This window comes from Pollicipes pollicipes, unplaced genomic scaffold (genome assembly GCF_011947565.3).
Source record: "Pollicipes pollicipes isolate AB1234 unplaced genomic scaffold, Ppol_2.1 Scaffold_4295;HRSCAF=5057_pilon_pilon_pilon, whole genome shotgun sequence".
NCBI classification, from domain to species: Eukaryota; Metazoa; Arthropoda; class Thecostraca; order Pollicipedomorpha; family Pollicipedidae; genus Pollicipes; species Pollicipes pollicipes.
The window spans coordinates 11,855,621-11,927,709 of NW_023596461.1; the positions used below are offsets into that span (position 1 = coordinate 11,855,621).

The 72,089-nt window shown below is 46.8% G+C and overlaps 1 protein-coding gene across 2 annotated transcripts; it reads right to left on the reverse strand.

Moving 5' to 3' along the window:
• Positions 1–16,428: 16,428 nt before the first annotated feature.
• LOC119097635 (F-box only protein 21) lies at positions 16,429–55,296 on the reverse strand. 2 transcript variants are annotated; one of them, XM_037220674.1, is made up of 11 exons: positions 55,045–55,296; positions 52,881–53,150; positions 51,875–52,069; positions 51,137–51,368; positions 50,496–50,644; positions 49,664–49,799; positions 49,159–49,350; positions 48,552–48,689; positions 47,902–48,033; positions 47,176–47,281; positions 16,429–17,275 (listed from the first exon to the last, which is right to left on the reverse strand). In XM_037220674.1, exons 1-11 carry the CDS (start codon positions 55,269–55,271, stop codon positions 16,929–16,931), a joined length of 2,124 nt encoding a protein of 707 aa, XP_037076569.1. In that variant the 5' UTR covers positions 55,272–55,296; the 3' UTR covers positions 16,429–16,928. The 2 variants fall into 2 exon arrangements, with proteins under 2 accessions (XP_037076569.1, XP_037076568.1); XM_037220673.1 differs by lacking the exon at positions 16,429–17,275 and adding an exon at positions 46,352–46,759.
• Positions 55,297–72,089: the final 16,793 nt, after the last annotated feature.

Below are 72,089 nucleotides of genomic sequence, written 5' to 3' on the forward strand. Positions count from 1 at the left end.
AGCCTTGCACGGATAAAACATACACGAGTCGGAGCGCCGGAATAGAAACGGAAGTCAAATGCGGCGGTTAACGGTTCGAGAACTGCGGCACGTCACGGCCGAGGCCGTTTAAACCTTCCAATGAGAAGCGGGCATTTGAAATCAGTGCTGTATGGCCGAACCGGATGCAAATGCTCGTGCGCGCTGTAACATCAGTGAGAGTCGCAATTTATTAAGTTAGGACAAGGAGGGAGAAAAGGGTGCAGCCAGGGGTGTCACTTATTATATACTTTCGGAATGACCGATGCAACTAATGCTGACATGAGCCTCCCCGTTTCACCTCACAATACTCCTTTCATCCTTGGAATGCCAATGAGGAAAGAGGGAATACTTGGCCAAATAACGATACATCAGCTATCTTGTCTAATTGGTACATGTTGCAGTTTCCTAAACGCGTTACTAATGCCATCATGTATATCGTACACCACTCATCGTGGTCTAGGTACCTAATGGGTTGTCACGCTACCCGCTTTACATTTTAAGCCGCCCGGCAAATGTTTGACACGTTTTTGAAATAATACGGTTCGGATTTTGATCAAGAACAGCTAACTTCAAAAGTTGGCAGCTTTGAAAATCGCGAGTGGCCTTACTAGAAGCTAATGCATGTTTCAGTTTTGTGCGGCCGCGCGGGGAGGAGGTGCCCGGCGCGTACTCACGAGAGCCGCACGAGCTGTGCAGCACGAGATGCATTGTTGCCGGCGCTGGTGTCATTCCTTTGGAGGGAGGCAAGTCTGACTCAACTGAATGACAACCGTTCTTTGCTTCATTCTGAGTATACATAAAAATATGTGCTGACGTTACTTGCTGACAAGTGAGGGAGATAGACACCAAAGTGGATTTTTTTGAACATATCTGGTTATCACAAACTTTCAACATGCACATTCCTGACAAACCAAAATCCCAAGTCTTTTGACAAATCAAAATTGGCGGGCTGACGGCGGCGGCGGCGGCCGCTTGGGTGGCGCGGGCGAGCGCGGAGGCTGTTTAGTCCTCTCGATTCTGTAATGTTTGGTTTTACCTTCGTACTGTACCGTAGCAGTTAGTATTCGGTCAGCAACAAGATTAGCACACGCGCTGGTCATTCGTGGTCCATTACCCATTAACTCTTGCTAAGATTCTTTTCTGTGACTTAGTGTCTGTTCTAAGCATCGTGGAAAGCCGGTAGTTCTTATTAACTACAAATGGGATGTCATTGCTTTGGAGGAAGGCAAGTCTGAATCAACTAAATGTCAACAGTTTTTTGCTTTCATTCTCAGTATACATAAAAATATGTGCTGACGTTACTTGCTGACAAGTGAGGGAAATAGACAACAAAATGTTTTTTTAGAACATATCTGGTTGTCACGAACTGTTAACAAGCACATTCCTGACAAACCAAAATCTCGTTGTCAAAGCAGATGCATTTCGGTGCAAGCCTTTGTTGGAGTTTGCAGACATTTTGAACGAATTGGTTTTCCAAATTTTTATAACGCTGAAAAGCACTTTTCAAAGTTTTTTGAAAGGAGTTCTCAAAAGTTTCAAAAAAATCAAAAAGTGTAAAAAATAGGAGTTGCTGATGGCTTCCGAGACAAGATTCGGAAAGCTTACCGCTACACTGCAACGCCAAATTTGCATTGCAGTTGGCAATTAAATAGCGAATCATTTGGTATAAAACTTAGGTTTACGTTGTTTAACACTTCTAAGATTTTATGTAAAGCTTTTCAATCGATGGATTTCTGAAATCAGAACTCACGCTAAGTGGTGTTTGTTGGCTTAGCACTGACCTTCATGCTCCGATCGCGCAAAGTCAGGGCAAAGGCTGAATTTAACGGCGGAAGCTTACCGTACCGCAATACCCTGGGGTCCGGAAAGAGTCATTTTATTTGAAATCAAACTCAGTATTTCCAAGCCACCGTCTCATTCACGACGTGGTAAGAGCGTCATTCAAATTGTATTTGGTCTACTAAGCCATATGGCAATCAAGGCCAAAACAAATATAGTTGTCGAGGCGCTTATATCGGGCGCTTGTGAGCGTGTTTCTAGGCATAATGGCCGTCAATCGGCGCTCAATCAATGTTGTGTAATAAATCGTGACGTAACCAAACGATTGCGCAGTGAAAAGCATATTTACATAAGAAATAATTGTCCCGTCTGGAACAATCTTTATCATACAAAAAGTATGCCAGTGGTTGTAAGTGACGTGATTTCATCATGTGTGATGATTGCTTCAAGTGTGAAGCATCTCTTTAAGGCCGCTTACCTAGATCATGGCCCGTCAAATTTAGCCCGTGACTATCAGCGAACGCAACCTCTGAGGACTCGTTCAATATCATGCCACAACGGCGTGTTTTACGAATTAGTTCCGAATTACTTCATTTCACCTTGGTGAGGTATGAAGGTCAATCGAAGGGGAAAATGAACCTGTCTTTTAAGATAGAGCGTACTTTGTGAGGTAATCTGTGGTGCTCACGTCGAAGGTTTTAATAACAGGGATTGTAAAAGGATCTTCAGTGAAGTTCGTAAAGTTCAGAGAATGTCATTGACCGAAAGTGACAAAATGACAAGGACCAACATTTTTTTCATCAGCATGTTACCTATCGTTCTGTTTGACGTTTCTTAAGATTACAGAAACTAAGCAATGTTGTATTCGGTCACCATGACCATCGAAAGGTTAAACAAGGCCCCAGATCTAAAACGAATGCCAGCTTCGTTTTGCTCAGAGCAGGTATTTATGTTTAAGACGCTTCCATAAGGAGTTGTGTTGTACCTTTAACACCGATCGGGAGATAAGCATTGTTTGATCTTGTTTAACCCGAAGGTATGGACTAGGGGCCTGAAAGTGTGACAAAATTTAGTTTGCATACAGGCAACCGTATCTTGTGAAGTTGGTTCTTGTAGCCTTTGTTCTTTTTTATGTCTCAGGCGGTGAAATTGACCCACTCCGAACATGTGGTATGTGACGGGCTCCCCGGGTGCAGGTTAACATGTGCTTGGGTGTGGGTGTATTTTACCCCCTCCTCGCCCCTCCCCCCCCCCCAATATTTTACGGAATGATTCGTGCACAGCGCGGCGCAGCCGCTCCCAAGTATCCGTTACAGTAGACAAATGTTTAGCGGGTTTTTCAGTGTCAGCGATTTAGCTGTACCATGTAAGGGTGCTGTCCTGCCGCTAATGGAAATCAGGCCATGGGTTCAGTGACGACAGTATTAAAGGAATCGTTCCATCTGATTTAGCAGGAGGGCGATAAACAAAGCCATACATCTCGGAGATGATTTCTTAGGCAACATAAGAACTGATGAATTCCAATAGCTAAAGGTCAAGGGCAAATGTTTGACGAAGTTAAGAAATAATCTGTTTGTTGCCGCAACTTAATGTGTGGCATGGTTTCTTGTGCTGTTTTTAAGTTCTTGAGAGCAGGAACCGCATTATGCACCTTCCATACGGCTTTTAAGTTCATTTAAGTTCGGGAAAGACTGCGTACCTAGAAATCACAGGGGAGCATTTTGTTTTTATGAGCATACCGCCTAGCATAATCCTTAATGCACCTTAAAGTGCAAAAATTAAAAAGTCTTGAAAAGTTTGGTCACAAGTAGCATACAAGGGTCGAAAAATGTCGTTAAATGTAAATGTGCACCAGATAACATTTGCTTAGCACCGGCATCATCTAGATTCAGTGTTTCCATGAGACAGTTTTGTCCCATGGACATAGGTGGGCGTAGGGGAGGGGAGAGCACTTCAGGCATCGATGTGAAACCAGGCATTCTTGTTCCTGTTTGACCAGATCGCCATGATCTAAGAACCTTAAATCTTTACACATATGAGTTCACACAGCTCAAAATACCGTTTGAATTCAGTTCCTTCAGCTTTCTTGCTTTCCGAGATCTCAGGGTGACCAGCCTGACCTGCCCACCCGAGCAAAGGGCATTCGAACGGAATATGTTAACCCGTCATTGGTGGGGTTCAAATAAGTGTTTGGTGGTGGCGGCGAGTGACACTGGGTTAAATCATTCAAAACATGGAATTGAAAACATGGAGATTGCAATCTGTTCAACAAACACTGCACGAAAAGCTGATAACAGGATGTCAGTGTGTCATAGTACATCAGACATAGACATGAAAGTCATAATTAAACATCTGAACATGTCGCGTAACTAATGACCCTGACATAACTGGAAACCAAATAAGCCGACTTTGTTTTCGAAAGCGTTAACAAAAGCTAAACAGAATACCTACATGTCAATTTGGCAACAAAATAGTAGTGAGATATTACGTTAAACTTTCACTTACATCTTCAGTGGAACGCTGCACCACCCACAAAATGTCCTTTACTATACGTACGCGATCTGTCGACAGCCCTTGGTGCACCGGCAGCCCAACGGTGACAGAGAGCGGCAGTTTACGGAGCTGGCCTGCGCGCACAGCGGAACCCATCCGGGCCGATTACAGCCCGAGCGGCCGGTGCGCAGTGTGTGGCTGGCTGTGGGCCGCCGCCAAACGACCTGCCACCGGTAAAGGCGTTGTCAGGAACGCGTGAGGGCTAGAGACGGTGAGGACGGCTGCAGGCTCACGGGTCAGCTGTGCGACGGGTTGGAGACAGCCGACTAGCCACCAGCACGGTCGTTATCCGGCACCTGGTACCGCTGGCAACAACCTCCAGCGCCATCCAACAGGTTGCGCTTACCAGGCATGCCGGGTCAGACTAGTCACGCCGGGGTCGCGCGGGGGCAACGAGCAGTGGCGGCGTCAGGTATACTCGAGCTGTAGGCCACGGAGAGCCGAACTGTCTCCGGCAAGGACGGCGTCTGGTGTTCTCTGACGTTACTATACCCTGGCGCTCGTACTTCGAGTTGTGGGGCTCCATGCGTGCAAACGTTATAGCCATGCAGGACGACTTCTACGTTTTGAAAACCACCGAAGCCCGACGTAATTCTCTCAGAAACTCATGTAAAAAATAGTAGAAAGCAATCCATGCTGAAGCGCCGCATCATGGGTCATGGGCAATGTCCGTGCTCTCTCATTGCCTACAAAAAGTGGGCCTTCAGTGTATTCAAAGTCGCCTTGTATTTATCCAAAGGAAAAAATATCATTCGTTTAGTGGCATATTGTGCATGCATCTACACATTGCTACAAATATTGCACGGTTTCGTTCCATATGACGCACACACAAGCCGACGTCGGTCCTTTGTAAAACTGCGTTACGAACCGCAGGAGGTACCTACGAACGATAAATGTAGACAAACAGGATACAGTTATCGGCGTAACTGAAGGCAAAAACTTGAGAACACTTTGCAGCTATGCAAGCAATAGGATGTGACGACCTAATGCATAACAATCAACACATTTCAATGCCTGAACAAATGACTGAATATCACTGGTGATGTTTTCCACAGCAAAAACTGCATTGCGAGTACGAAACCACTCATCGCATGTCACTGATATGATTCTAACGAATGCACAGGTGGTAAAAGCACATATTTATACAGTTGGCATCAGAAACACAAGCGATGGCACGGAAAATTTTCACAGACAAATGTGCGCACTAGGCAAAAATTATCATCACAGTAAGCCTGCAAGCACTGATTGCCTATGATCGCCTACGTCAGTACAACGTGAGCAATCTAAGAGAAATGCCACTGGTTCGGTGCATACATAACACCTACAAATGAACATACACATATGTACGGCGAAACAGAGTAACTGAGGCAGGTGAGGTACTCAGAACACCCGTGTACTTTTCTTCAGAGCCACAACGTGGCCATCAGTGTTTCACTGGGCCTCCGTCAGCGGTCACGGCATCACCATCAGTGTCCTCCTCATCGTCTTGGTCCTCGGGGAGGATCTTTGGCCAGACGCCGGTTCACACTGAAGGAGGTGCCGGTCTTCATTCCCCCTATTCATCCTTGACGTCGTCCTCCATGTGGCTGTCACTGCCGTCTATCGGCGACTCGACGAAGCTCGTTTTGTTCTCGCGTTCACACCGCGGCGCCGCGAAAAGAATTGCCGGCGGGGTAATGGGCTCGTACCGATCCCCGTCGAACTGGGTGAAGAAGCGTCCCACTTCCTGAAAATTGATAGGCTAGGGATGCGGATCCAGCTGCAGTTCCTTTTCAATGATACATGCACTTCTGTTTGAGGCAGACACAATAGGTGCCCTACACGGCAATAGGTGCAAGATATATCGCAAGTTGCTGTGGTTTGTGGACAGCTTAGAAATATTTTTCACCAGCAGCTAGGGGTGTGAGCTGCACTATGTAGTACAATATCCAGTTTGGTTGTGTGATGTAGAAATATTTGAACTTATGAAATAGTAATGAATACAAACCAGAGAAGATATTCCAAAGTCTACCATAAAGACGTCATCAATAGTCAACTCAACATAGGACATTCGTGGTGTACATAAAGCTGGTCCAATGCAGCCGAACAAAATATGCCAGCACCCTGCTGATAATTGACAAACTGGTGGGATGTCACTGTAATATAGTTCGAATTAGTGCACCACAGTTTGGCATCAGCAATTATGAAGAACCTGTTAAGGTAGCTGATCTACGTTAGATAAACCACCGGCCTCATTTATGGTGCTCATTTCAAGTTTATTGATAACAGGAGCCGACGTACATCTTTCATGGACTTCCTGAAGGTCAGTAAAGGGCATTGACCTAAAATGACCCAGGTCAACACTTTGTTTTCAGGAACATACTGCCTAGCGTAAGCGTTATCGCTAATGCAAATGCAAAGCTCAAGATAATCTTGCATGATTTTGGTCCCCACAAGATTCGAAAGGACAAGCAAGGTCACTGACCTTAAATGAGCATGTGGTCCTTTTCTTAAAACAGGTGTCTAGGTTCTGGGCGCACTTTGGAGACCAATCTGGAGTCTGGCCCTGTTTGACCCTATTTGACCCAGAAATTTTACATTTTGGCGTAGGTGGGTTCATCTACAGGCCAATACACCCTGTCAATTTTGTGTCTGTAGTTTTCCTAGTTCATGAGTCTCAGGTGCGATCTCAGGGGAGGTCAAATTGATACCTCACCCGATCGAAGAGCATCCAACCGGCCGACCGGGAGCATGCTAAGCTTGATCTGGGCTTAATTTGCTATCTACGATGGCGAGAAAATAATAGCGAGCGATCTTGGGTGCCAGGGCAGCTGAGCACATGACAGGATTCTAACCAGCGGCAGGCAATACTGGGGGATGATTTCCAACTTGCGTGCACCCTCGAGGCCGTGTCCCCGTATGGAAACCACGTGTGCGCTTCGAGCCCTTTCCCATCAATTATGTTACTCTTCACCATACTTTGGCATGCTCGAAGCCTGGCGCGACATGTACTGCCTGGTTGGCGCCTTTCGCTGCGCCCCAGCAATGTGTGCACACAGTTTCAAACTGGGGGTCTCAGTTTCCTTGATAGGAAGAAGCAATATATTCGGTTCCGAGGTGGGCTCACATTAAGACTAAAGCCACTGCGCACATGCTGGACAAGAGGTAGCGGGGGCATACCACAAGAAAGATGCATCGGAGTCGCGGAAGGAAGGGATCACAAAACTGTTCGTAGAAACAAGCTCTAGTTGTTTCATATTCCTGTCACACTGAGAAAAACACACAAAAAAAAAACACAAGCGCGTAAGGCTGCAGCTCATTTTAAACAGGCTGTTCCAAGCTTTCAGGACCCGTGGGTACGAGAACTTTCATGCTCACGCCTAATGATTTCTCTCCGTTTAAACAAAGACATAACATGTGTTTCCGCCAGCGTGATACAAACGAATTATTGCCCACCCTGGCCGTCTCTTTTAGTCTGGAACGAGCCAGGGCGGACATCAGGCCGGCGAGCGCAGCCGTGTCCAGGCGGCAGCTGCTGCGGCCCAGCAGGCCAGTGTCTCGACCGAGGCCAAGTCAAAGTCGGTCCCTGGCCGGCAGGGATCCGGCTGGGTGGTGCACTGGATCACGTACCTCAGCAGCTGCCAAAACACAGTATACATGGTAAGATGGGGAGACAGGCACAGTGACATCGAAACACACTGAAGAACGTGCATAGAGCAGGGTTAGACACAGTAGGTCCGGGTCTATCGTGTGCCAGCCTGGGGTAAGGCATGAGCCTAGCAATCACAACCAAATTTGGTAATAACGTCCTATCTAGATCCTCTTAAGTACGGCTACGAGAATGGCGTCAACTGGACAAGTAATCAATTTGACATAGTTTGAGCACAACTCGTACACATTGCTTACGCCCTTGGCTTGATGAACAAAGACTTGAGAGGCGAATGTTCCACCAGGCCTTTTCTTACGCAACTCACCGACTCGCTGAACTGTTGCCAATCAAGCTGAGTAACACTGTATTCAGTCACACCAGACGTGCCAGGAGTGGTATGCAAAGGTGATATGAGAGAACCGTAGAAATGTTTGTGACATATCAGACTTTTTGAGAGTACTTCACAAACATCTCTGGCCTACGGGTCGGCTTAAATATTACCTATCTGAACCAATAACTTCTGTATTTCATTTCATTACGTGGTCATTGGGGCTTTACAAGGCACTCGGCTGGTCATGAAGTGTCGCCATTTACTAATATAAGGGGCATTGTTTTGATGCTGTAATAGTCGCATCAGTCTATATGCCAAGATATACCTGCATGAGGATTTTCCAGTGTGTGCACATTTGTCGATTGTAGGTATCACGTCTAGAACTGCTTTACTACGGAACAACCGCAATGTTTTTGTACCTCAGATGTATCCAGCGTCATCAATGTTTGTGATCAAAATGTATCAACGGATAAAATAAAACAGATAATAATTGCAGTGATCCCATGTCAAGGCGACAGAAGCTGCCAGTGTTAGGAAAGCCCACTATTTTCTGAGGGATGGAATGCTGTGGCGTCCTGATCCACACCGCTGCTGCGGTTTGGAATGCCTGGTAGCTTATTGTTGTGCAGATCTTTGAAAGCCGTTTGTAAGGGCATGGTATGAGCCATTAAATCTATGTCTGCTAGCTTACTGAACTTGGGTGACTCAATGCGTTATTTATCAACTATGTGAAGAACGATTAATACGAGCGGTGCCACAGGCCGCGCGAGTGTCACCGTCCGAAAATTGTAAAGTTTCAGCGGCGTGGCTCGAACCGGCCTGTCGCGCATAGGATGTGCTTGTATTTTTTTTTTTTGGACTGCTTAGCTACAGCTTTGTAGGTTTCAGCGTCACGTTGCACAATACTTTCGGAATTCTTTTGAAGCGTTCCAGAACATTTAAATTTTATAGAGCAGGTCATTTTACCAACTGCCAACAGTGCCCCAACTGCATCTCCCCAAACTTCACTTGGAAAACTTAATACCAAGCTGCGTGAAAACTGAAAAAAATGCGCCAGTGCTGCCATCTCTCAACGAGTTAGAGATACTACGATTGGTAATTTCGCATGGCTCGTTTGACAGCACGTCAACGTCACAAAAACGCCCCGCGATGCAATGAAAAAATGACGTACTGAGAAGCACAGTTACCAAATATAACAGTTCTCTTATTTAGAGTGGTCTTTGCCACTCCTAATCAGCCGCTGCCACTTAAAAGTACACTGATAATTATAAGCATGTTGATTGCATCCTACATGATGGTTGCTTAAATCTCATTAAATCTGGCACCGTTCTTTTAACTAGTGCAGTTAAGATCTTTCGATAACTTGTGACTTTTCGTCTCGGATGAGAGAAATGTGGACCGTCACCAGCAGTGCGGCTGTTGTGTGGCAACACGCAAACCTAAACGCATTTAATCACTTCGTTAATCAACAAAACAACTTTGTGGTCCCGTAGTTAGCAAACAATTTCCTAACCAGTGATTTCCAGTGCGGGAAGCTAAACACATTTTTTGAAATTTTTCTCTTACGTTGTGCATCACGTTTGTTCCTAATTAAAAAGTTAGTATTCCATCAGTCACGATATCTTTAGTTCCACTTGGTAAATCGTGTGTTGCTATTTTGTTTTACACGTATGATTTCACTCTGGATTATCACCTCAGCGCATGATTTATGTGACAGGCAAATTGATGAAATGTTCCCGTTGTGCTAGCGCCCTCAATCCAGCAATGGCTCGTGCGCATGGCCCACTAACGTAACTCCGCACGGATTTCTTCGAGTTGTAGATGACGCCACCTATGATGGTGGTGGCGCTGCCTTCGGTGGTGCTGCCGCCTACAGGTGACGCCGCCTACAGATCGGGTCCGTTGGGGCAATTTTGTCAAAGCGCAAAAAGCGGTTTTTTCTCGTGACGTTGCACTTGGCAACGTGACTAAAGGCAAAGGGGAAACAATGTATTCGCCCCCTCCGCTCCCTATGACACTGTAATCGTCATGACAGTAAGACACGTGGTTACGTATATGGTTGTTATGAGCGTGGAGATGTGGTCGTCCCAAAAAATACCTCCCCAAACTGGCCAAGCCGCTAAAGTCATGCGATTTTTGGCCAGCGATGCTTATCGGGCACGCGGCACCGCTTGCAGTGCGAGTTGCGGGTCCCCACACGCGTTAGAATTTCGTCACGCTAGAGGGCTCCTATTTGTTGAATACTATTTGAAGCACACCGTAACACGTCCAATACTTTTTGCCAAAACAAGATGGACAGCAATCCATGACAGAGCAACGTTGCATAGGTCATGGCAGAGTGTCCGTGTAATCGTATTACTTGGAATACTGCGGTCTTAAGTCTACTGAAAGCCGTCATCCCAGGACGCATTGCAAAAGGACTAGTATATTATGTATGCTCACCGAGCATACATAATGTATGTATGAGCGTGTATAATGTCTGTATTTCATATGTATGAGAATTGCTCATACCCATTGCTACAAGTATTGCAGGGCTTGGTACCATCTGCCGTACACGAATCCCCGAAGTCGTTGCTTTGTGAAACGGCGCTAACAACTATAATACGTATAATAATACCTGGGACATAAAAGGTCATGCATCGTGCCTACCACCGATCAGTGTACATACACAGGACATAATCATCGCAGTGTAGGCATGGACACGGCTTGACAATATATCACAGCTATGTAAGCATAGCCCGAGATAAACTAAGGCATAGCAATGAACACACATCTTAATGTCTAAGCAAGTTAAGACATTCAAACCACTAATCACTATAGACACACACACGTATATATATATATATATATATATATATATATATATATATATACCTAATATTATGATAGTATATGATAGTACATTATATATCTAATATATGTAAAATATCACCGATCAGCCTTCCCACAGACATCACGTGCCAAGTACGAAATCAGTCATGATCTAGCATACATACGACAAACAAGAATGTCCACCAAGCTCATGCGCACACTTCTAAAGCTGACATCGCATACATAACCGATAACAAATGCAGCTATCACATGTAAAAGCATGCAATTGAGAAAAATCATGACGGCATGTCTGCAAGCACCGAGTTCCGGTCATGCACGCGAGAAAACTGGGCATGGTGAGGACGCCTGCAGGCGCGCGGGGTCAACTGTGAACAAGGCAGGGCATGTGCGAACAAGGCATGCGAGGTCAGCCCAGTAAAGCCGGGGTCGCGCGTATACATATATATATATATATATATATATATATATATATATATGATCTAGCAGTTCGGGTACAATATATATATATATATATATATATATGTATATATATATTACTATAAGTATATTATTATACCTGAGCAGTGGTCACGGAGAGCCGAAATGTCGCCGGCAATGGCGGTGTCTAGGGTATCCTAACGTTACTAATACCCTGCTATGTTGATTCCCTACCTCCTCTTTCCCTGGTTATTCTTCGCAATCCGTTTGCGTCTGTTCCCGCTGCTGCTGCCGGGGCCATGGGTGGTTCTGGATTCACCAGCTGCATCATATCCCACAGCGACCAGATATTATGCGTTGAAACCCTCCGTCTCACACGAATGTTGAGCTATCGTGTATGTTGACCATTCTCCAGAATTTCAGTCATCAGTCCGAAACTCGACATTTTTTTCATGCTGGCGAGTCAATTTGACTGCCCTGAGATCTCAGAGAGCAAAAACGCTAAAGACAAAAGATTCACAAGTTACCTGGGTTCACAAAATTCACAAGGTCAGGTGTACGTAAACTCAAAAGTGTAAAACTAAGCCCCTTAGATCATGACATTATTGGTCAAACAGGATAAAAAATGTCTAGTCTCGGACTGATGACTGAAATTCCCCCCGCCCCCCTCCCACCGAGACCGTCTCATGCAACCTCTGTGAATCTAGATGATGCTGGTCCTAAACAAACGGCATCTAGTACGCTCTTACATTCAATGACTGCTTTCTACCCGTAAAGCGTAAATATGAGCAAACATTTAGAGACTCCGTATATTTTTGCAATTAAGTAGTCATCAAGGATTATGCTAGGCGATACGTTCTTAGAAACAAAATGCTCACCCGGGACTTATAGGTTCGTCATTTTTCCCGAACTTAAAGAGCCCTATAGTAGATGCATAACGTGGTTCTTGCTCTGAACAACATGAGAACAAGCACCAGAAACTACCCCATACATTGAGTTGCGGCAACAAGCAGGTTATTTGTTGCCTTGATCTAACCTTTATCCTTGACCCTACGCTAATGAAATTCATCAGTTTGAGTGTTATGCTGCATAAGAAATTATCTCCGAGATGTACGGCTTCACTTACTACTCCGTTGTTTCATCAGATGGAACGATTCCTTAGTTTTCTAACCATTCCTTAGATTCCTTAGTTTTAGAACGATTCCGATTCCTTCGTTTTGGCCTGACATTGAACGAGTCCTTAGATGTTACATTCACTGATACCCGCGGGGTAAATTGGACCGGCAATGATCTAGGTCGGCGGTCTTAAAGGAGTGTTTCACATTTGAATATACTGAAGCAATCATCAGACATGATGAAACCACGCCACTTATAATTAACGTTTTATGCGTGCATATCCGTTTTGTGACGCGTTTTATGCGTTTAACGTATACTTTTAAATGCAAAAGACTGCTCCAGACAGTACAATTATCTCTTTAGTAAATATCCCCCTACATGCTTCATAGTTTGATTACGTCATCATATATTGCACAACATTGATTGAGCGTCCATTGACGGCCATTATATCTAGAAACGCGCTCACAAAGGTCAGATATAAACTCCTCGACAACTATATTCTCTCGGCCTTGATTGCCGTATGGCTTACGAATTGATACAATTTGAATAACGCTCTTATCTTGTCATGAGTGCGAGGGTGACTTTTAAATATTGACATTTCATTTCAACTAAAATTAATTTTACGTACTGCCGGCGGAATTAAGTCGGACTTCCGTAATGTTCAACAAGTGGAAGTTGCCACGCATGGTGAAACTGTTTGCACGTGCGAGGCCTCACAACTCGCATTATGAGCGGTGGCGCAGACCCGGTAAACTTCGTTGGCCAGAAATCACATGGATTCAGCTCCTTTGGCGGTTAAGTATTAACTTCATTTTGAACGTGCACATATCGTTGCGACCAGATGTCGAGCGAGAGGAAAAATGCGAAAAATTTAAGAGAAACAAATGCTCATGTTTGTCATGTCATGTCACGTCATGCTCATGTAAGCTCATGTTTATGACTAAGAAAAGTTTGGGCAATGGCAAGTGGCATCAGGCTACCTGTGACCACCGCCCCAGTCGGATCGCACGTTACCTGCTCCGTCCACTCGCTCGCTCCCCTTATACGCCGGGGGAGTGACCGGCCGAGCCAAGTGAGAGTGTCCGCGACTCAGCACTGACTGGTGACTGACAAGTGACTTCCATTAGGATGGACAAGGCCATCAAGAGAGCGGTGATCAACGCGGTGAAGCAGGGAAACCTCCTGAATTCTGTCAAGGAGCAGGTGACGGCGACCGTGGCCGAAGCTGTGGTCGATAAGTGAAAAATGCGCCAGTGCTGCCGTCTCTCAACGAGTTCGAGATACTACGAGTGGTAATTTCGCATGGCTCGTTTGACAGCACATCAACGTCACACAAACGTTTCACGATGCAATGAAAGAATGACGTACTGAAAAGCACAGTTACCAAATATAACAGTTTTCTTATCTAGAGCGGTCTATGCCACTCCGTATCAGTCGCTGCCACTTAAAAGTACACTGATGATTATAAGCATGTTGAATGCTTCCTATGTGATGTTTGCTTCAATCTCATTAGATCTGGCACCTTCCTTTTAACTAGTGCAGCTAAGATTTGTCGATACATTGTGATTTTTGTCTCGGATGAGATAAATTTGGACCGTGATCATCAGTGCAGCTAATAAACACGCAAACCTAAACGCATTTAATCACTTCCTTGATCACCAAAACAACTTTGTGGTCCCGTAGCTAGCAAATGCTTTCTAAGCCAGTGATCTCCAGTGCGGGGAAGCTAAGCCCAGTTTCTCCTAGCGTTGTGCATCACGTTTGTTCCGAATTAAAGAGTCAGTATTCCAGCAGTCACGATTTTTGTGGCTGCACTTGGTAAATAATGTGTTGCTATTTTGTTTTGATTTCACTCTGGATTATCACTTCAGCGCATGATTTATGTGACGGGCAAACTGATGAAATGTTCCCGTAGTGCTAGTGCCCTAAATCCAGCAATGGCTCGTGCCCTTTGCCCGCTAACGTAGCTCGGCCCGAATTGCGCGGAGTTGTAGATGACGCCACCTACGGTGGTGGCGCTACCTACGGTGGTGCTGCCGCCTACAGGTGACGCTGCCTACAGATCGGGTCCGTTTGGGCAATGTCGTCAAAGCGGAAAAAGCGGTTCTTTCTCGTGACTTTGCACTTGGCAGCGTGACTAAAGGCGCAGGGGACACAATGTATTCGCCCCCCCCCTCCCTCTGACACTGAAATTTGATATTGTTTCACCTTTTTGACCCGAAGGTCATGACTTAGGAACTTGAAACTTTGACCTAAGTGACTTCACGTACAGGTCAACACATCTCGTAAGTCTGGTATCTCTAGCTTTCTTAGTTCCCGAGATCTCAGGGGGCGTTCAAAATGACCACCCACCCGAGCGAAGGGTATGTAGCCGGCTACCTGGGCGCGTGTGAAAGCGGAGACGTCTAGGGAAATGCGTCGGTCATTTAGTTTACGCTTGGTTTCCTCTATTCTCCCCGCCCCCAGCCCCCTACTCTTTGATCTGTTCATCCTTATCGACCACAGCTTCGGCCACGGTCGCCGTCACCTGCTCATTAACAGAATTCAGGAGGTTTCCCTGCTTCACCGCGTCAATCACCGCGCTCTTGATGGCCTTGCTCATCCTAATGGAGGCCACTTGTCAGTCACCAGTCAGTGCTGGGTGGCGGACACTCTCACTGGTTTTGGCCGGTCACTCCCTCAGCGTATAAGGGGATCAACCGGGTGGACGAAGCACGCAACGTGCGATCCGACTGGGGCGGTGGTCACAGGTAGCCTGATGCCATTTGCCATTGCCCAAACTTTCCGTAGTCACAAACATGAGTGCCTACTATTTGTTTCTTTCAAATTGTTCCAATTTTTCCTCACGCTCGGACATCTGGTTGCAGCGATATGTGCACGTTGAAAATGAAGTAAGTACTTACCCGGCAAAGGCGCTGAAGACGTGATTTCTGGCCAACGAAGTTTACCGGGCCTGCGCCACCGCTCGTAATGCGAGTTGTGAGGCCCCGCAAGTGCAAACAATTTCACTATGCACGACTTCTGCTTGCTGAAAATTACCCAAGTCCGACGTAATTCTTTCAGTTTATGTAAAAAATAATGGAGAGCAATCCATGCTGACGGGCCGCATCATAGGTCATGAGCAATGTCGGTGCTGTCTCGGCCTTCATTGTATTCAAATCCGCCTCGCATTCATCTCGGGAAAAATGACATCAGTTTATTAGTATATTGTGAACGCATATACACATGGTTACAAATATTGCAAGGCTTCGTGCCACATGACGCACGCAAAGCCCGAAGTCGCTCCTTTGTAAAACTGCGTTACCAACGGCACGTGGTACCTATCACCGACAAATGTACATATGCAGGATACAATTATCGGCGAAAATGAAGGCACAAGACTTTACAACATATCACAGCTATGCAAGTAATAGTCCATGATGACCGAAGGCACAGCAATGAACACTTTTCAACGCCTGAACAATTGACTACACATCACTGATGAGCTCTCCCACAGCCGAGGACGAAATCACTCGTAACATATCACTCATATCATACAGATGAATGTAGACATGGCACATGCACGTACTTCTAAGGCTGGTATCACATACACTGATGCCGCAGAAAATCATCACATACAAATGTAGGGGCCTGAGAAACAGGATGACGTTACCTCCGCAATCACCGATTGCCTATCTACCGCCAATAAATGTAGATAAACAGGACGCAATTATCTTCGTGAACGAAGGCACAAGACTTGAAAGCATATCACAGGTATATAAGCAAGAGCCCATGATGACCTAGCAATGAACACATTTCAATGCCTGAGCATAGATATAAACATAGCAATGGACACATTTTAATGCCTAACAATTCACTAAATATCACTGATGAGCTTTCGCACAGCCACCACTGCATGCCAGGTACGAAATCACTTGTCACATATCACTCATGATAAAAACAAATGTACAGGTGGCACATGCACATATTTCTCAAGCTAGCATGACATCAACATCCGATGGCACAGAAAATTATCACATACAACTGACGGGACCTGAGAAACTGCATAATGACGTTATGTCAGCAAGCACCGCCCGCCCAGGATAAACGGCGTCAATACAGCGTGAGAAATCACAGACAAATGCCATTGGTTACATGCAAACAAAACACCTGCACCAGAATATGCACATATGTACACCCACACAGAGTAACTGAGGCAGCTAAGATATTCAGAAAACCCCTGTGATTTTCCGCACAGCCACAACGCACCCATCAGTGGTCCACCCGACCACCGTCACCGACCACGGCAACACCATCAGTGTCCTCATCATCATCTGAGTCCTCCGCAAGGATCTCTGGCCAAACGCCCATCCACACTGCAGGAGGTGCCGGTCTCCATTCTTCCTCTTCCTCCTCGACGTCGTCTTCCCAGTCGCTGTCGCTGCCATCTATCGAAGACTCGACGAAGCTCGTTTTTGTCTCATTCTCACGCCGCGGCTCCGGGAAGAGAATGGCCAGCGGAGCGATCGGCTCGTACCGCTCCCCGTCAAACCGGGTGAAGAAGCGTCCCACTTCCTGATGATCGATACGCTGGGGATCTGGGGCCAGCTGCAATTCCTCTGCAATGATACAGTCACTTCTGTTAGTGGTAGACAGAAGTGGCGCTCTACACAAGAATGGGTGCGAGATATATCGCAATTTGCTGTGATTTGTCGACAGCTTAGCAATATTTTTCAACAGCAGCTAGGGGCGTGAGCCCCACTACGTAGTACAATGTCCAGTTTCGCCGGGTAATGTACAAATATTTGAACTTATGAATAGCAATGAATACAAATCAGAGAAGATATTCCAAAATCTGTCATGCAGACATCATCAATAGTCAACTCAACATAGCACCTTTGTGGTGTACATAAAGCTGGTCCAATGCACCCAACCAAAATATGCCAGCGCTCTGCTCGTAACTGACATACTGGTGGGATGTCAGTGTAATGTACTCCAAATCGGTGCACAATATTTATTCCGGGAGCCTGCTCACCTTCAGCCATGCATCCGAAACGGTCACCCTCCATCAACAAGTTGTAGAAAGGTTGCTTTTCTCCCCGCTCAAGTCCGGAGCAGGCGCGACTATGTGCTATCCAGTCCTGCAAACACCACCAACCCCGAGTCAACACAATAACTCACACCACGTGGCCGTCGTAGGAGATGAGAGCGAGGGACAACTGTGAGGCTTCGTGGAAATGCTGATAATGAACTTTCACGCGTGAAGTGACACCCGTAGCAAATTGGTACGCTTACATGCCCATCACTGACGCACCGATTTCTACCACCAATGAAGAAGGGGGAAAAGCCCAGAAGGAAAGAATGACACAAATGCAACACGCCTGTATGAAACAGAAAGACACAGTTGTGATACGACAATGGCATGCATTGAAAACGAATTATGGGAATGGCAGACAGGACATTGTAAAACCATATTTGACCATATTAGATACTTTAAACCCCAACATGCTGAAGACATTCCATATCCCCTCTTTCAAAAAAGATCACTGTTGGCAAAATAAGGATAGCACTAGTCACACAACTAAATATTTACGAGGTATTCAGCGACTGCCTTTCTGTGGTAGAAGTAAAAAAACAACCAAAAAGTCGAGTTGACTTCTCAGGCTTTGCCACTTAACTAGATCAATTCCTTAAAAAAACAGTACAAATGGGGTCAGACATGGACTGGTCTGATCCTGTAACTCCATTTAAACCGCTCGTACCTGTGAGACCTCGTAGTATGGTGAGCACCCGTACACCACAGCCAGGCGCCCGTCGCCGTACGTGACGACGTCACCAACGCCGAACTGCCTCGGATAGCCGCCCGCTGCTCGGTCCGCCGCGCGGAGGTTCACCTGTAACACCGATGAAAATACTGACGGCGTTGCACACAACCTCGGAAGATGATTGAGCGGCATGATATAACATGAGAAGCGCGACACAAAACATAAATGAAAACAAATGAGCTGAGTGACAGTACCGAGCATCAGCCAAACCAAGAACAATAAAGAGAGAAAATAGGGCATCCACAAATCCTTGAAACAAAAAGCTCACACGCGCAAAACGACGTAACAACAGCACATCTGCATCATATTTTTATGCTGATGATGCTTAGACATGGGATTAAACATGTTCCACAGCGGCATTTAGCCAGCGGTATTTAGCATTCAGCATTTTAAGGCGCGCTTGCAAAAAGACGTACACTTAACTGACCGACATGCATGCACAACATAACATGACACAAACACCACGGAACCCAAATGCACCACTCACACGAGTATGCACACGCATGCTTCTGCATCATGTTGGTGAGAAGCTACAGGAGTAACTTCACCCATTGGCAATTTCATCAAATCGAGTTCATTTTTCTTACCAGTTCCTGGACTTTGGCCTCTTGTTCATCCAGGGAGAGCGCCAGCCGTTTGTACATCCTCTTGAAGTGCTTCATGAGTACTTCCAAGCCACGCCTCTCGTTCTCCGCCAGAAATATGTCGTTAGCCTGGACGAATTGCTGCAGACGGAAAGCAGTGAAAATAAGGTCACATCAGATTCCCCCGTTGTATCGCCACGTGTTTTTTTCTGACACAAGCTTGGACGCAACGCCCAGCCCTCGACTGCGGGCCATGTACGAATTCGATTCTTCTGAGAACCAAAGATGAGATCAGAACGTCACCTTGCAGACGTCCATTCACATCTACATCGTACACAATTATCAGGCGCATCAAAGTGAACCAGACGTATATTTCCAACAATGGTTGAAAACAACCGCCAAATGCAACGAAAAGAAGCCGCGACGCCGCTGTGCCATCGCTGCCCACCTCAGCACCGCCTGATGAATGAAATCGACAAGGACAATTGGCCGAAGCCGAGGCTTTCTAGAGGATTACACACAGCACACATGCTGGGTTAAGCGATTTATGCATGCTTCTTAGATTGTACGTGCTGATTGTTCAGGTCTAGCGTCATCAAACACCACTGACCTGCAGCAGGCGGCGCGTGTACATGGGTCTGGTACGAGCCAGGGCGGACATCAGGTCGTCGAGCGCAGCCATGTCCAGGCGACAGTCGCTGCGGGCCCAGCAGGCCAGCGTCTCAAACGAGACCAGGTCGAAGCCAGTCTCTGGCCGGCGGGCATCCGGATGGGTGGCGCCATTGATCAGGCGGCCCAGCAGCTGCCAAAAACAATGCATCACTTAAGATATGGAGGGACATCATACTGGCACCACAGCACACTGAAGACTGTACACACAGCAGGACTTATCACAAGTTGTAGCGGGCCTGCTGGTACTCACAGATTCATATAAGAACAAGACACCCTGGACCTGAGACTCTAGTACTTTCTTTGCAAAGTTCCTTTGCCAAAGGCAGGCATAGAACTACTCGTTAAACAAAACGGCAGATTTTTCAAGAAAAAAATCCACGTACCCCATATAACAGGTCCTGTTCTCCTAGAATTTGCAACATCAGGTGCATCACGTACCCCTGCTCTGGGGAAGGGTTCCAGCATCTGAAGATCCATGTCCGGATGTACAGCATTCAACTCCTCCAACACCTGCTCTCTGGATAGCTGCATGCCGCGACGGACAACGTCGATGAACAGGTACTCTTCACTGTCCCTGCGTGAGGAGCAGCACGTCAAGACATCGTGCACAATGAACTGCATGCATTTATAAATGCGTCATATAAATTGCATTACATCACTGTGTAACAGACAACTTCAGTCACAAAGAAAAAGGCACATAAACAAATTTATAAAAAGGCAAACTAGACAAGACTAAACAACACAAACACAGTCAGTGCACAATTGCTGCGTTTGCACAAAACGACAACACATCGTGCATCAATGCGATTGGCTTGACACAATTTGGATGCTATAGTTAGGAAATGAATACTTAGTTTTAAGGAAATGACCAACGTCATTACATACAAATCATGCGTAACACCACGCCATTACTTTGGATTAATTCCTCCGTATCGCAGTGACCAATCGCTCCGAAGAGAATTTTGTAGGACCAAATAAAACGGTGAATTTGAAACTCTCTTTTAAGGAAAAGAGAAGTGATGCGTTTACCAACGCTGATTTCAATAATAAATGCCTTTGTTGAAAGAAACAAACGTATCAAAATGCAGAATTTATCATGAAACATGCATCAATTTCTTCGGCATCAAGTGACTACAAAAACTGGTGAATAGATGCACGCCGTGAAAGCAGTAACACCCAAAAAGACATGACTTGAGCAGCCAAAGTCCGTCTATATAGCGTCGATGGTGCCAGAAGACCCATTCCCCACGCCTCTTGCGACCATGCTCACGTTCGGTGCCAGCAGATCATCGAGCTATGCGGGAACTGCACGTTGTGGAGGTTGACACCCAGCATGCCAGCGACCGAGGAGTAGACCGTCCCCATTACAGTCTGCGTCCCGGAGCCGGCACAGTGGAGGTGGCGACGAAGGTAGAGCACCTGAAAAAGGAAATAGTAAACCATTTAACGCATTGTGCTGCAGGCAACAGTAGTAACTTCCACACAACTGAGAGCAAACAGTCCATCACACCATTCAGTCACAGAGCCAGCAATAGATTCATAAAACGGATATCACACTTACTCAAATAAAACATCACCTATTAGTAACGACCACATTGACGAGCATTTTATCATGACTACCATGGTCAATCGTCAAAGTCAACAATTTTCACGGAGACTCTGGATTCTAGACTGTGCAGACATCGCAACAGGGTGTTCGGTGTTATGCCATCTGACAGGAGCCGCATAATGAACCTTAATAACGCATAACGCATAATGACAAACCGGCGGAAACGCATGGCTGACATTATGCTTCGCAATACATAGCCCCGCACCGAAAACAACGTCAGGGAAAATAGATCAGAAAGAGAAGCCTGCGCATGTCCTGTGTGTGATTTCACCTACTTCAATGTCCAGGAAACATTGATAAATATTTACTGCAGTACACTCACCAGTGTGTTCAGCTCGGCAGCCGGTGCGTCCGCTGGCTCTTCATCCTTCATTAGGGCAAGCTGATCATATAGCACGATGTTCAGCACGTCCAAGAGCATCAGTGTCTGGTCATCCGTCCACAGCGTAGGTCCGAACGGGTTCTTTTTGCACGTATCCCAGGCGGCGGCCGGGTGCTCCGGGAGCTTCCGACGCAGCTCGTCCAAAACCAGGCCGGCGACCTTGATGTAGCAGCTGTAAAACCACGCCGTGTCAACGCTCGCATGTACACATGAAAGGTCGTCTTTGTTCACGGGGGGGGGGGGGGGGCAGGGGGAAGATGGAGACGAATGTTGCAACGTAAAGACTTTATCAATATGTGAGATAAGTGCCTTGTATCGCCGTTCCTCTGGCGAAAACCACGATCACACTGGATACTAAGTTTGACCCTAGCTATTTGCTACACCATGCGTCAAGTCCCTGTTGATGCATCTGTAGTAAAAACACAGCGCGGTGTGGCATTTCTGTGCAGAGCGACAACATGAAAAATTCCATAAGCGTAGGTAACAGACAGCCTGCAGTCAGCTACCATCGGCACAAATAAACACAGAAAAGGGCTGTGAGATTAGTTGCATACTTGTGCCCATCAGGAAGAGCTACATATACATTAGAAACACAGTCGAGCTGGCAGAACATGGTCGTGCCAAATCTTGAATTTCCGCATGGAGATCGAGCATCTGGTAAGGAAGATGAGAGACTCACGCCTTAAGACTGGACTCTCGGTTGTTGGTTTGCTCCGGGACCATCCAGAGGCTCATCAGATAAAAGGCTTCGGGCACGTTCACATGCTGCGCTGGGCGCTGCATGTACTCCCGGAACATGGGCAGCAGCACGACGTCTCGCTGGATCTCGCGGAACAGCATCCGCGCATAGTAGCGCAGAGACAGGTCATCATCCCTGCCAAAGAAGGCTTCGAATTACACATATGCCTAACACAGCATCTGTCCACTCGTCCGGAGACCAGTTGTGATGTCGGAAGGCTTATATATAAGTCATGAGTAAAACTTCTCGACGAATTATCTTCTCGAGCGAACGTCCACTGCGGCAACCAGTTGTGATGCGGAGCTGCATTACAAGTCATGAGTAAAAATTTCTGGAGCGAATAGTCCTGGTTCGGTCTGCATATTTACTTAGTTATAGCAGAGCATATAAAAGAGCATGAAGGTGGTGCGGGGGAATAAAACCAAGGTCTGGACGCGAGCAGGACCGTACGTACAATACTGGCAAGCTGTTAAGATACGACCATAGATACGCCTTAAGAACGCCTCGCCATAACCATCCCGACAACAAAGGTAAGCCTAGGAAACAGGGTAGTGAAACGGAGTGAGCCATTGATCCAGTCTGGTTCCTGTCCACACAAAATGTCGGGATAAGATGGGTATCCAAACTAAGGGAAAGCGGGACAGAGCGACAAGAGACACCATCAGCTCCTTGATAAATGGCCACCGTTGCTCATATGGCCCAACTGTCATAAGTAAATGAGAAGCTCCAGAGTTTTAAGACCAAAATTTAGAGACAATGAATACTTCAGACTGTGGATGATCTACCTTCATCAGCGTTCAGCAGGCAAAGGGCACGTGAAGGATGATACGAAGGACATAGCACGTGCAGTACCTATGTGACTAAGAATTTATGGTTGAAAAATTGCATTCAGCTGAGCACACTGCATGCCACCAGACCACCCCGACAATGTGATCCAACTTACGGACAGTGTTGGCAGGGATAGATGACCTCAGAAGGGCATCCCGATTAAAAAGGGTACCATGGACGGGCACCAGCTTGCGGAACTCTTCCATGGCGGGGTCCGGCAGGCAGTGGACTGAGTAGCATCTGTCGGCCATCTTGGCTAGGGCCGTGCGCAGGTGGTGGCCAGCCGAGGCGCGGAACCTCGCAATACGCCGCCCAGCTGCGGCCCGCACCGCTCAAACACGCGCAGCAGGGCAGGTCGGCACGAGGGCTGCAATCAAGCGCGGGTACCTGCGAAACAAGAACACAGGTCACGACTGAGGCAAATCGGCACGTTGGGAGGTCTCTTGGGTGGAAGACCTGCCTAAATATCACGCCTAGCTCAATAATCTTGGTCAAAACATTGGGCACAGCGAGCGTGATTGAATCAATGACATCTTCAGTCAGCATATGCAATGAAACGTGACGACGCACCACCACACACACCACATTTTCCTCACCATACCATCACTGCAACTGGTTATTAGCAAGATGATCAGCATCTTTATATTTCTCGAGACATTTGTTTCTACCTGGATAGGACTGAATAAAGCAGATGCCCATAAATCAACAGTTGTTTAAAGCATAGCAATTCCAATTTTTGGTTGTAATGTGAAGAAAATGGGTTGCTTTTGACCAATTTTAATTATGATACCAAATATAGCTGAGTTCCATTTAGTAGTGCAGCTGTCCACTACTGGTGTCATGCATCAGTTCCTTTGTGGTGTGCTATTGTTACAAGACCAATGTTAAGTTTGTTTAATATGCTAATCACCATCTGAGAGATGGAAATAAAGGATTGCTGGAAAATGCTGTGTATCAACAAAATGGAGATCAAATAACAACTGTTGGTTGTCCATGAACCATGACCTAAAGACCCTCAGTTCTTTGCATTTACCACCATAAAGTATATCACTATATGGGTACAAGATGCTATACCACCATCACTGAATTAGCAACGAGCTGCCTAATTTCTGGCACTAGGCTCTGTCCCCTGCAGCACTGGTTTCTGAACTTGTTAAAACTACTTGCATAAATGTCCCAGGGCATAGTTTGCACTACAATAAATTAGAAGAACACTGCATATCCTACAGTCAAAATTTCAGAGCAACAAATGCCATCTATCAACACCTTGCACTATCTGCATATAACTGAATGGAAAAGACAGGATAAGAGCCTTTTAAAACACAGTAGCAGCGACGAGACACTAACAAATTTTTTAGGTGGACCGTCATTTACCAAAGTCATCACCAACACTCTTTATCTTTTGTTCAAAATGTCATCCCTGTTACTGGCATTGGTTGCATATATGCAATGAAACGCAAAACCTTGCATATAGGCAAGGTTTTGCTTTTGAGATAATTTAGCATATGCTTGCATTTGGAATGAAAAGTATCATGAAACCCTTCCCATCTAAGCAGAATAGGATTGCAGTGCCAGGTAAAATTCAACAAAAGATGTTCCAAATGGGGTTCATGAGGATGATTTGTAATGAAAGCTTTGATCAGCTGTCTGCCCTCCTTTGTCATTTGACAAATGGACTTTACCACATACTTATCAGCTGCACTGCATCTCCAGAACCCAAATTCAAGATAGCACAGTGTCTAACAACAACAATATGTGCTACAACCCAAATTCCATGTTGCATGTGAGCTTTACAGGTAGTAAGTGCAAAACATATTCTCCCTGATATTATCATTCGCTTCAGGAAATCATCATCCCAATCAACACTCAAGGCATTGATAGGCCATGTGAAGAAAAACATATTATGGATGAAACTTTGGGTCAGTTTGACTGGTGTATAGCCTAGCACTCAATTCCTTCTAAAATGTCCAAACACTCTCCACAAACAACTTAGCCATTAGTGCACAGCAGAAGGATAAAAAAGTACAAAAGTTGACATACATTTGTCAGTAATTGCATCACAGAGCCAGTCAGCTGAGCGTAATGAGGGTGCACTCTTTGCAACTGCTGGCTGAATAACTGCAGTAGTTGGCACTGTCTTAAGTCAGAAATATGCATCCATGGGTACATACAGACATCTAAAATATGTGTAAATTTACAGAATTAGTCTGATTGCATTCCATCTTGCAATAATTTTTAGATGTCAGCTGTAGCAAAAGACTGAAAGATCACAGCCAGTGGCAAAATTCATCTTTCCAGCAATCTGACATCCTAAGAACAGGAGCTCACCTGGACTCGAATCCAAACTTCCATACTTTCTCTGAAGTATGGACATCATTAAGCCTCTTGCACACTTGTGACACAGAAGCAAGATCTTCTACGCTCAGGAAACACAAGATGTGTTCCAAAATTTCCGTTGGCAGGGAAAGCAGGGATGTGTCTGCATTCTGCTCTCCACTGAGCCAATGCATCACGTTCTTTTCGTTCGAAAACTCCGTAGCATCCATCAGCAGCATTCAACAACCACGTGCGCTGTTTCAAATGTCGAGAGTAGATTCCAAGCTCAGCAGATTCAGCCTTGCACGGATGAAAACATACACGAGTCGGAGCGCCGGAATAGAAACGGAAGTCAAATGCGGCGGTTAACGGTTCGAGAACTGCGGCGCGTTACGGTCGAGGCCGTTCAAACCTTCCAATGAGAAGCGGGGATTTGAAACCAGTGCCGTGTGGCCGAACCGGATGCGATTGCTCGTGCGCGCCGTAACATGAGTGACAGTCGCAATTTTTTAGTTAGGACAAGGAGGGAGAAAAGGTTGCAGCCAGGGGTGTCACTTATTATGTCCTTTCGGAATGACCGAGGCAACTAATGCTGCCATGAGCCTCCCCCGCCTCACCTCAAAATACTCCTTTCAGCCTCGGAATGCCAATGAGCATAGAGGGAATACTTGGTCAAATAAAGATCAAACAGCCATCTTGTCTAAGTGGTAAGTGTCGCAGTTTCCTAAACGTATCACTAATGCGACCATGTATATCCTACACCACCCATCTTGTTGTACCATGTAAGGGTGCTGACCTACGGCTGGTGAAATTAGGCCATGGGCTCAGCGATGACAATATTAAACGAATCGTTCCATCTGATGTAACAGGGGAGTGTTAAACGGAGCCATACATCTCGTTTATTTCTTAGGCGACATAACAATCAAACTGCTGCATTTGAATAGCTCAAGGTCAAGAACAAAGTTTAGATCGAGTCAAGAACTAACTTGTTTGTTGGTGGCGCAACTTAACGTGAAGGATAGTTTCTTGTGCCCTTTACAAGTCCTTGAGAGCAGAAACCGCATTATGCGCCTTCCATGCGGTTCTTGAAGTTCAGAAAAGACTGCGCACCTAGAAATCACAGGTGAACCTTTTTGTTTTTAGGAACATACCGCCTAGCATAATCCTTGATGCTCTTTCAAGTGCAAAAATGAAAAAGTCTTGAAACTTTTGGTCACATTTAGCCTACAAAGGTCGAAAAATGTCATTAAATGTAAATGTGCACTAGATACCATTTGCTTAGCACCAGCATCATCTAGATTCAGTGTTTGCATCAGACGGTCTTGTTTCGTGCAAACAGGTGGGCTTAGGGGAGGGGGGAACACTTCAGGCATCGATGTGAAACCAGACATTTTTGCTCCTGTTTGACTGGACTGGCATCATCTAAGAGCCTTAAATCTTTACACATATGAATTGCACACAGCTCAAAATACCTTTTGAATTTAGCTTCTTTAGCTTTGTTGCTTTCCGAGATCTCAGGTGACCGGCTTGACCTTCCCACCCGAGCAAAGGGCATTCGAACGGAATGTGTTCACCCGTCATTGGTTGGGTTCGAATAAGTGTTTGGTGGTGGCGGCGAGTGACACTGGGTTAAATGATTCGAAAAATGGAATTGAAAGCTTGGAGATGGCAATCTATTTAACAAACACTGCACAAAAAGCTGATAACAGGAAGTCAGGGTGTGAAAGTACATCAGACATAGACGTGAAAGTCATAATTAAACATTGGAAGATGTTGCGTAACTAATGACCCCGACGTAACTCGAAAGCGAATAAGCCGAACTTGTTTTCCAAAGCGTTAACAAAACATAAAAAACACCTACATGACAATTTAGTAACCAAGTAGCAGTGAGGTGTTCTGTTAAACTTTCACTTATATATTCAGTGGAACTCTGTACTACCCACAAAATGTCTTTTACTACACGTACGTGATCTGTCGACAGCCCTAGGTGCAGCGACAGCCCAACGGTTACAGAGAGCGGCGGTTTACGGAACTGGCCTGCGCACACAGCGGAACCCGTCCGGACCGATTACAGCCCGGGCGGCCGGCACGCAGTGTGTGGCTTGCGGTGGGCCGCCGCCAAACGACCTGCCACCGGTAGAGGCGTTGTCAGGAACGTGTGAATGCTAGACACGGTGAGGACGGCTGCAGGCTCACGGGCCAGCTGTGCGACGGGTTGGAGACAGCCGACTAGCCACCAGCACGGGCGTTGTCCGGCACCCTGTACCGATGGCAGCAGCCTACGGCGCCATCCAACAGGTCGCACTAACCAGGCATGCCGGGTCAGCCCAGTCACGCCGGGGTCGCGCGCGGCCAGCTAGCAATGGCGGCGTCAGGTATACTCGAGCAGGAGGCCACTGAGAGCCGAACTGTCTCCGGCAAGGACAGCGTCTGCTGTCCTCTGACGTTACTATACCCTGCTATGTCGATCCACTGTCTCCTCTTTCTTTGGGTGTCTTTTGCAATCCGTTTGCATCTGTTCCCGCTGCTGCTGCCGCTCGTACTTGGAGTTGTGAGGCTCCATGCGTGCAAACGTTATCGCCATGCAGAACGACTTCTACTTTTTGAAAATCACCCAATCCCGGCGGAATTCTTTCAGAAATTTATGTAAAAAATAGTATAAAGCAAGCCATGATGAAGCGCCTTATCATGGGTCATGGGCATTGTCGGTGCTGTCTCATTGCCTAAAAAAAGTGGGCCTTTAGTGTATTCAAAGTCGCCTTGTATTCATCCAAAGGAAAAATGGCATTCGCTTAGTGGCATATTGTGGATGCATATACGCATTGCTACAAATATTGCACGGTTTCGGTCCATATGACGCATGCACAGGCCGACGTCGGTCCTTTGTAAAACTGCGTTACGAACCGCAGGAGGTACCTACCAACAATAAATGTAGACAAACAGAATACAGTTATCGGCGTAACTGAAGGCACACGACTTGAGAACACTTTGCAGCTATGTAAGCAATAGGCCATGACGACCTAAGGCATAACAATCAACACATTTCAATGCCTGAACAAATGGCCGAATATCACTGGTGAGGTTTTCCACAGCCAAAACTGCATTGCAAGTACGAAATCACTCGTCGCATGTCACTGATATGATTCTAATGAATTCACAGGTGGTAAAAGCACATATTTATACAGATAGCATCAGAAACACAAGCGATGGCACAGACAATTTTCACAGACAAATGCACGCACTAGGGAAAAATTATCATCACGGCAAACCTGCAAGCACTGAGTGCCTGTGATCGCCTACGTCAAAACAACGCGAGCAATCACAGAGAAATGCCATTGGTTCGGTGCATACATAACACCTACAAATGAACATACACATATGTACGGCCAAATAGAGTAACTGAGGCAGGTGAGGCACTCAGAACACCCGTGTACTTTTCTTCAGAGCCACAACGTGGCCATCATTGTTTCACTAGGCCACTGTCAGCGGTCACGGCATCACCATCAGTGTCCTCCTCATCGTCTAAGACCTCTGGGAGGATCTTTGGCCAAACGCCGGTCCACACTGAGGGAGATGCCGGTCTCCATTCCTCCCGTTCATCCTCGACATCGTCCTCCAAGTAGCTGTCACTGCCATCTATCGGTGACTCGACGAAGCTCGTTTTGGTCTCGCGTTCACACCGCAGCGCCGGGAAAAGAATGACCGGCGGAGCAGTGGGCTCGTACCGATCCCCGTCGAACCGGGTGAAGAAGCGTCCCACTTCCTGAAAATTTATAGGCTTGGGATGAGGATTTAGCTGCAACTCCTCTTCAACGATACATACGCTTCTGTTAGAGGCAAACACAAAAGGCGATCTACACAATGAGTGCAAGATATATTGCAAGTTCCTGTGATTTGTTGACAGCTTACGAATATTTTTCACCACTAGGGGCGTGAGCTGCAATATGTAGTTCAATATCCAGTTTGTTTAATATAGAAATGTGTGAAATTATGACATAGCAATGAATACGATTTGGAGAAGATATTCCAAAATCTGACTTGAAGACATCATCAATAGCCAACTGGACATAGCATTTTCGTGGTGTACATAAAATAGGCTCAATGCAACCAAAAAATGTGCCAGCAGTCTGCTGATATTTGACATGCCGGTGAGATGTCTGCGTAATATACTCCAAATTAGCGCGGAACATTTATTCGGAGAGCCTGCTCACCTTCAGCCATGTATCCGAACCGATAACCCTCCAGCAGCAAGTTGTAGAAAGGTGGATTTTGTGCCCGCTGAAGTCTGTGGCAGATGCGACTATGTGCTATCCGGTCCTGCAAACAACACCAGCACCGAGTCAACACAACAACTTAAACCGCACAGCCGTCGTAGGCGATGAGGGCGAGGGGCAACTGTGAGGTTTACTTGGCCCGCCGCGCGCAGGCTCACATAAAATACCGATGAAAGCAATGACGGCGTTGCACACAACCTTCGGAGATGATCGAGCGACGTGGTATAAAATCAGTTGCGGGCACGAAACATAGCGGAGTACAAATGAGCTGTGAAGACTGTGCCGATTCATATTCAGGGAGACTAGAGACTAGGAATTTGACCAAACGGGACATTCATAAATACTAGAAGCAAATGACTCGCAGGTTGGCAACGATGTGGGAACAAACGTAGCTGAAAAATATGCAATACACACAATATATCAGACAGCATGTTGACACTATGACGTCGCACAATTCGTCAAAAGCGACCAAATTATGAATAAATTCATATACACAGGTCTGAAGGAATACGCACAATTCGATTGGCTCCCCAGACCCATTTTTACATACCCATGTAGGCAAGGGTTGTAAAAACGTATTCTTTGCCGTCGACCGAATTTCTGGGGACGTAATTGCCGCCATCAGGGTAACGCGATACCACATGATATGAGATGGCAATGACGTCCATGCACAGTAGCGTCATCAGTAACCGGCATATCACCGAAGGCCTCTTGCAGCACCGCACCTTACAATATCATGCACATAATCGAAACATTCATTTATGAAATATCTTTCAACTAAGGTCAGGACAACTGTTCCTGCGAAGAATGCAGGCACATCGGCCCTAGAAAATGGGATAGTCCAGTCACAAAAGCGGTATTTTCCCATCCTTGGGACTCGATGCGGCCTCACATTTAAGCATAACATGCGCTCAGGTTGGGCATTAAATTTTCCACTCCCTCGAAGGTCTCTCCGGAATGGTTTCCAAACAGTGTGGTGTGGTTGGACCGAATTTTGCATGGCTGCAGACAGTTGAACAGCGGATCGTTTGGCATCAGCAATTTAGAAGAACCTAGTAAGGTCGCTGACCTACGGCAGATAGAACCTCAGGCCATGGACTGGGGGCTGTGAATTTCTAGGGAAGCTTGTAATCTAATGCAACAACCGAGAGTGAGACGAAGTCACAAATCTTTGAAGTACTTCCTTAGGCAATACAACAAATGAATGAACAAAGTCCATTGATTTAGGACCGGTTATGAGGGTCAGACCAAGATCAAAACAAACCTGCTTTATTGCTCTAGGGCTTGGGGTATGTGGTAGTTTCTGGTGCCCACTTTAAGTTTATTGATAATAGGAGCCGCTTTGATCTTCCATGGACTTCCTGGAGGTCAGTAAGGGACACTGACATAAAATGACCCAGGTCAACACTTTGTTATCAGGAACATGCTGCCTAGCGTAATCTTTGTCGCTTATTCAAATGTAAAGTTTAAGACAGTTTTACATGATTTTGGTCCCCACAGCATTGGAAATGTCAAACAAGGTCACTGACCTTAAACGAGCATGTGTCCTTTTTCTTAAAACAGGTGTCTAAGTTCTAGGAGTACTTTGAAGACCAGCCTAGAGTTTGACCTTTTTTGACCCTATTTGACCCAGAAACTTTAAACTTTGACCTAATAGAGTACATGTACAGGCTAATGCATCCTGTAAATTTGGTGTCTCTAACTTTCTTAGTTCATGAGATCTCAGGGCGTCAAATTGATACCCCACCCGAGCGAAGAGTATCCAACCGGCCAACCGGGAGGGTGTTAAGCTTGTTCTAGGCATGCTTTGCTATCTACGATGGCGAGAAAATAACGGCGAACGGTCTTGAGTGTCAGGGCAGCTGAGCACATGACAGGATTCTAACCAGTGCCACGCCTTACTGGTGAATGATTTCCAACATGTGTGCCTCCTGGAGGCCGTGTCCCCGTATGGAAACCACGTGCGCGCTTCGAGCCCCTTCCCAATAATTATGTTACTCGTCACCATACTTTGGCATGCTCGAAGCCTGGCGCGACATGTGCTGCCTGGGGGGCGCCTTTCGCTGCGCCCCAGCAATGTGCACACACAGGTTTAAACTGGGGGTCTCAGCTGCCTGGATGGGAAGAAGCAATATATTGGGTTCCGGGTTGGGCTCACATTAACATTAAGGTCATTGCGCACATGCTGGGCAAGAGGTAGCGGGGCATGCTGAAAGAAAGATGCATCGGGGTCGCGGAAAGACAGGATCGCAAAACTGTTCGTAGAAAACAAGTTCTAGTTGTTTCATATTCCTGTCACGCTGAGAAAACACACACACACACACACACACACACACACACACACACACACACACACACACACACACACACACACACACACACACACACACACACACACACACACACACACACACACACACACAAAACAACCATTTAAGGCTGCAGCTCAACTATAAAAAGCTGTTCGAAGCTTTCAGGAACCGAGGGTACGAGAAATTTCAGGCTCAAGCTTAATAGCTTCTCTTCGTTTAAACAAAGACATAACATGTGTTTCCACCAGCGCGACGCAAACGAATTATTGCCTACCCTAGCCGTCTCTTTTAGCCTGGTACGAGCCAGGGCGGACATCAGGCCGGCGAGCGCAGCCGTGTCCAGGCGGCAGCCGCTGCCTGCCCAGCAGGCCAGTGTCTCGACCGAGGCGTAGTCAAAGTCGGTCCCTGGCCGGCAGGGATCCGGCTGGGTGGCGCACTGGATCACGTACCTCATTAGCTGCCAAAACACAGTATACATGGTAAGATGGGGAGACAGGCACAGTGACATCGAAACACACTGAATAATGTGCATAGAGCGGGGATAGACACAGTAGGTCCGGCTCTGTCGTGTGCCAGCCTTAGGCTAAAGGCATGAACGTAGCAATGGGAACCAAATTTGGTAATAACGTCCTATCCAGACTCTTACTAGGAACGATTACAAAAATGGCGTCAAATGGCAAGTAATCAAATTAACATAGTTTTATCAAATTGACATAGTTTGAGCACAACTTTCACATATTGCTTGTGCCACTGACTTGATAAACAATGTCCTGAGAGGCGAATATCCTATTAGGCCTTCTCTGAAGCCACGGTGAAGTCCACGGTGGTGGCGCTGCCTACGGTGGTGCTGCCGCCTACAGGTGACGCCGTCTACAGATCGGGTCCGTTAGGGCAATTTTGTCAAAGCGCAAAAAAGCGGTTCTTTCTCGTGACGTTGCAGTTGGCAGCGTGACTTAGGCACAGTGGACACAAAGCATTCGCCCCCTCTCCTTCCTCTGACGCTGTAACTGTCATGACAGTAAGACACCTGGTTATGTATATGGTTATTATGAGCCTGGAGATGTGGTCGTCCAAAAAAATACATCATCAAACAGGGCAAGCCGCTAAAGCCATGCCACTTTTGGCCAGCGATGCCTATCGGGCACGCGCCACCGCTTGCAGTGCGAGTTGCGGGTCCCCACACGCGTTAGAATTTCGTCACGCTAGAGCGCTCCTATTTGTTAAATACTATATGAAACGCACCGTAATACGTTCAATAATTTTTGCCAAACAAAAGATGGACGGCAATCCATGACTCGAGCAGTAGGCCACGGAGAGCCGAACTGTCTCCGGCAAGGACGGTGTCTGTTGTCCTCTGATGTTTCTATACCCCGCTATGTCGATCTGCTGTCTCTTCTTCCTTTGGGTATCCTTCGCAATCCGTTTGCATCTTTTCCCGCTGCTGCTGCCGCTCGTACTTCGAGTTGTAAGGCTCCATGTGTGCAAACGTTATCGCCATGCAGGACGACTTCTGCTTTTTGAAAATCACCGAAGCCCGACGTAATTCGTTCAGAAATTTATGTAAAAAATAGTATAAAGCAAGCCATGATGAAGCGCCGCATCATGGGTCATGGGCATTGCCGTGCTCTCTCATTGCCTACAAAAAGTGGGCCTTTAGTGCATTCAAAGTCGCCTTGTATTCATCCAAAGTAAAAGTGGCATTCGTTTAGTGGCATATTGTGCATGCATATACACATTGCTGCAAATATTGCACGGTTTCGTTCCATATGACGCACACACAGGCCGACGTCGGTCCTTTGTAAAACTGCGTTATGAACCGCAGGAGGTACCTACCAACGATAGATGTAGACAAACAGGATGCAGTTATCGGCGTAACTGAAGGCAAAGACTTGAGAACACTTTGCAGCTATGCAAGCAATAGGTCATAACGACCTAAGGCATAACAATCAACACATTTCAATGCCTGAACAAATGGCTGAATATCACTGGTGAGGTTTTCCACAGCCAAAACTGCATTGCAAGTACGAAATCACTCGTCGCATGTCACTGATATGATTCTAATGAACGCACAGGTGGTAAAAACACATATTTATACAGTTAGCGTCAGAAATACAAGCGATGGTACGGAAAATTTTCACAGACAAATGTACGCACTAGGTAAAAATTATCATCACGGCAAGCCTGCAAGCACTGAGTGCCTATGATCGCCTACGTCAATACAACGCGAGCAATCACAGAGAAATGTCACTGGTTCGGTGCATACAGAACACCTACAAATGAACATACACATATGTACGGCCAAGCAGAGTAACTGAGGCAGGTGAGGTAGTCAGAACCCCCGTGCACTTTTCTTCAGAGCTACAACGTGGCCATCAGTGTTTCACTGGGCCACTGTCAGCGGTCACGGCATCACCATCAGTGTCCTCCTCAACATCTAAGTCCTCTGGGAGGATCTTTGGCCAAACGCCGGTCCACACTGAGGGGGGTGCCGGTCTCCATTCCTCTTGTTCATTCTCGACATCGTCCTCCAAGTAGCCGTCACTGCCATCTATCGGTGACTCGGCGAAGCTCGTTTTGGTCTCGCGTTCACACCGCAGCGCCGGGAAAAAAATTACCGGCGGAGCAATCGGCTCGTACCGATCCCCGTCGAACCGGGTGAAGAAGCGTCCCACTTCCTGAAAATTGATAGGCTTGGGATGCGGATCCAGCTACAACTCCTCAACGATACATACGCTTCTGTTAGAGGCAGACACAAAAGGCCATCTACACAATGAGTGCAAGATATATTGCAAGTTGCTGTGATTTGTGGACAGCTTACAAATATTTTTCACCACTAGGGGCGTGAGCTGCAATATGTAGTTCAATATCCAGTTTGTTTAATATCGAAATGTGTGAAATTATGACATAGCAATGAATACGATTTGGAGAAGATATTCCAAAATCTGACTTGAAGACATCATCAATAGCCAACTGGACATAGCATTTTCGTGGTGTACATAAAGTATGCTCAATGCAACCAAAAAATGTGCAGGCACTCTGCTTATAGTTGACATTCTGGTGAGATATCTGCGTAATGTACTCCAAATAAGCGCGGAACATTTATTCGGCAGCCTCCTAACCTTCAGCCATGTATCCGAACCGGTAACCCTCCAGCAGCAAGTTGTAGAAAGGTGGATTTTGTGCCCGCTGAAGTCCGTAGCAGATGCGACTATGTGCTATCCAGTCCTGCAAACAACAGCAGCACCGAGTCAGCACAACAACTTAAACCGCACAGCCGTCGTAGGCGATAAGGGCGAGGGGCAACTGAGAGGTTTACTTGGCCCGCCGCGCGCAGGCTCACATAAAATACCGACGAAAGCAATGACGGCGTTGCACACAACCTTCGGAGATGATCGAGCGACGTGGTATAAAATCAGTTGCGGGCACGAAGCATAGCGGACTACAAACGAGCTGTGAAGACTGTACCGATTCATATTCAGGGAGACCAGAAACTAAGAATTTGACCAAACGGGACATTTATGAATACTAGAAGCAAATGACTCGCAGGTTGGCAACGATGTGGGAACAAACGTAGCTGAGAAGTACACAATACACACAATATATCAGACAACATGTTGACACTATGACGTCGCACAAATCGTCAAAAGCGACCAGAGTATGAACAAATTCATATACACAGGTCTGAAGGAATACGCACAATTGGATTGGCGCCCCAGACCCATTTTTACATACCCATGTAGGCAAGGATGGCAAAAGCGTTTTCTTTGTCGTGGACCGAATTTCTGGGGACGTAATCTCCACCATCAGGGAAACGCGATACCACATGATATGAGATGGCAATGACGTCCATGCACAGAAGCGTCATCAGTAATTGGCGTATCACTGAAGGCCTCTGGCAGCACCGCACCTTGCAATATCATGCACATAACCGAAACATTCATTTATAAAATATCTTACAACTAATGCCACAATAACTGTTGCTGCGAAGAATGCAGGCACGCCGGTCCTAGAAAATGGGATAGTCCAGTCACAAAAGCAGTCTTTCCCACCCCTGGGACTCGCCGCCGCCTCACATTTAAGTAAAACATGCGGTTAGGTGGAGCATCAAATTTTCCCCTTCCTCGAAGGTCTTTCCGGAATGGTTTCCGAACAGCGCGGTGTGGTTGGGCCAAATTTTGCATGGCTGCCGACAGTTGAACAGCGGATCGTTTGGCATCAGCAATTAGGAAGTATCTAGTAAGATAGCTGATCTACGGTAGATAAAACTCAGGCCATGGACTCAGGGACATCAATTTCTAGGGAATCTTTGCATCTAATGCAGCACCCGAGAGGTAGACGAAGTCACAAATCTTTAAAATACTTCCTTAGCCAATGCAACAATGAAGTGAACAAATTCCATTGATCTGGTGCGCATTTCAAGTTTATTGATAACAGGAGCCGCCTTACACCTTCCGTGGACTTTCTGTAGGTCAGTAAGGGCACTGACCTAATATGACCCATGTCAACGCTTTGTTACCAGGAACATACCGCCTAGCGTAACCTTCCTCGCTTATTTAAATGGAAAGCTCAAGACAGTCTTGCACGATTTTCGTCCCCACAACATTCGAAAGGTAAAACAAGGTCACTGACCTTTAATGAGCATGTGACCTTTTTCTTAGAACAGGTGTCTAGGTTCTGAGGGCACTTTGGAGACCAATCTGGGTTTGACCTCGTTTGACCGTATTTGACGCAGAAGCTTTAAAGTACGACCTTAGTGGTTTCATATAGAGGCCAAGACACCCTGTGAATTTTGTGTCTTCAGCTTTCTTAGTTCATGAAATCTCAAGGGAGGTCAAACTGATGCCCCACCCGATCGAAGAGTAGCCAACCGGCCAACCGGGAGCGTGTTAAGCTTGATCTAGACTTAATTTGCTATCTACGATGGCGAGAAAATAACGGTGAGCGATCTTGAGTGCCAGGGCAGCTGAGCACATGACAGAAAGCTAACCAGTGGCAGGCAATACTGGGGGATGATTTCCGACATGCGTGCACCCTCAAGGCCGTTTGCCCGAATAGAAACCTCGTTTGCGCTTCGAGCCCTTTCCCATCAATTATGTTGCTCTTCACCATACTTTGGCTTGCTCGAAGCCTGACGCGACATGTGCTGCCTGGTGGTCGCCTTTCGCTGCGCCCCAACAATGCGTACACACAGGCTTAAACTGGGGGTCTCAGCTGCCTAGATAGGAAGAAGCAATATATTGGGTTCCGAGTTGGGCTCACATTAATATTAAGGCCATTGCACACATGCTGGGCAAGAGGTAGCGGGGGCATGCTGGAAGAAGGATGCATGAGGGTCACGGAAAGACAAGATCACAAAACTGTTCGTAGAAACCAAGTTCCAGCTGTTTCATATTTTTGTCACGCCGAGAAAAAAAAACCACACAAAACGCACTCATTTAAGGCTGCAGCTCAACTTACAAATGCTGTTCGAAGCTTTCAGGAACCGAAGGTACGAGAAATTTCAGGCTCAAGCCTACCAACTTCTCTCCGTTCAAACAAAGACATGATATGTGTTTTCACCAGCGTGACACAAACGAATTATTGCCCAACCTAGCCGTCTCTTTTAGTCTGGTACAAGCCAGGGCGGACATCATCCGGCGAGGGCAGCCGTGTCCAGGCGGCAGCTGCTGCGGGCCCAGCAGCCCAGTGTCTCGACCGAGGCCAAGTCGAAGTCGGTCCCTGGCCGGCAGGGATCCGGCTGGGTGGCGCACTGGATCACGTACCCCAGCAGCCGCCAAAACACAGTATACATGGTAAGATGGGAAGACAGGCACAGTGACATCGAAACACACTGAAGAACGTGCATAGAGCAGGGTTAGACACAGTAGGTCCGGCTCTATCGTGTGCCAGCCTGGGGTAAGGCATAAACCTAGCAATGGCAACCAAATTTGGTAATAACGTCCTATCTAGATCCTCTTAGGTACGGCTACGAGAATTGCGTCAACTGGACAAGTAATCAATTTGACATAGTTTGAGCACAACTTGTATACATTGTTTACGCCATTGGCTTGATGAACAATGGCTTGAGAGGCGAATATCCCATCAGGCCTTTTCTGAAGCAACTCATCAACTCGCTGGACTGTTGTCAATCAAGCTAAGTGACACCATATTCAATAACACCGTACGTTCCAGGAGTGGTATGCAAAGGTGGTATGAGAGAACCGTAGAAATGTTTGTGACATATCAGACTTTTTGAGAGTACTTCACAAACATCTCTGGCCTACGGGTCGGCTTAAATATTACCTATCTGAACCAATAACTTCTGTATTTCATTTCATTACGTGGTCATTGGGGCTTTACAAGGCACTCGGCTGGTCATGAAGTATCGCCATTTACTAATATAAGGGACATTGTTTTGATGCTGTGATAATCGCATCAGTCTATATGCCAAGATATACCTGCATGAGGATTTTCCAGTGTGTGCACATTTGTCGATTGTAGGTATCACGTCTAGAACTGCTTTACTACGGAACAACCGCAATGTTTTTGTACCTCAGATGTATCCAGCGTCATCAATGTTTGTCATCAAAATGTATCAACGGATAAAATAAAACAGATAATAATTGCAGCGGTCCCCATGTCAAGGCGACAGAAGCTGCCAGTGCTAGGAAGGCCCACTATTTTCTGAGGGATGGAATGCTGTGGCGCCCTGATCCACACCGCTGCCGTGGTTTGGAATGCCTGGTGGCTTATTCTTGTGCGGATCTTTGAAAGCCGTTTGTAAGGGCATGGTATGAGCCATTAAATCTATGTCTGCTGGCTTACTGAACTTGGGTGACTCAATGCGTTGTTTATCAACTATGTGAAGATGTTTATGTTTATCAACTATGCGGCGTGGCTCGAACCGGCCTGTCGCGCATAGGATGTGCTTGTATTTTTTTTTTTTGGACTGCTTAGCTACAGCTTTGTAGGTTTCAGCGTCACGTTGCACAATACTTTCGGAATTCTTTTGAAGCGTTCCAGAACATTTAAATTTTATAGAGCAGGTCATTTTACCAACTGCCAACAGTGCCCCAACTGCATCTCCCCAAACTTCACTTGGAAAACTTAATACCAAGCTGCGTGAAAACTGAAAAATGCGCCAGTGCTGCCATCTCTCAACGAGTTAGAGATACTACGATTGGTAATTTCGCATGGCTCGTTTGACAGCACGTCAACGTCACAAAAACGCCGCACGATGCAATGAAAAAATGACGTACTGAGAAGCACAGTTACCAAATATAACAGTTCTCTTATTTAGAGTGGTCTTTGCCACTCCTAATCAGCCGCTGCCACTTAAAAGTACACTGATAATTATAAGCATGTTGATTGCATCCTACATGATGGTTGCTTAAATCTCATTAAATCTGGCACCGTTCTTTTAACTAGTCCAGTTAAGATCTTTCGATTACTTGTGATTTTTCGTCTCGGATGAGAGAAATGTGGACCGTCACCAGCAGTGCGGCTGTTAAACACGCAAACCTAAACGCATTTAATCACTTCGTTAATCAACAAAACAAATTTGTGGTCCCGTAGTTAGCAAATAATTTCCTAACCAGTGATTTCCAGTGCGGGAAGCTAAACACATTTTTTAAGATTTTTCTCTTACGTTGTACATCACGTTTGTTCCTAAGTAAAAAGTCAGTATTCCATCAGTCACGATATCTTTAGTTCCACTTGGTAAATCGTGTGTTGCTATTTTGTTTTACACGCATGATTTCACTCTGGATTATCACCTCAGCGCATGATTTATGTGACAGGCAAATTGATGAAATGTTCCCGTTGTGCTAGCGCCCTCAATCCAGCAATGGCTCGTGCGCATGGCCCACTAACGTAACTCCGCACGGATTTCTTCGAGTTGTAGATGACGCCACCTATGATGGTGGTGGCGCTGCCTTCGGTGGTGCTGCCGCCTACAGGTGACGCCGCCTACAGATCGGGTCCGTTGGGGCAATTTTGTCAAAGCGCAAAAAGCGGTTTTTTCTCGTGACGTTGCACTTGGCAACGTGACTAAAGGCAAAGGGGAAACAATGTATTCGCCCCCTCCGCTCCCTATGACACTGTAATCGTCATGACAGTAAGACACGTGGTTACGTATATGGTTGTTATGAGCGTGGAGATGTGGTCGTCCCAAAAAATACCTCCCCAAACTGGCCAAGCCGCTAAAGTCATGCGATTTTTGGCCAGCGATGCTTATCGGGCACGCGGCACCGCTTGCAGTGCGAGTTGCGGGTCCCCACACGCGTTAGAATTTCGTCACGCTAGAGGGCTCCTATTTGTTGAATACTATTTGAAGCACACCGTAACACGTCCAATACTTTTTGCCAAAACAAGATGGACAGCAATCCATGACAGAGCAACGTTGCATAGGTCATGGCAGAGTGTCCGTGTTATCGTATTACTTAGAATACTGCGGTCTTAAGTCTACTGAAAGCCGTCATCCCAGGACGCATTGCAAAATGACTAGTATATTATGTATGCTCACCGAGCATACATAATATATGTATGAACATGTATAATGTCTGTATTTCATATGTATGAGAATTGCTCATACCCATTGCTACAAGTATTGCAGGGCTTGGTACCATCTGCCGTACACGAATCCCCGAAGTCGTTGCTTTGTGAAACGGCGCTAACAACTATAATACGTATAATAATACCTGGGACATAAAAGGTCATGCATCGTGCCTACCACCGATCAGTGTACATACACAGGACATAATCATCGCAGTGTAGGCATGGACACGGCTTGACAATATATCACAGCTATGTAAGCATAGCCCGAGATAAACTAAGGCATAGCAATGAACACACATCTTAATGTCTAAGCAAGTTAAGACATTCATATCACTAATCACTATAGACACAAACACGTATATATATATATATATATATATATGTATATATATACCTAATATTATGATGGTATATGACAGTACATTATATATCTAATATATGTAAAATATCACTGATCAGCCTTCCCACAGACATCACTTGCCAAGTACGAAATCAGTCATGATCTAGCATACATACGACAAACAAGAATGTCCACCAAGATCATGCGCACACTTCTAAAGCTGACATCGCATACATAACCGATAACAAATACAGCTATCACATGTAAAAGCATGCAATTGAGAAAAATCATGACGGCATGTCTGCAAGCACCGAGTTCCGGTCATGCACGCGAGAAAACTGGGCATGGTGAGGACGCCTGCAGGCACGCGGGGTCAACTGTGAACAAGGCAGGGCATGTGCGAACAAGGCATGCGAGGTCAGCCCAGTAAAGCCGGGGTCGCGCGAGTGCATATATATATATATATATATATATATATATATATATATATATATATATTACTATAAGAATATTATTATACCCGAGCAGAGCTCACGAAGAGCCGAAATGTCGCCAGCAATGGCGGTGTCTGGCGTATCCTAACGTTACTAATACCCTGCTATGTCGATCTGCTACCTCCTCTTTCCCTGGTTATCCATCGCAATCCGTTTGCATCTGTTCCCGCTGCTGCTGCCGGGGCCATGGGTTGTTCTGGATTCACCAGCTGCATCATATCCCACAACGACCAGATGTTATGCGTTGAAACCCTCCGTCTCACACGAATGTTGAGCTATCGTGTATGTTGACCATTCTCCAGAATTTCAGTCATCAGTCCGAAACTCGACATTTTTTCATCCTGGCAAGTCAATTTGACTGCCCCGAGATCTCAGAGAGCAAAAACGCTAAAGACAAAAGATTCACAAGTTACCTGGGTTCACAAAATTCACAAGGTCAGGTGTACGTAAACTCAAAAGTGTAAAACTAAGCCCCTTATATCATGACATTATTGGTCAAACAGGATAAAAAAAAATGTCTAGTCTTGGACTGATGACTGAAATTCCCCCGCCCCCCCCCCCCCCCTCCCACCAAGACCGTCTCATGCAACCACTGTGAATCTAGATGATGCTGGTCCTAAACAAACGGCATCTAGTACACTCTTTCATTCGATGACTGCTTTCTATCCGTAAAGCGTAGATATGAGCAAACATTTAGAGACTCTGTATATTTTTGCAGTTAAGTAGTCATCAAGGGTTATGCTAGGCGATACGTTCTTAGAAACAAAATGCTCACCCGGGACTTTTAGGTTCATCATTTTTCCTGAACTTAAAGAGCCCTATAGTAGATGCATAACGTGGTTCTTGCTCTGAACAACATGAGAATAAGCACCAGAAACAACCCCATACATTGAGTTGCGGCAACAAGCAGGTTATTTGTTGCCTTGATCTAACCTTTATCCTTGGCCCTACGCTAATGAAACTCATCAGTTTGAGTGTTATGCTGCATAAGAAATTATCTCCGAGATGTACGGCTTCACTTACTACCCCGTTGTTTCATCAGATGGAACGATTCCTTAGTTTTCTAACCATTCCTTAGATTCCTTAGTTTTAGAACGATTCCGATTCCTTCGTTTCGGCCTGACATTGAACGAGTCCTTAGATGTTACGTTCACTGATTCTCACGGGGTAAATTGGACCGGCAATGATCTAGATCGGCGATCTTAAAGGAGTGTTTCACATTTGAATATACTGAAGCAATCATCAGACATGATGAAACCACGCCACTTATAACTAACGTTTTATGCGCGCATATCCGTTTTATAACGCGTTTTATGCGTTTAACGTATACTTTTAAATGCAAAAGACTGCTCCAGACAGTACAATTATCTCTTTAGTAAATATCCCCCTACATGCTTCATAGTTTGATTACGTCATCATATATTGCACAACATTGATTGAGCGTCCATTGACGGCCATTATATCTAGAAACGCGCTCACAAAGGTCAGATATAAACTCCTCAACAACTGTATTTTCTCGGCCTTGATTGCCGTATGGCTTACGAATTGATTCAATTTGAATAACGCTCTTATCTTGTCATGAGTGCGAGGGTGACTTTTAAATATTGACATTTCATTTCAACTAAAATTAATTTTACGTACTGCCGGCGGAATTAAGTCGGACTTCCGTAATGTTCAACAAGTGGAAGTTGCCACGCATGGTGAAACTGTTTGCACGTGCGAGGCCTCACAACTCGCATTATGAGCGGTGGCGCAGACCCGGTAAACTTCGTTGGCCAGAAATCACATGGATTCAGCTCCTTTGGCGGTTAAGTATTAACTTCATTTTGAACGTGCACATATCGTTGCGACGAGATGTCGAGCGAGAGGAAAAATGCGAAAAATTTAAGAGAAACAAATGCTCATGTTTGTCATGTCATGTCACGTCATGCTCATGTGAGCTCATGTTTATGACTAAGAAAAGTTTGGGCAATGGCAAGTGGCATCAGGCTACCTGTGACCACCGCCCCAGTCGGATCGCACGTTACCTGCTCCGTCCACTCGCTCGCTCCCCTTATACGCCGGGGGAGTGACCGGCTGAGCCAAGTGAGAGTGTCCGCGACTCAGCACTGACTGGTGACTGACAAGTGACTTCCATTAGGATGGACAAGGCCATCAAGAGAGCGGTGATCAACGCGGTGAAGCAGGGAAACCTCCTGAATTCTGTCAAGGAGCAGGTGACGGCGACCGTGGCCGAAGCTGTGGTCGATAAGTGAAAAATGCGCCAGTGCTGCCGTCTCTCAACGAGTTCGAGATACTACGAGTGGTAATTTCGCATGGCTCGTTTGACAGCACGTCAACGTCACACAAACGTTCCACGATGCAATGAAAGAATGACGTATTGAAAAGCACAGTTACCAAATATAACAGTTTTCTTATCTAGAGCGGTCTATGCCACTCCGTATCAGTCGCTGCCACTTAAAAGTACACTGATGATTATAACCATGTTGAATGCTTCCTATGTGATGGTTGCTTCAATCTCATTAGATCTGGCACCTTCCTTTTAACTAGTGCAGCTCAGATTTTTCGATACATTGTGATTTTTTGTCTCGGATGAGATAAATTTGGACCGTGATCATCAGTGCAGCTAATAAACACGCAAACCTAAACGCATTTAATCACTTCCTTGATCACCAAAACAACTTTGTGGTCCCGTAGCTAGCAAATGCTTTCTAAGCCAGTGATCTCCATTACGGGGAAGCTAAGCCCAGTTTCTCCTAGCGTTGTGCATCACGTTTGTTCCGAATTAAAGAGTCAGTATTCCAGCAGTCACGATTTTTGTGGCTGCACTTGGTAAATAATGTGTTGCTATTTTGTTTTGATTTCACTCTGGATTATCACTTCAGCGCATGATTTATGTGACGGGCAAACTGATGAAATGTTCCCGTCGTGCTAGTGCCCTAAATCCAGCAATGGCTCGTGCCCTTTGCCCGCTAACGTAGCTCGGCCCGAATTGCGCGGAGTTGTAGATGACGCCACCTACGGTGGTGGCGCTACCTACGGTGGTGCTGCCGCTTACAGGTGACGCTGCCTGCAGATCGGGTCCGTTTGGGCAATGTCGTCAAAGCGCAAAAAGCGGTTCAGGAGGCTTCCCTGCTTCACCGCGTCAATCACCGCTCTCTTGATGGCCTTGTCCATCCTAATGGAGGCCACTTGTCAGTCACCAGTCAGTGCTGGGTGGCGGACACTCTCACTGGTTTTGGCCGGTCACTCCCTCAGCGTATAAGGGGATCAACCGGGTGGACGAAGCACGCAACGTGCGATCCGACGGGGGCGGTGGTCACAGGTAGCCTGATGCCATTTGCCATTGCCCAAACTTTCCGTAGTCACAAACATGAGTGCCTACTATTTGTTTCTTTCAAATTGTTCGAATTTTTCCTCACGCTCGGACATCTGGTCGCAGCGATATGTGCACGTTGAAAATGAAGTAAGTACTTAACCGGCAAAGGCGCTGAAGACGTGATTTCTGGCCAACAAAGTTTACCGGGCCTGCGCCACCGCTCGTAGTGCGAGTTGTGAGGCCCCGCACGTGCAAACAATTTCACTATGCACGACTTCTGCTTGCTGAAAATTACCCAAGCCCGACGTAATTCTTTCAGTTTATGTAAAAAATAATGGAGAGCAATCCGTGCTGACGGGCCGCATCATAGGTCATGAGCAATATCGGTGTTGTCTCATTGCTTATAAGAGCGGGGCCTTCATTGTATTCAAATCCGCCTCGCATTCATCTCGGGAAAAATGACATCAATTTATTAGTATATTGTGAACGCATATACACATGGTTACAAATATTGCAAGGCTTCGTGCCACATGACGCACGCAAAGCCCGAGGTCGCTCCTTTGTAAAACTGCGTTACCAACGGCACGTGGTACCTATCACCGACAAATGTACGTATGCAGGATACAATTATCGGCGAAAATGAAGGCACAAGACTTTACAACATATCACAGCTATGCAAGTAATAGTCCATGGTGACCGAAGGCACAGCAATGAACACTTTTCAACGCCTGAACAATTGACTACACGTCACTGATGAGCTTTCCCACAGCCGAGGACGAAATCACTCGTAACATATCACTCATATCATACAGATGAATGTAGACATGGCACATGCGCGTACTTCTAAGGCTGGTATCACATACACTGATGCCGCAGAAAATCATCACATACAAATGTAGGGGCCTGAGAAACAGGATGATGACGTTACATCCGCAATCACCGATTGCCTATCTACCGCCAATAAATGTAGATAAACAGGACGCAATTATCTTCGTGAACGAAGGCACAAGACTTGAAAACATATCACAGGTATATAAGCAAGAGCCCATGATGACCTAGCAATGAACACATTTCAATGCCTGAGCATAGATATAAACATAGCAATGGACACATTTTAATGCCTAACAATTCACTAAATATCACTGATGAGCTTTCGCACAGCCACCACTGCATGCCAGGTACGAAATCACTTGTCACATATCACTCATGATAAAAACAAATGTACAGGTGGCACATGCACATATTTCTCAAGCTAGCATGACATCAACATCCGATGGCACACAAAATTATCACATACAACTGACGGGACCTGAGAAACTGCATAATGACGTTATGTCAGCAAGCACCGCCTGCCCAGGATAAACGGCGTCAATACAGCGTGAGAAATCACAGACAAATGCCATTGGTTACATGCAAACAAAACACCTGCACCAGAATATGCACATATGTACACCCACACAGAGTAACTGAGGCAGCTACGATATTCAGAAAACCCCTGTGATTTTCCGCACAGCCACAACGCACCCATCAGTGGTCCACCCGACCACCGTCACCGACCACGGCAACACCATCAGTGTCCTCATCATCATCTGAGTCCTCGGCAAGGATCTCTGGCCAAACGCCCATCCACACTGCGGGAGGTGCCGGTCTCCATTCTTCCTCTTCCTCCCCGACGTCGTCTTCCCAGTCGCTGTCGCTGCCATCTATCGAAGACTCGACGAAGCTCGTTTTTGTCTCATTCTCACGCCGCGGCTCCGGGAAAAGAATGGCCAGCGGAGCGATCGGCTCGTACCGCTCCCCGTCAAACCGGGTGAAGAAGCGTCCCACTTCCTGATGATCGATAGGCTGGGGATCTGGGGCCAGCTGCAATTCCTCTGCAATGATACATTCACTTCTGTTAGTGGTAGACAGAAGTGGCGCTCTACACAACAATGGGTGCCAGATATATCGCAATTTGCTGTGATTTGTAGACAGCTTAGCAACATTTTTCAACAGCAGCTAGGGGCGTGAGCCCCACTACGTAGTACAATGTCCAGTTTCGCCGGGTAATGTACAAATATTTGAACTTATGAATACCAATGAATACAAATCAGAGAAGATATTCCAAAATCTGTCATGCAGACATCATCAATAGTCAACTCAACATAGCACCTTTGTGGTGTACATACAACATACAACGTGGTGTACCACAAAATATGCCAGCGCTCTGCTCGTAACTGACATACTGGTGGGATGTCAGTGTAATGTACTCCAAATCGGTGCACAACATTTATTCGGGGAGCCTGCTCACCTTCAGCCATGTATCCGAAACGGTCACCCTCCATCAGCAAGTTGTAGAAAGGTTGCTTTTCTCCCCGCTCAAGTCCGGAGCAGGCGCGACTATGTGCTATCCAGTCCTGCAAACACCACCAACCCCGAGTCAACACAATAACTCACACCACGTGGCCGTCGTAGCAGATGAGAGCGAGGGGAAACTGTGAGGCTCCGTGTAAATGCTGGTAAGGAATTTTCACGTGTCAAGTGACATCCGTAGCAAATTGGTACGCTTACATGCCCATCACTGATGCACCGATTTCTACCACCAATGAAGAAGGGGGAAAAGCCCAGAAGGAAAGAATGACACAAATGCAACACGCCTGTATGAAACAGAAAGACACGTTTGTGATACGGCGATGGCATGCATTGAAAACGAATTATGTGAATGGCAGACAGGACATTGTAAAACCATAATTGACTGCATTAGATACTTTAAACCCCAACGTGCTGAAGCCATTCCATATCCCCTCTTTCAAAAAACATCACTGTTGGCAAAATAAGGATAGCACTAGTCACACAACTAAATATTTGCGAGGTATTCAGCGACTGCCTTTCTGTGGTAGAAGTCACAAAACAACCAAAAAGTCGAGTTGACTTCTCAGCCTTTGCCACTTAACTAGATCAATTCCTTAAAAAACAGTACAAATGGGGTCAGACATGGACTGGTCTGATCCTGTAACTCCATTTAAACCGCTCGTACCTGTGAGACCTCGTAGTATGGTGAGCACCCGTACACCACAGCCAGGCGCTCGTCGCCGTACGTGACGACGTCACCGGCGCCGAACTGCCTCGGATAGTCGCCCGCTGCTCGGTCCGCCGCGCGGAGGTTCACCTGCAACACCGATGAAAATACTGACGGCGTTGCACACAACCTCGGGAGATGATTGAGGGGCATGGTATAACATGAGAAGCGTGACACAAAACATAAATGAAAACAAATGAGCTGAGTGACAGCACCGAGCATCAGCCAAACCAAGAACAATAAAGAGGGAAAATAGGGCATCCACAAATCCTTGAAACAAAAAGCTCACACGCGCAAAACGACGTAACAACAGCACATCTGCATCATATTTTTATGCTGATGATGCTTAGACATGGGATTAAACATGTTCCACAGCGGCATTTAGCCAGCGGTATTTAGCATTCAGCATTTTAAGGCGCGCTTGCAAAAAGACGTACACTTAACTGACCGACATGCATGCACAACATAACATGACACAAACACCACGGAACCCAAATGCACCACTCACACGAGTATGCACACGCATGCTTCTGCATCATGTTGGTGAGAAGCTACAGGAGTAACTTCACCCATTGGCAATTTCATCAAATCGAGTTCATTTTTCTTACCAGTTCCTGGACTTTGGCCTCTTGTTCATCCAGGGAGAGCGCCAGCCGTTTGTACATCCTCTTGAAGTGCTTCATGAGTACTTCCAAGCCACGCCTCTCGTTCTCCGCCAGAAATATGTCGTTAGCCTGGACGAATTGCTGCAGACGGAAAGCAGTGAAAATAAGGTCACATCAGATTCCCCCGTTGTATCGCCACGTGTTTTTTTCTGACACAAGCTTGGACGCAACGCCCAGCCCTCGACTGCGGGCCATGTACGAATTCGATTCTTCTGAGAACCAAAGATGAGATCAGAACGTCACCTTGCAGACGTCCATTCACATCTACATCGTACACAATTATCAGGCGCATCAAAGTGAACCAGACGTATATTTCCAACAATGGTTGAAAACAACCGCCAAATGCAACGAAAAGAAGCCGCGACGCCGCTGTGCCATCGCTGCCCACCTCAGCACCGCCTGATGAATGAAATCGACAAGGACAATTGGCCGAAGCCGAGGCTTTCTAGAGGATTACACACAGCACACATGCTCGGTTAAGCGATTTATGCATGCTTCTTAGATTGTACGTGCTGATTGCTCAGGTCTAGCGTCATCAAACATCACTGACCTGCAGCAGGCGGCGCGTGTACATGGGTCTGGTACGAGCCAGGGCGGACATCAGGTCGTCGAGCGCAGCCATGTCCAGGCGACAGTCGCCGCGGGCCCAGCAGGCCAGCGTCTCAAACGAGACCAGGTCGAAGCCATTCTCTGGCCGGCGAGCATCCGGATGGGTGGCGCCATTGATCAGGCGGCCCAGCAGCTGTCAAAAACAATGCATCACTTAAGACAAAGAGGGACATCGTAATGGCACCACAGCACAGCACACTGAAGAGTGTACACACAGCAGGACTTATCACAAGTTGTAGCGGGGCTGCTGGTATTTACGGATTCATATAAGAACAAAACACCCTGGACCTGAGACTCTGGTGCTTTCTTTGCAAAGTTCCTTTGCCAAAGGCAGGCATAGAACTACTCGTTAAACAAAACGGCAGATTTTTCAAGAAAAAAATCCACGTACCCCATATAACAGGTCCTGTTCTCCTAGAATTTGCAACATCCGGTGCATCACGTACCCCTGCTCTGGGGAAGGGTTCCAGCATCTGAAGATCCATGTCCGGATGTACAGCATTCAACTCCTCCAACACCTGCTCTCTGGATAGCTGCATGCCGCGACGGACAACGTCGATGAACAGGTACTCTTCACTGTCCCTGCGTGAGGAGCAGCACGTCAAGACATCGTGCACAATGAACTGCATGCATTTATAAATGCGTCATGTAAATTGCATTACATCACTGTGTAACAGACAACTTCAGTCACAAAGAAACAGGCACATAACCAAATTTATAAAAAGGCAAACTAGACAAGACTAAACAACACAAACACAGTCAGTGCACAATTGCTGCGTTTGCACAAAACGACAACACATCGTGCATCAATGCGATTGGCTTGACACAATTTGGATGCTATAGTTAGGAAATGAATACTTAGTTTTAAGGAAATGACCAACGTCATTACATACAAATCATGCGTAACACCACGCCATTACTTTGGATTAATTCCTCCGTATCGCAGTGACCAATCGCTCCGAAGAGAATTTTGTAGGACCAAATAAAACGGTGAATTTGAAACTCTCTTTTAAGGAAAAGAGAAGTGATGCGTTTACCAACGCTGATTTCAATAATAAATGCCTTTGTTGAAAGAAACAAACGTATCAAAATGCAGAATTTATCATGAAACATGCATCAATTTCTTCGGCATCAAGTGACTACAAAAACTGGTGAATAGATGCACGCCGTGAAAGCAGTAACACCCAAAAAGACATGACTTGAGCAGCCAAAGTCCGTCTATATAGCGTCGATGGTGCCAGAAGACCCATTCCCCACGCCTCTTGCGACCATGCTCACGTTCGGTGCCAGCAGATCATCGAGCTATGCGGGAACTGCACGTTGTGGAGGTTGACACCCAGCATGCCAGCGACCGAGGAGTAGACCGTCCCCATTACAGTCTGCGTCCCGGAGCCGGCACAGTGGAGGTGGCGACGAAGGTAGAGCACCTGAAAAAGAAAATAGTAAACCATTTAGTGCATCGTGCTGCAGGCAACAGTAGTAACTTCCACACAACGAGAGCAAACAGTCCATCACACCATTCAGTCACAGAGCCAGCAATAAATTATAAAACGGATATCACACTTACTCAAATCAAACATCACCTATTAGTAACGACCACACTGACGAGCATTTTATCATGACTACCATGGTCAACCGTCAAAGTCAACAATTTTCACGGAGACTCTGGATTCTAGACTGTGCAGACATCGCAACAGCGTGTTCGGTGTTATGCCATCTGACAGGAGCCGCCTAATGAACCTTACGACAAACCGGCGGAAACGCATGGCTGACATTATGCTTCGCAATTCATAGCCCCGCACCGAAAACAACATCAGGGAAAATAGATCAGAAAGAGAAGCCTGCGCATGTCCTGTGTGTGATTTCACCTAATTCAACGTCCCGGAAACACTGATAAATATTTACTGCAGTACACTCACCAGTGTGTTCAGCTCGGCAGCCGGTGCGTCCGCTGGCCCTTCATCCTTCATTAGGGCAAGCTGATCATATAGCACGATGTTCAGCACGTCCAAGAGCATCAGTGTCTGGTCATCCGTCCACAGCGTGGGTCCGAACGGGTTCTTTTTGCACGTATCCCAGGCGGCGGCCGGGTGCTCCGGGAGCTTCCGACGAACCTCGTCCAAAACCAGGCCGGCGACCTTCATGTAGCAGCTGTAAAACCACGCCGTGTCAACGCTCGCATGTACACATGAAAGGTCGTCTTTGTTCACGGGGGGGGGGGGGGGGGCAGGGAGGAACATGGAGACGAATGTTGCAACGCAAAGACTTTATCAATATGTGAGATAAGTGCCTTGTATCCCGTTCCTCTGGCGAAAACCACGATCACACTGATATGCAAATTTTGACCCAGCTATTTGCCACACCATGCGTCAAGCCCTGTTGATGCATCTGTAGTAAAAACACAGCGCGGTGTGGCATTTCTGTGCAGAGCCACAACATGACAAATTCCATAAGCGTAGGTAACAGACAGCCTGCAGTCAGCTACCATCGGCACAAATAAACACAGAAAAGGGCTGTGAGATTAGTTGCATACTTGTGCCCATCAGGAAGAGCTACGTATACATTAGAAACACAGTCGAGCTGGCAGAACATGGTCGTGCCAAATCTTGAATTTCCGCATGGAGATCGAGCATCTGGTAAGGACATGAAAGACTCACGCCTTAAGACTGGACTCTCGGTTGTTGGTTTGCTCCGGGACCATCCAGAGGCTCATCAGATAAAAGGCTTCGGGCACGTTTACATGCTGCGCTGGGCGCTGCATGTACTCCCGGAACATGGGCAGCAGCACGACGTCTCGCTGGATCTCGCGGAACAGCATCCGCGCATAGTAGCGCAGAGACAGGTCATCATCCCTGCCAAAGAAGGCTCGAATTACACATACGCCTAACACAGCATCTGTCCACTCCGGAGACCAGTTGTGATGTCGGATGCTTATATATAAGTCAATGAGTAAAACTTCTCGAGCGAATTATCTTCTCGAGCGAACTGTCCACTGCGCAGACCAGTTGTGATGTCGGAGGCTTACATACAAGTCAATGAGTAAAATTTCTGGAGCGAATAGTCTGGTTCGGTCTGCAGATTACTTAGGTGATAGCAGAGCATATGAAAAGAGCATGAAGGTGGTGGCGGGGAATTAACCAAGGTACTGGACCGAGCAGCCCGGTACGTACTATACTGGCAAGCTGTTAAGATACGCCATAGATACGCCTTAAGATACGCCTCGCCATACCATCACGACAACATAAGGTAAGCCTAGAGGAAGACAGGGTAGTGACACTGGAGTGAGCCATTGATCCAGTCTTGGTTCTGTCCCACAAAATGTCAGGGATAAGATTGTCATTCCAAACTAAGGGGAAAGCGGGACAGAGCGACAAGAGACACCATCACGCTCCTTGAGAAATGGCCACCGTTGCTCAATATGGCCCAACTGTCAGAAGTATGAGAAGCTCCATAGTTTAAGACCAAAAATTTAGAACAATGAATACTTAAGACTCTGGATGATCTCTTTCATCAGCATTCACATGGCAAAGGGCACGTGAAGGATTACACGAAGTACATAACACGTGCAGTGCCTATGTGACTAAGAATTTATGGTTGACAAATTGCATACAGCTGAGCACACTGCATGACACCAGACCACCCCGACAGTGTGATCCAACTTACGGACAGTGTTGACAGGGATAGATGACCTCCAGAAGGGCATCCCGATTAAAAAGGGTACCATGGACGGGCACCAGCTTGCGGAAATCTTCCATGGCGGGGTCCGGCAGGCAGTGGACTGAGTAGCATCTGTCGGCCATCTTGGCTAGGGCCGTGCGCAGGTGGTGGCCAGCCGAGGCGCGGAACCTCGCAATACGCCGCCAGCTGCGGCCGCACCGCTCAAACACGCGCAGCAGGGCAGGTCGGCACGAGGGCTGCATCAAGCGCGGGTACCTGCGAAACAAGAACACAGGGTCACGACTGAGGCAAATGGGAGCGTTGGAAGGTCTCTTGGGTGGAAGACGTGCCTAAATAGTCTTGGTCAAAACATTGGGCACAGCGAGCGCGATTCAATCAATGACATATTAAGTCCGCATATGGAATCAAACGTGACGCACACCACCATGCACGCCACATTTTCCTCGCCATACCATCACTGCAACTGGTTAGTAACAACATGATCAACATTGTCATATTTCTTGAGACCTTTGGTTCCACTTGAATAGGGCTGAATAAAGGAGATGCCCATAAATCAACAGTTGTTTAAAGCATAGGAACTCCAATTTTTGGTGGTAATGTAAAAAAGATGGGTTGCTTTTGACCACTTTTAATTATGATACCAAATACAGCTGAATTTCTTTTAGTAGGACAGCCGTCCACTACTGGTGTCATGCATCAGTTCTTTTGTGGTGTGCTATTGATACAAGACCAATGCTAAGTTTCTTTAAGATGCTAATCACCATTTGAGAGATGAAAATAAAGGATTGCTGGAAAATGCTGTGTATCAACAAAATGGAGATCAAATAACAACTGTTGGTTGTCCATGAACCATTGACCTAAAGACCCTCAGTTCTTTGCATTTACCACCATAAAGTATATCACTATATGGGTTACAAGATGCTATACCACCATCACTGAATTAGCAAAGAGCTGCCTAATTTCTGGCACTAGGCTCTGTCCCCTGCAGCACTGGTTTCTGAACTTGTTAAAACTAACTTGCATAAAATGTCCCAGGGCATAGTTTGGCACTACAATAAATTAGAAGAACACTTCATATCCTAGTCAGAATTTCAGAGCAACAAATGACATCTATCACCACCTCGCACTATCTGCATATGGTTGAATGGAAAAGACAGGATAAGAGCCTTTTAAAACACAGTAGCAGTGGCAAGACACTAACAATTTTTTTAGGTGGACCGTCATTTACCAAAGTCATTACCAACACTCTTTATCTTTTGTTCAAAATGTCATCTCTGTTACTGGCATTGGTTGCATATAGTTCAGGTCTTGCTTACTGAGACAATTTAGCACAAAATGCATCTGCAATGAAAAGTTATCATGAAACCCTTCCCATCTAAGCAGAATAGCATGACAATGCCATGTAAAATTCAACCAAAGATGTTCCAAATGAGGTTCATGAGGATGATTTGCAAGGAAAGCTTTGATCAGCTGTCTGCCCCCCTTTGTAATTTGATAAATGGACTTAACCACATACTTATCAGCTGCACTGCATTTCCATACACCAAATTCAAGGTATGCAGTGCCTAATAACAATATGTTGTACATCTAAACTTCATGTTTTATGTGAGCTTTACAGAGGGTAAGTGCAAAACATACTTCTCCCTGATATCATCATCTGCTTTCAGGAAATCATCATCCCAATCCAAAACTATAGGTATTGATAAGCCATGTGAAGAATAACATATTATACATCAAACTTTAGGCCACTTTGATTGGTGTATGGACAAGCATTCAATTTCTTCTAAAATGGTCAAACAATCTCCAGAAACAACTTAGAAATCAGTGTACAGCAGAAGTACAAAAAGGGCATGAAAGTTGACATACATTTGTCAGCAGATGCATCACACAGCCAGTCAGCTGAATGTAATGAGGGTACGCTATTTGCAACCGCTGGCTGAATTGCTACAGTAGTTGGCACTGTCTGAAGTCAGAAATATGCATCCATGGGTGCATACAGACATCTAAAATATATGTACATTTACAAAATTGGTCTGATCACATCCCATCTCGCAATAATTTTTACATGCCAGCTGTAGTAAGACTGGATTACAGCTAGCAGCAAAAAACACCTCTTCAGCAATCTGACATTTTAAGAGCAGGAACTCACCTGGACTTAAATCCAAACTTCCATACTTTCTCTGAAGTATGGACATCATTAAGCCTCTTGCACACTTGTGACACAGAAGCAAGATCTTCTACGCTCAGGAAACACAAGATATGTTCCAAAATTTCCGTTGGCAGGAAAAGCAGGGATGTCTCAGCATTCTGCTCTCCACTGAGCCAATGCATCACTTTCTTCTCATTCGAAAACTCCGCAGCATCCATCAGCAGCATTCAACAACCACGTGCGCCGTTTCAAATATCGAGAGTAGATTCCAAGCTCAGCAGATTCAGCCTTGCACGGATAAAACATACACGGGTCGGAGCGCCGGAATAGAAACGGAAGTCAAATGCGGCGGTTAACGGTTCGAGAACTGCGGCACGTCACGGCCGAGGCCGTTTAAACCTCCCAATGAGAAGCGGGGATTTGAAATCAGTGCTGTGTGGCCGAACCGGATGCAAATGCTCGTGCGCGCTGTAACATCAGTGAGAGTCGCAATTTATTAAGTTAGGACAAGGGTGCAGCCAGGGGTGTCACTTATTATATACTTTCGGAATGACCGATGCAACTAATGCTGACATGAGCCTCCCCGTTTCACCTCACAATACTCCTTTCATCCTTGGAATGCCAATGAGGAAAGAGGGAATACTTGGCCAAATAACGATACATCAGCTATCTTGTCTAATTGGTACATGTTGCAGTTTCCTAAACGCGTTACTAATGCCATCATGTATATCGTACACCACTCATCGTGGTCTAGGTACCTAATGGGTTGTCACGCTACCCGCTTTACATTTTAAGCCGCCCGGCAAATGTTTGACACGTTTTTGAAATAATACGGTTCGGATTTTGATCAAGAACAGCTAACTTCAAAAGTTGGCAGCTTTGAAAATCGCGAGTGGCCTTACTAGAAGCTAATGCATGTTTCAGTTTTGTGCGGCCGCGCGGGGAGGAGGTGCCCGGCGCGTAGTCACGAGAGCCGCACGAGCTGTGCAGCACGAGGTGCATTGTTGCCGGCGCTGGTGTCATTCCTTTGGACGGAGGCAAGTCTGACTCAACTGAATGACAACCGTTCTTTGCTTTCATTCTGAGTATACATAAAAATATGTGCTGACGTTACTTGCTGACAAGTGAGGGAGATAGACACCAAAGTGGACTTTTTTGAACATATCTGGTTATCACAAACTTTCAACATGCACATTCCTGACAAACCAAAATCCAAGTCTTTTGACAAATCAAAATTGGCGGCGCTGACGGCGGCGGCGGCGGCCGCTTGGGTGGCGCGGGCGAGCGCGGAGGCTGTTTAGTCCTCTCGATTCTGTAATGTTTGGTTTTACCTTCGTACTGTACCGTAGCAGTTAGTATTCGGTCAGCAACAAGATTAGCACACGCGCTAGTCATTCGTGGTCCATTACCCATTAACTCTTGCTAAGATTCTTTTCTGTGACTTAGTGTCTGTTCTAAGCATCGTGGAAAGCCGGTAGTTCTTATTAACTACAAATGGGATGTCATTGCTTTGGAGGAAGGCAAGTCTGAATCAACTAAATGTCAACAGTTTTTTGCTTTCATTCTGAGTATACATAAAAATATGAGCTGACGTTACTTGCTGACAAGTAAGGGAAATAGACAACAAAATGTTTTTTTTAGAACATATCTGGTTGTCACGAACTGTTAACAAGCACATTCCTGACAAACCAAAATCTCGTTGTCAAAGCAGATGCATTTCGGTGCAAGCCTTTGTTGGAGTTTGCAGACATTTTGAACGAATTGGTTTTCCAAATATTTATAACGCTGAAAAGCACTTTTCAAAGTTTTTTGAAAGGAGTTCTCAAAGTTTCAAAAAAATCAAAAAGTGTAAAAAATAGGAGTTGCTGATGGCTTCCGAGACAAGATTCGGAAAGCTTACCGCTACACTGCAACGCCAAATTTTGCATTGCAGTTGGCAATTAAATAGCGGATCATTTGGTATAGAACTTAGGTTTACGTTGTTTAACACTTCTAAGATTTTATGTAAAGCTTTTCAATCGATGGATTTCTGAAATCAGAACTCACGCTAAGTGGTGTATGTTGGCTTAGCACTGACCTTCATGCTCCGATCGCGCAAAGTCAGGGCAAAGGCTGAATTTAACGGCGGAAGCTTACCGTACCGCAATACCCTGGGGTCCGGAAAGAGTCATTTTATTTGAAATCAAACTCAGTATTTCCAAGCCACCGTCTCATTCACGACGTGGTAAGAGCGTCATTCAAATTGTATTTGGTCTATAAGCCATATGGCAATCAAGGCCAAAACAAATATAGTTGTCGAGGCGCTTATATCGGGCGCTTGTGAGCGTGTTTCTAGGCATAATGGCCGTCAATCGGCGCTCAATCAATGTTGTGTAATAAATCGTGACGTAACCAAACGATTGCGCAGTGAAAAGCATATTTACATAAGAAATAATTGTCCCGTCTGGAACAATCTTTATCATACAAAAAGTATGCCAGTGGTTGTAAGTGACGTGATTTCATCATGTGTGATGATTGCTTCAAGTGTGAAGCATCTCTTTAAGGCCGCTTACCTAGATCATGGCCCGTCAAATTTAGCCCGTGACTATCAGCGAACGCAACCTCTGAGGACTCGTTCAATATCATGCCACAACGGCGTGTTTTACGAATTAGTTCCGAATTACTTCATTTCACCTTGGTGAGGTATGAAGGTCAATCGAAGGGGAAAATGAACCTGTCTTTTAAGATAGAGCGTACTTTGTGAGGTAATCTGTGGTGCTCACGTCGAAGGTTTTAATAACAGGGATTGTAAAAGGATCTTCAGTGAAGTTCGTAAAGTTCAGAGAATGTCATTGACCGAAAGTGACAAAATGACAAGGACCAACATTTTTTTCATCAGCATGCTACCTATCGTTCTGTTTGACGTTTCTTAAGATTACAGAAACTAAGCAATGTTGTATTCGGTCACCATGACCATCGAAAGGTTAAGCAAGGCCCCAGATCTAAAACGAATGCCAGCTTCGTTTTGCTCAGAGCAGGTATTTATGTTTAAGACGCTTGAATAAGGAGTTGTGGTTGTACCTTTAACACCGATCGGGAGATAAGCGTTGTTTGATCTTGTTTAACCCGAAGGTATGGACTAGGGGCCTGAAAGTGTGACAAAGTTTAATTTGCATACAAGCAACCGTATCTTGTGAAGTTGGTTCTTGTAGCCTTTGTTCTTTTTTATGTCTCAGGCGGTGAAATTGACCCACTCCGAACATGTGGTATGTGACGGGCTACCCGGGTGCAGGTTAACATGTGCTTGGGTGTGGGTGTATTTTACCCCCTCCTCGCCCCCCCCCCCAATATTTTACGGAATGATTCGTGCACAGCGCGGCGCAGCCGCTCCCAAGTATCCGTTACAGTAGACAAATGTTTAGCGGGTTTTTCAGTGTCAGCGATTTAGCTGTACCATGTAAGGGTGCTGTCCTGCCGCTAATGGAAATCAGGCCATGGGTTCAGTGACGACAGTATTAAAGGAATCGTTCCATCTGATTTAGCAGGAGGGCGATAAACAAAGCCATACATCCCGGAGATGATTTCTTAGGCAACATAAGAACTGATGAATTCCAATAGCTAAAGGTCAAGGGCAAATGTTTGACGAAGTTAAGAAATAATCTGTTTGTTGCCGCAACTTAATGTGTGGCATGGTATCTTGTGCTGTTTTTAAGTTCTTGAGAGTAGGAACCGCATTATGCACCTTCCATACGGTTTTTAAGTTCATTGAAGTTCAGGAAAGACTGCGTACCTAGAAATCACAGGGGAGCATTTTGTTTTTATGAGCATACCGCCTAGCATAATCCTTAATGCACCTTAAAGTGCAAAAATTAAAAAGTCTTGAAAAGTTTGGTCACAAGTAGCATACAAGGGTCGAAAAATGTCGTTAAATGTAAATGTGCACCAGATAACATTTGCTTAGCACCGGCATCATCTAGATTCAGTGTTTCCATGAGACAGTTTTGTCTCATGGAAATAGGTGGGCGTAGGGGAGGGGAGAGCACTTCAGGCACCGATGTGAAACCAGGCATTCTTGTTCCTGTTTGACCAGATCGCCATGATCTAAGAGCCTTAAATCTTTACACATATGAGTTCACACAGCTCAAAATACCGTTTGAATTCAGTTCCTTCAGCTTTCTTGCTTTCCGAGATCTCAGGGTGACCAGCCTGACCTGCCCACCCGAGCAAAGGGCATTCGAACGGAATATGTTAACCCGTCATTGGTGGGGTTCAAATAAGTGGTTGGTAGTGGCGGTGAGTGACACTGGGTGAAATCATTCAAAACATGGAATTGAAAACATGGAGATTGCAATCTGTTCAACAAACACTGCACGAAAAGCTGATAACAGGAAGTCAGTGTGTCATAGTACATCAGACATAGACATGAAAGTCATAATTAAACATTTGAACATGTCGCGTAACTAATGACCCTGGCATAACTGGAAACCAAATAAGCCGACTTTGTTTTCGAAAGCGTTAACAAGAGCTAAACAGAATACCTACATGTCAATTTGGCAACAAAATAGTAGTGAGATATTACGTTAAACTTTCACTTACATCTTCAGTGGAACGCTGCACCACCCACAAAATGTCCTTTACTATACGTACACGATCTGTCGACAGCCCTTGGTGCACCGGCAGCCCAACGGTGACAGAGAGCGGCGGTTTACGGAGCTGGTCTGCGCGCACAGCGGAACCCATCCGGGCCGATTACAGCCCGAGCGGCCGGCGCGCAGTGTGTGGCCGGCTGTGGGCCGCCGCCAAACGACCTGCCACCGGTAGAGGCGTTGTCAGGAACGCGTGAGGGCTAGAGACGGTGAGGACGGCTGCAGGCTCACGGGTCAGCTGTGCGACGGGTTGGAGACAGCCGACTAGCCACCAGCACGGTCGTTATCCGGCACCTGGTACCGCTGGCAACAACCTCCAGCGCCATCCAACAGGTTGCGCTTACCAGGCATGCCGGGTCAGACTAGTCACGCCGGGGTCGCACGGGGGCAACGAGCAGTGGCGGCGTCAGGTATACTCGAGCAGTAGGCCACGGAGAGCCGAACTGTCTCCGGCAAGGACGGCGTCTAGTGTTCTCTGACGTTACTATACCCTGCCGCTCGTACTTCGAGTTGTGAGGTTCCATGCGTGCAAACGTTATAGCCATGCAGGATGACTTCTACTTTTTGAAAATCACCGAAGCCCGACGTAATCTCTCAGAAATTCATGTAAAAATAATGGAAAGCAATCCATGCTGAAGCGCCTCATCATGGTTCATGGGCAATGTCCGTGCTCTCTCATTGCCGACAAAAAGTGGGTCTTTAGTGTATCGAGGGTCGCCTTGTATTCATCCAAAGGAAAAATGGCATTCGTTTAGTGGCATATTGTGCATGCATATACACATTGCTACAAATATTGCACGGTTTCGTTCCATATGACGCACACACAAATTGACGTCGCTCCTTTGTGAAACTGCGTTATGAACCGCAGGAGGTACCTACCAACGATAAATGTTGAGAAACAGGATACAGTTATCGGCGTAGCTGAAGGCAAAAAACTTGAGAACACATTGCAGCTATGTAAGCAATAGGCCATGACGACCTAAGACATAACAATCAACACATTTCAATGCCTGAACAAATGACTAAATATCACTGGTGAGGTTTTCCACAGGCAAAACTGCATTGCAAGTATGAAAACACTTTTCGCATGTCACTGATATGATTCTTACGAATGCATAGGTGGTAAAAGCACATATTTATACAGTTAGCATCAGAAACGCAAGCGATGGCACGGAAAATTTTCAAAGAAAAATATACGCACTAGGAAAAAATTGTCATCACAGTAAGCCTGCAAGCACTGAGTGCCTATGATCGCCTACGTCAATACAACGCGAGCGATCACAGACAAATGCCACTGGTTCGCTGCATACAAAACACCTGCACATGAATATACACATATGTACAGCCAAACAGAGTAACTGAGGACAGATGAGGTACTCAGAACACCCGTGTACTTTTCTTCAGACCCACAACGTGGCCCTCATTGTTTCACTGGGCCACCGTCAGCGGTCACGGCATCACCATCAGTGTCCTCCTCATCGTCTATGTCCTCGGGGAGGATCTTTGGCCAAACGCCGGTCCACACTGAGGGAGATGCCGATCTCCATTCCTCCTGTTCATCCTCGACGTCGTCCTCCATGTAGCTGTCGCTACCATCTATCGGTGACTGGACAAAGCTCGTTTTGGTCTGGCGTTCACGCCGCAGCGCTGTGAAAAGAATGGCCGGCGGGGCAATCGGCTCGTACCGATCCCCGTCCAACCGGGTGAAGAAGCGTCCCACATCCTGAAAATTGATAGGCTTGGGATGCGGATGCAGCTGCAACTCCTCTTTAATGATTCATACACTTCTGTTAGAGGCAGACACAAAAGGCGATCTACACAACAATGAGTGCAAGATATATCGCGAGTTGCTGTGATTTGTGGACAGCTTGCGTATATTTTTCACCACTAGGGGCGTGAGCTGCAATATGTAGTGCAAAATCCAGTTTGTTTAATATATAAATGTGTAAAATTATGACATGGCAATGAATACGACTTGGAGAAGATATTCCAAAATCTGACTTGAAGACATCATCAATAGCCAACTGGACATTGCAGTTTCGTGGTGTACATAAAGTAGGCTCAATGCAGCCAAAAAATGTGCCAGCACTCTGCTGATATTTGGCATGCCGGTGAGATGTCTGCGTAATATACTCCAAATAAGCGCGGAACATTTATTCGGCAGCCTACTCACCTTCAGCCATGTATCCGAACCGGTAACCCTCCAGCAGCAAGTTGTAGATAGGTGGCTTTTGTGCCCGCTGAAGTCCGGAGCAGATGCGACTATGTGCTATCCAGTCCTGCAAACAACACCAGCACCGAGTCGACACAAAAACTTAAACCGCACAGCCGTCGTAGGCGATAAGGGCGAGGGGCAACTGTGACGTTTGCTTGGCCCGCCGCGCGCAGGCTCACATAAAATACCGACGAAAGCAATGACGGCGTTGCACACAACCTTCGGAGATGATCGAGCGACGTGGTGTAAAATCAGTAGCGGGCACGAAACATAGCGGAGTACAAATGAGCTGTGAAGACTGTACCGATTCATATTCAGGGAGACCAGAAACTAGGAATTTGACCAAACGGGACATTCATAAATACTAGAAGCAAATGACTCGCAGGTTGGCAACGATGTGGGAACAAACGTAGCTGAGAAGTACACAATGCACACAATATACCAGACAACATGTTGACACTATGACGTCGCACAAATCGTCAAAAGCGACCAGAGTATGATCAAATTCATATACACAGGTCTGAAGGAATACGCACAATTCGATTGGCTCCCCAGACCCATTTTTACATACCCATGTAGGCAAGGGTTGTAAAAACGTATTCTTTGTCGCCGACTAAATTTCTGCGGACGTAATTTCCGCCATCAGGGTAACGCGATACCACATGATATGAGATGGCAATGACGTCCATGCACAATAGCGTCATCAGTAATCGACGTATCACCGAAGGCCTCTTGGAACAGCGCACCTTGCAATATCATGCACATAACCGAAACATTCATGTATAAAATATATTTCAACTAAGGCCAGGATGAATGTTCCTGCGAAGAATGCAGGCACATCGGCCCTAGAAAATGGGACAGTCTAGTCACAAAAGCAGTCTTTTCCCACCCTTGGGACTCGAAGCGGCCTCATATTTAAGCATAACATGCGCTCAGGCTGGGCATCAAATTTTCCCTCCCTCGAAGGTCTTTCCGGAATGGTTTCCGAACAGCGCGGTGTAGTTGGGTCTAATTTTGCATGGCTGCAGACAGATGAACAGCGGATCGTTTGGCATCATCAATTAAAAAATACCTAGTATGATAGCTGATCTACGGTAGATGAGACTCAGGCCATGAACTCAGGGAAATCAATTTCTAGGAAAGTTTTGAATCTAATGCAACACCCAAGAGGTAGACAAAGTCACAAATCTTTAAAATACTTCCTTAGCCAATGCGACAATGAAATGAACAAATTATATTGATCTGGTGCACATTTCAAGTTTATTGATAACAGTAGCCGCCTTACACCTTCGGTGGATTTCCTGTAGGTCAGTAAGGGCACTGACCTAAAATGACTCGTGTCAACGCTTTGTTAGCAGGAACATACTGCCTAGCGTAACCTTCATCGCTTAGTCAAATGCAAAGCTCAAGACACTCTTGCGTGATTTTGGTCCCCACAATATTCGAAAGGTAAAACAAGGTCACTGACCTTTACTGAGCATGCGACTTTTTTCTTAGAACAGGTGTCGAGGTTCTGAGGGCACTTTGGAAACCAATCTGGGGTTTGACCTCGTTTGACCCTATTTGACACAGAAGCTTTAAAGTATGACATTAGTGGTTTCATATACAGGCCAAGACACCCTGTGAATTTTGTGTCTTTAGGTTTTTTAGTTCATGAAATCTCACGGGAGGTCAAACTGATACCCCACCCGATCGAAGAGTATCCAAACGTCCAACCGGAAGCGTGTTAAGTTTGATCTAGGCTTGATTTGCTATCTACGATGGCGAGAAAATAACGGTGAGCGATCTTGAGTGCCAGGGCAGCTGAGCACATGACAGAAAGCTAACCAGTGGCAGACAACACTGGGGATGATTTCCGACATGCGTGCACCCTCGAGACCGTGTCCCCGTATGGAAAACCACGTGTGCGCTTCGAGCCCCTTCCCATCAATTATGTTACTCTTCACCATACTTTGGCATGCTCGAAGCCTGGCGCGACATGTACTGCCCGGTCGGCGCCTTTTGCTGCGCCCCAGCAAGGTGTACACACAGGTTTAAACTGGCAGTCTCAGTTGCCTGGATAGGCAGAAGCAATATATTGGGTTCCGAGTTGGGCTCACATTAAGATTAAGGCCATTGCGCACATGCTGGGCAAAAGGTAGCGGGGGCATGCTGGAAGGAAGATGCATCGGAGTCGCGGAAAAACAGGATCACAAAACTGTTCGTAGAAACCAAGTTCCAGCTGTTTCATATTCTTGTCACGCCGAGGAAAAAAACCCACAAAAACACACTCATTTAAGGCTGTAGCTCAACTTAAAAAGGCTGTTCCAAGCTTTCAGAAGCCGAGGGTACGATAAATTTCAGGCTCAAGCTTAAAGATTTCTCTCCGTTTGAACAAAGAAATAATACGTGTTTCCACCAACGTGGCACAAACGAATTATTGCCTACCCTAGCCGTCTCTTTTAGTCTGGTACGAGGCAGGGCGGACATCAAACCGGCGAGCAAAGCGGTGTCCAGGCGGCAGCCGCTGCGGGCCCAGTAGGCCAGTGTCTCGACCGAGGCCAAGTCAAAGTCGGTCCCTGGCCGGCAGGGATACGGCTGGGTGGCGCACTGGATCACGTACCTCAGCAGCTGCCAAAACACAGTATACATGGTAAGATGGGAAGACAGGCACAGTGGCATCGAAACACACTGAAGAACGTGCATAGAGCAGGGTTAGGCACAGTAGGTCCGAGTCTATCGTGCGCCAGCGTGAGGTAAGGCATAAACCTAACAATCGCAAACAAATTTGGTAATAACGTCCTATCTGGACTTTTACTAGGTACGGCTGCGAGAATGGCGTCAAATGGCAAGTAATCAATTTGACATAGTTTGAGCACAAGTTGTACACATTGCTTACGCCACTGACTTCGTAAACAAAGGTTTGAGGGACGAATATCCCACTAGGCCTTTTCTGACGCAACTTATCAATCCTCTGGACTGTTACCAATCAAGCTTGGTAACACCGTATTCAATCACACCAGACGTGCCGAGAGTGATATGCAAAGGTGGTATGAGAGAAACGTAGAAATGTTTGTGACATATCAGACTTCTTGAGAGTACGTGACAAACATCTCTGGCCTACGGGTCGGCTTAAATATCACCTGTCCGAACCAATAACTTCTGCATTTCATTTCATTCCGTCGTCATTGGAGCTTTACAGGCACTCTCAAGGCTACTGATGATGATACAAGACTGGTCATGAAGAATCGTCATTTGCTGATATCAGGGGCATTGTTTTAATGCAGTAATGATCGCATCAGTCTATATGCCAACACATACCTACATGAGGATTTTCCAGTGTGCGTACATTTGTCGATTGTATGTGTCACGTCTAGAACTGTTTTACTACGGAGCGACCGTAGTGTTTTTGTACCTAAGATGTGTCCAGCGTCATCAATGTTTGTGATCAAAATGCATCAACGGATAAAAAAACGCATATGATAATTGCAGTGGTTCCTATGTCAAGGCGACATAACCTTCCAGTGTTCTGAAGGCCCACTATTTTCTGAGGGATGGAATGCTTCGGACGCCCTGATCCACTCCGCTGCCATGGTTTGGAATGCCTTATTAGTTTATTTTGTGCGGATCTTTGAAAGCCGCTTGCAAGGGCATGGTAACAGCCATTCAGTCTATGTATGCTGGCTTTTTTAATTTGGTTGACTCTATGCGTTATTTCTGAACTCTGTGAAGAACGATTAATACGAACGGTGCCGCAGGCCGTGCGAGCGTCACTGTCCAAAAATTGTAAAGCTTCAGCGGCGCGGCCCGAACCGGCTTGTCGCGCTTAGGATGTGCTTGTATTTTTCGACTACTTAGCTATGCTTTGTAGGCTTCAGCATCAAGTTGCACAATGTTTTCGGGATTCTTTTGAAGTGTTCCCAAAAATTTGAGCTTCATAGGGCAGGACATTCTCCCAACTCGCAACAGTGCCGCAACTGCATCTCCCCAAACTTCACTTGGAGAACATAATATCAAGTTGCGTGGAAACTGAAAAATGTGCCAGTGCTGTCATCTATCAACGAGTTCAAGATCCTACGAGTGGTAATTTTGCATGGCTCGTTTGACAGCACGTCAACGTCACTCAAACGTTCCACGATGCAATGAAAAAATGACGTACTGACACGCACAGTTACCAAATATGACAGCTTCTTATCTAGAGCGGTATTTGCCACTCCTTATCAGCCACTGCCACTTAAAAGTACACTGATGATCATAAGCAAGTTGATCGCATCTTTTATGATGGTTGCTTCAATCTCATTAAATCTGTCACCTTCCTTGTAACTAGTTCAGTGAAGATTTTTCGATAAATTGTGATTTTGTCGTCCCGGATGAGAGAAATTTGGACCGTCTTCATCAGTGCAGCTGCTAAACACGTAAATCTACCCGCATTTAGTCACTCCGTTGATCAGCAAAACAACTTTGTGGTCCCGTAGTTAGGAAATACTTTTGTAACCAGTGATCTCCAGTGCGGGGAAGCTATGCACATATTTTCCTAACGTTGTGCATCACGTTTGTGTAAGAAGCAGCTAGCGGACCCCAAAAATGCTATGTATTTGAGCCACGCAACATGTCACTCCCGCTGGTCTTGAACAGCGTACACAGCTCGGTACCCTGCTCTCCAAGCTACGCACCCCCTCGCCGTTTTTCCCTCCCCGACGCTGGTCTCGCCAAAAAGTTTCTCCTTCCGCTGTTCCTCGCCCCTTGTGCCCACTTCGCCGCTTCCGCTGCGCACCAGATGAAGGTTTCCCTTCACACTCCCCCCCCCCTGATACCCGATCACAAACTCAATCAGCAGCTCACACTCCCCCCAGATCCTGCGCCAACGCCGCAGAGTGGATCAACGCTCGTCGCACAAGTCGCAGGCGCGTGGTCTGACCAGCCGATAATTCCTCCTGGGCTCTCCGGCGGGAGTGCCCTCTCTTTCCTCTCCCCTATAGATCCCCTCTTCTTCCTCGGGCGGACCGCCCGCTACCTCCTCATGCGTCTCGTCGCGGATTGCTCTGTCCGCCGCAGCCGGCGGCGCTTCGACTTGGCCGTCGCCTCCCCGCCGTACCAGCCAGCAGCCGCAGTCGTCGGCGTCTTCATCGCCTACCTGAGTACTCGGTCCGGTCTCCTCAGCTGGCGTTACACGCGTCGGGGCATCGCCTGCTCGCAAGTCACGCACGTGACGCGGCACCCCGTCTACTTCTACAGTTTGAGGCGATACCACGCGGGTCACGGTTCCAGTCACGCTAGGGGGTCGCATCTGCGACTTGGGTCGCGAATCCACACCTGATCGGCGGCACTGAATCGACATGTCACAGTCCCGGGATCGTGCTAGTTCTTGTCAATACCGCGGATTCTCACCTCATACGCGTACAGAGCGTTCGCCGGCGCCGTACCGGTGCTCACGTCGTCCTTAGGCGTGACGTTGTACCAGTACACGGCGTCCAGCACGGGGCAGCTGGTGCTCCGCTTCACCGTACGGTGACAGCGCTCCACTACGCCGTTCCCGGATGGCTGATACGCACTTCGGAACCGCATCACGCTCCGCGAAGTTTACAAAAGCGTGACTGCGGAAAACTGTCGCGTTATCGGTCAACAGTTCCGTCGGTGCTCCTCTCTCACGGAACACTTGCTCCAGCTGTTCGATGACGCTGGCGCTGTCCTGCCTCCTCAGACGTCGCCACACAGCGAACCTTGACGGTCCGCAACCGGCGATCGTATGATGTTGCGCGGCGCCGACTCGAGTTATATCCATACTAAGTCGCCGCCAGTTGTCACTCACTGCCAGCTTGCCCCGCTCCCACCGCACGGAGGCGGGGTCGACGGATTGACACTGCTGACAGACCCGCACTAGATCGCGTACCGCTCGATTCGTCGCACTCAGTCTGGCTCGGCGACAAAAGTACAGAGTGCGCCGCACACCCGGGTGCCCAGCGGCCTCGTGAACTTCGCAAATCTTCTCGCTGCTGACCCAGGTTGACCCGTCGTCGCCCGTAGCGGCGGTCGCCGGAGCGCAGGTAGCGCCACCTGCGGTTCCCGTAGCGGCCGCGGCAGCGTCAACACCGGAGCCGGCGTCGTCACCTCCGCCGCTGGCCGACACTTCCTCCGCGCTTGCCACTGCCGGCTTCGGCGGCAGCGCCTGCGACCGAGGGACCTTTGGCGCCTGACGGCGCGTGCACCTTCAGCCACTTTGCCGGTACTTTCGTGAGTGCGTCCGCTTTGTTGGTTGCAGACGGGACGGCCTGTACGCTCACTTGTAGGTCATATTGCTCCGCCAGGGCTTTTAGCGTGCCTAGTCTTTGTCTGATAAGCATGTACGACGCAGCTTTTGCGCGCACGCGTGCCTTGCTGCTGAGCTGATCCGTTATCCAGTGACACACAGTCCGGGTGTCCGTCTCGAGGCTGACTTTCGAGACTCCTCACTGGATGGCCATGCTCATCTTATGCAGCGGGCCGCTACGTGACCTTCTTGTCTACACCTGAAGCAGACGATGTCGCGATGACACCAGCGAGCCAGATGGCCGCGCTCGCCGCAGCGGAAGCAGGATACGGGCTGCTGGGCGCGGCCGCCGCCGCCGCGCGCTCCTTGGCGTGAGAAGCCGACCCCATTGCTCGGTGCCGCTGCTGCGCCCGCCGTAGCCGCAGCGGCGGCCGCCGCCGCTGCCGACTCCTCCGCGACCAGGGCGCGTGCCCGGCCCAGCACCTCAGTCAGGCCCAGGGCCTCCACGCGCGTGCTGGCCCTCAGCGCGTGCCGCACGGTCTTTGGCAAGCCAGCTACGAAAGCGCAGATCATCCCCGCCCCAGACAAACCGCCAAACAGATTGGCCAGCCTGCGCAAGTCTGCAAGGAAGACGTCGACGACTTTGCCCTCTCTGAGACTTCTTGACTGAGACTATTCGGCTTCTGCTTATCCTCATCGGAAGGTTGCTGGTACACGCTGAATGCTGAGCCGGAGGGGAATCACGTTTTCCAGGTCGCTCACTCCTTTCAGTCTGCACACTAGTTCCACTTCATCGAGCCACTCCATAACGGAACCCTGGCTACTAAACTCCGGAAAGATTCTCAAGTCCAAATTCCCAGGTTCCGCCATCCTGAGCGCATGTGCCGAAATAGCTTGTAAGAAGAGGCTAGCGGATCTCACCCCTCGCACCCCCTCCCCGTTTTTCCCTCCCCGACGCTGCTCCCGCCAAAAACGTTTCTCCTTCCGCTGCTCCTCGCTCCTTGCGCCCACTTCGCCGCTTCCGCCGCGCGCCAGATAAAGGATTCCCTTCACAGTTTGCCCCGAATTTAAGAGCCAGTATTCCATCAGTCACGGTTCCTTAAGTTGCACTTGGTAAATCATGTGTTGCTATTTTGTTTTACACGCATGATTTCACTCTGGATTATCACTTCAGCGCATGATTTATCTGACGGCCAAATTAATGAAATGATCCCGTTGTGCTAGTGCCCTCAGTCCAGCAACGGCTCGTGCGCTCGGCCCGCCAACGTAGCTCGCCACGGATTGCGCTGATTTGTAGATGATGCCACCTACGGTGGTGGCGCTGCCTACGGTGATGCTGCCGCCTAATAAAATAAATAAATACAAATACTGCGGTCTTCAGTCTACTGAAAGCCGTCTTTCCAGGACACAGAGTAAAAATTACTAATCTGATAGATCTGCTCCTACAAATTGTTGCAAGTATTGCAGGGCTTGGTACCATCTGACGTACAGGAATCCCTGAAGTCGTTGCTTTGTAAAACCGCGCTACCAACTATAAAAGGTATAATTATACCTGTCGCATGTAAAATGTTACGCGGTGCCTACACCCGATAAATGTATATATATATATATATATATATATATATATATATATATATATATATATATTATATATATATATGATGATATACTGGACACAATCATCAGAGTGTAGGCAGGCACATGTCTTGACAATATGTCACAGCTATGTAAGCATAGCCCAAAAGAATCTAAGGCATAGCAATGAAAATATTTCAATGATGCCTAAGCACGTGACTGAATATTACTGATCAGCTTTTCCAAGTTCAACCTCACGTGCCAAGTACGAAATCGGTTGTCATACAGCAGTCATAAGACGAACAAAAATATGCACAAAGCACATGCACACACTTTCAAAGCTGGCATTGCATAAATAGCCGATGGCAAATGCAGCTATCACATGCAAAAGTAGGCACCTCAGAAAAATCATGACGGCATGTATACAAGCACCGAGTACCCGTCATGCACGCGAGAAAGCTGGGCATGGTGAGGACGCCTGCAGGCGCGCGGGGTCAGCTGTGAACAAGGCAGGGCATGTGCGAACAAGGCATGCCAGGTCAGCCCAGTGAAGCCGGGGTGGCGTGGGGCCAGCGAGCAATGGCGGCGTCAGGTATACCCGAGCAGAGGTCACGGAGAGCCGAAATGTCGCCGGCAATGGCGGCGTCAGGTGTACCCGAGCAGAGGTCACGGAGAGCCGAAATGTCGCCGGCAATGGCGGCGTCAGGTATACCCGAGCAGAGGTCACGGAGAGCCGAAATGTCGCCGGCAATGGCGGTGTATGGCGTACTCTAACGTTACTAATACCCTGCTATGTTGATTCCCTACCTCCTCTTTCCCTGGTTTATTCTTCGCAATCCGTTTGCATCTGTTCCCGCTGCTGCTGCCGGGGCCACGGGTGGTTCGGGTCCACCAGCTTCATCATATCCCACAGGGACAAGACATTATGCGTTGGAATCCTCCGTCTCACAAGAATGTTGAGCTATCGTGTATTTGACCATTTTCCGAAGACTTTGCTATTCTTTATGATTTGCCAAGCTTAAGAGGGGATAGACTCATACTCGTGCATCACGTTGTTGGAGATAAACACGTTGGTGGTCACATGAACAGTCACGTTGGGGCTTGGGAAAACGGCGGGGTTTCCTCAGCTCCTTCACTGCGTTGCACGGTTGGTACATGGTGAAGTTCATGAAACAGACATCAATCGTTCGCCTTTCCCTGGTTTGCGGGACAGGTCCCGGTGGGAAATGTCGATGTTGCCTGACGCGTTCTCGACACCGGATATTTGTCTACGTCGATCATCATCTGGTTTGTTGACTCTTTATGGCCCCCTCGGGTATGCCACTGATATTAACGCGGGCTCCGGTGGGCGGTCAAATTGCCACCCCCCCCCCCCAGAAGGTCTTTCCAGAATGGTTTTCTGAACGGCGCAGCTACGGCTAATTTTACACAGCTGTTGATATTGAAAAGCAATCGTTTCGCGTAACAATATGAATGTACCTTGTAAGGCCTCTGACCTAGGGCGGGTCAATTCAGGCCATAGTTTTTCAGCGAAGTGAATTCTAAGGAATCCTTCAATCCGTCCAAACAACGAAGTGTTAGAGGAAGCTATACATCTCTGAAATGCTTTCTTAGGCGATACAACGTTGAACGAGCAAATTACATTGACTTTCAGTCAGGCATGAAGGTCACACCAAAGACAAAACCAGCATGCTTTTTTACTTTAGGGTTTTCCTGTAGGGATAGTTTCTGGTGTTCATTTTGAATATATTGATAGCAGGGAGCGCATTAGACATCTTCCGTGGACTTCTTAGAAGTCAGAATAGGTCATCAACGTAAAATGACCCAGTTCAACATTTTGTTTTGGGACCATACTGCTTAGCGCAGTCTTTGTCGCTTAGTCAATACAAAACTCAAAGCAATCTGCATGATTTTGATCAATTTGACCTTCACAAGGTCAAACAAATGCCACTGACCTTAAATAAGCATAAGATTTTTTGCTTAGAAAGCGTTTATATAAGTTCTGTGAGCACTTTGGAAACCAACCTAGAACTTGAACTTGTTTGACCCGGTTGCATTCAGTTTGTCTCTTCTCGCCGCCCTCGTTGGTAACAGGAGAGCAATATCGATGCCGTAGCGAGCACGTACGTTTTGTTACTATTTTTTAGCTCTAAAAAATCGGTGCCGGTTACTGTAGTGGTTAACGTGTTTGCGTTACACACTGCGCGTTTGGGAAACCAAAGGTACGGGGTTCGATTCCCCGCGGTGCCTGCCCTTCCTGCCAGGGTGAGAGGCAGGCGACGCCATATGGTTTCAGCAGCTGAGTGCGTCGTCGTAAAGGCGCAATGACACGCACACACACACTAGCTGTAAACATCACTCGTGTCTTCATTCTTACTGCTTCTTTGAATTTCTGTGTTGTGAT

Bases quoted from the DNA above. Each gene is read 5' to 3' on its own strand.
- LOC119097635 (XM_037220674.1), bottom strand. From the start codon at position 55,271: ATGCTGCTGATGGATGCTGCGGAGTTTTCGAATGAGAAGAAAGTGATG. The intron at 52,070-52,880 runs GTAAGTTGGATC...CTTCTTTGGCAG, and splicing joins TATCCCTGTCAACACTGTCC to GGATGATGACCTGTCTCTGC. The intron at 51,369-51,874 runs GTGAGTCTTTCA...GTGGTTTTACAG, and splicing joins CGAGAGTCCAGTCTTAAGGC to CTGCTACATGAAGGTCGCCG.